General features: G+C 37.4%; 1 protein-coding gene across 1 annotated transcript; it reads left to right on the top strand.

Moving 5' to 3' along the window:
- Positions 1 to 33385: 33385 nt before the first annotated feature.
- SPACA1 (sperm acrosome associated 1) lies at positions 33386 to 52395 on the top strand. Its single transcript, XM_023205169.2, has 7 exons — positions 33386 to 33597; positions 39438 to 39494; positions 43056 to 43157; positions 44203 to 44309; positions 44954 to 45089; positions 49743 to 49863; positions 51743 to 52395. The coding sequence occupies exons 1-7, from the start codon at positions 33390 to 33392 to the stop codon at positions 51894 to 51896; spliced, it is 885 nt and encodes a 294-aa protein (XP_023060937.1). The 5' UTR covers positions 33386 to 33389; the 3' UTR covers positions 51897 to 52395.
- Positions 52396 to 72089: the final 19694 nt, after the last annotated feature.

Raw genomic sequence — 72089 nt, 5'->3', positions numbered from 1 at the left:
AGAGTTGGATATTATTGGGAGATAATACTCCAAGGTTCTCAAGTTTCTGCATGTCTTATAAGCAAAAGGTCAAAAACTGCCCTTTTGTTCTAGACTATATTTTTAAGGATGTCTGTATGGCAAACAGCCTTGGAAGATAAAGCTAGCATCTCTCTGGAGCAGAGGGTAGGCTTGATTACTGTCCAGTGTAATAAATAATTATTAATATGGTTGGGTATGTTTGTTTACCATCCAATATAAAAGATTAAACTTCCCTAAGTATTAGGTTCCTCAGCTGTGACAAACCCACTGTGTGTGCAGTATCTCTCTGGGTCACACTGTTTACCCCTGGAACTTGGATAGCAAGAAGTACTGATGCAAACATAAAGCTCATGACTACTTATTGTCTTATCCTTTGTTGTGCCCTTTGTTTCTGACCCAAGAGTCTTATGTCTTATCTTGGCATCCATGAGATAATGTGGCAAGCCAAGTTTTTGTCTTGCAAATAGGGTAATATCTCAGACTCTTCTCAGTTCTTGACACTGGGAAAAAGATCCAATAGGGAAGTAATAAATAGTGAATGGCAAAGAAGGAAGCATTAGACCAGGAAATCAGCGAAAGGCTTTCTGAGAGAGGTGACATTTAAATGCAGAGCAGGCTCATGAGAAGGAAGCAGAGAGCAAGACAGAAACAAACATTAATGCAAAGTCCCAAGGCAGGAATGAACTTAGAATGTCTGAGGAAAGGCCGGGAGACCAGTGTGACTAGAGGACAGCGAGTAAGAAGGCCAGTGCGGGGAAAGGAGACGGGAAAGGAGGGCAGTGGCCAGGCCATGTGGAACACTGTAGGCTCTGATAAAGTAAGTTGTTCTTGCTTGGGTCTTGACTAATAACTGAGTCCAGTTCTTTAATACATTAACAATACTGAACCCCATTTCAGACTTGTTCCCCTCCAATCCATTCATCTTGCTTGTCAGAGATGCAAATCTGACCACCTCCCTCTCCTGCTAAAACCTTTCATTAGTTTGTCAATTCATGTAGGACAAAGTTTAGACTGTTTAACATGGCACACAAGGTCCTCTCTGATGGGGCCACCCCCCTATCACTTGCACAAAGCCTAAGATCCACCCCAAAACTTTATTGCATGGAACTATTTCTCAACCTGTATGCTTTCAGTATTCTTCTTTCCGGGTATGGGCAGAATACCCTTTCAGCATTCTTCAGCCCCTGGGCTTCCTGAGAAGTTCACACTCATCTTTCAAGCCTCAACTCAAACACCTTGTTGGTGAAGCTTTTTTAAATTACCTCAAGCAGAAGTGGTGGTTTCTTCCTTTGAACACTCACTGCACTGTGTACTCACTTTTATTACAGCCCCTATTACCCTGTATGGACACTACTTGTCTATAGGCCCACATCCTTCATGAGACTGAGCTCACTGATGGTAGGAACTATGTCATGTATCCATTAGTCCTCAGCACTAGGACGATTTTTACGAAACAGCAGGTGTTTAGTGAATATGTTTGATTCTGACCCAAGGATTAATTCATTTGATGAATCAATTACTTAATGAATCCTATTCCAAGAATGCGACTTTTATATAAACACTACTTTTATCTCAGTTACAATGCAACAGCACTAATGCTCTTTTAAAATGAATTTATTGGTTTATAGTTTACTTACAATAAAATAATCTAATTTTAGCTATGTAGGCTGGGTGTGGTGGCTCATGCCTGTAATGCCAGCATTTTGGGAGGCTGAGGAAGGTGGATCACCAGAGGTCAGGAGTTCGAGACCAGCCTGGCCAACATGGTGAAACCCTGTCTCTACCAAAAATATAAAAATTAGTCAGGCATGGTGATGCACACCTGTAGTCCCAGCTACTTGGGAGGCTGCAGCAGGAAAATCACTTGAACCTGGGAGGCAGAGGTTGCAGTGAGCCAAGACTGTGCCACTGCACTGCAGCCTGGGAGCCTGGGCAACAGAGTGAGACTCCATCTCAGCCAAAAACAAAACAAAACAAAAACAAAAACAGAAAACCCTATGTTTTTTAAATGAGTTTTGGCAAATTTATACGCCCATAAATATTATCAAAATAAAGATACAGAACTTTTCCAACATCTCCAAAAGTTCCATTGGCCTCCTTTGCAGTCAATTTGCCCACCAACACTCCTGGCCTAGACAACCACTGCTCTGGTTTTTGCCACTGTAGATTAGCTTTAACTATTCTAGAATTGTATAAATGGAATTATCAGTCTGTATTTATGTGCCTGACTTCTTTCACAAAGTGTAATGTTTTCAAGATTCATCTATGTCATTGAATGCAGTAGTCTTCTTTTTCTTGTTGAGGGAATTTCATTATGGGAATATACCACGATACATTGATTTTAAAAGAACATTAGTGCTATTGGATTGTAATTGTGAGATAAATTTCATTATTCATTCACCTGTTGATGGACATTTGGATTGTTTCCCAACGTTTTGAAATGTTGAATAAAACTGCTATGTATGTTCATGTCTTTTTGTGGACATATATTTTCATTTCTTTTGGGTAAATACTTAAGAGTAGTATTCCTGGGTTGCATGTTAACCTCATAAGAAGCTGCCAAATTGTTCCCCATAGTGGCTGTACTATTTTTACATTCCCATCAGCATGAAGAGTTCCATGTTTCTCTACCTCCTTGCCAACACTTGATATTGTCAGCTTTTTTACTAATAGCAATTCTAGTGAGGATGTAGTGGTATCTAATTGTGGTTTTAATTTGCATTTCTGTGGTAACTAATGATATTGAGTGTATTTTAAGGTAACTATTGGCCATTTGTGCATCTCTTTTTTAGTCTATTAAAATCTTTTGCCCATTTTAAAATTAGGTTGTTTGCCTTTAATTATTGAGTTTTAAGAGTTCTTTAGATAATCTAGATAGAATTTTTTTGTCAGATTTGTGTTTTTTGAATATTTTCTCCCAGTCTAACAATATTAACTTTCTAACTTGTTTTCATCTCAAAAGAGCTCACCTCTAATAAACTATGTTCTGCTTAGTTGAAGGCCATTGCTGTTCTTTCGAGGTTTATATCATATGCTTCTGGGTAACGTAAAAGGGTAGTGTATTTTACACACATTTATTTCTATTGCTTATTTAGCGTACTGGTGTTTACCAACGTCTATCCTCCAAAATGCTTTGGCAAATTACATACCTGTGGCTCTGAATGCTCCTTAAATTTTCTATGTTTTCAGATCCCTGACTTGGCTGAAAAATATTCCAATCACCACAATAAGGTGAAAGTCACATTAGCTCCATACAGGAAGAACTGCCATAGCCTACCCCAACATCATTATTCCTTTTCTACTGATTTATCACAGGAGGCAATGTGCTTAGCTAAAATATACTTCCCACCCTCCTCACAGCTGGGTGTGGCCATGTGGTTAATCCTGGACAACAAGTTGTCAACTTCTTGTGGGAAATACATGAAGAAAAAGAAAAAAGATAACACTTTTTTTTTTTTGTAGTCAGAGTTTTTAGGCTTAAGACAAATACTACATGTTACTTTATACTTAAAGATTTATTAAATGTTGTCTGGGGGCAGTGGCTCAAGCCTGTAATCCCAGCACTTTGGGAGGCGGAGGGGGTTAGATCATGAGGTCAGGAGTTCAAGACCAGCCTGGTCAAGATGGTGAAACCCTGTCTCTACTAAAAATGCAAAAATTAGCCGGGCGGGCATGGTGGTGGGCACCTGTAATCCCAGCTGCTTGGGAGGCTAAGGCAGAGAATTGCTTGAACCCAGGAGGTGGAGATTGCAGTGAGCCGAGATCATGCCACTACACTGCAGCCTGGGTGACAGAGTGAGACTCCATCTCAAAAAAATAAAAATAAAAATTAAATGTTATGTTATTGTTTTTCCCCCTTTCCCTTGGCTTTTCTTTCTCTCCCCTCTTTTCTTTTCCCATTTGTATTAGGGATCTCCAGAAACAGAACAAGTAAGATATTTATAGATATACAGAAATTTATTATGAGGGAGTAGCTTACAGGATTGTGTAGGCTGAGAAGTCCTACAATCTGCCATCAGCCGACTGAAGGCCCAGGAAGGTCAACAATGTTATGCTGGTCTAAGCTGGAAGGCCTGAGATCCAGGAGACCCAGTCCAAGTCCGGAGGCTGAGAACTGGAAGCACCAACGTCTGAGGGTAGGAGAAGTTAGATGCACAGCTTAAGCAAATACATAATTCCCACTTCCCCCATTTTTTTGTTTTATTCAGGGTCCCTTGTGTATTAAATAATGCTCACCCACGTTGAGAAAGGCCATCTGCTTTACTCAGTTTACCAGTTCAAATGCTAATCTCTTCTGGAAACACCCCTACAGGCACATGCAGAAATGTTTTGTCAGCTATCTGGACATCCCCATAGCCCAGTCAAGTTGACATATAAAATTTACCATCACACCCTCCTACCTTTCCTCTTTTTGCCTTTCTTCTGTCTCCCCTACTTCCTCATCTCTCTTCTCTTTCTCCAGAATAATAGCTTTATATTTTATGTGTTAGTTTATAATAGGAGTTATACTACAGGTGGTTACCTAGTCTTAAATGACTTGAAACTGAAGAGTGGTGTAGCAGAGTAGTTTTGTTTTGATGTAGGATCTTCCCTAAAATCCCATTCTGGGCTCCTTTATACATCTTCTCTGGCACTTGACTTCATTTGCTTTAAATAATCTACTGTTCCATGGTTCTGACTTTCCATTGCCTCCTACACATCTGTTTGGACTGATATTCTGCTGTTCGTCATGCAAGCATGATTTCACTTTGAAAATGATTTCCTTTTGATGGATGCTCTGGTTGTTCAGGCGAGCACGGTCTTGTGTTTTTAACATTCTCTTCAGCTGGTCTCAGCATTCCAACAGTCATCCCTCAGGGTCTCAGTCATTCACTCATGCTAGCTCCGGACTTCTTTGTAATTAAATGCCAAAAATGCTGTATTCCTTGGATTAATCTATATCAGGGCTCAGCAAACTACAGTCGGTGGGCCCTAGCTTGTTTTTGTGTGCCCTGTGAGCTAAGACTGATTTTTACACTTTTTAAGTGTTAAAAAAGCAAGTGAAAAAAACTACGAAGAATATGTGATAGAGACTGCATATAGCCCACAAAGCCTAAAAGATTCACTATCTGGCTCTTTATTGAAAAGTTTGCCTAACCCTGATTTATGTTAAAAAATTAAGTTTTTATGTAACACCACATCATGCAAAACAGCAAGCTTCATGTCTTCCCAATTTAGAAAGTCTTTTGCTATGGTTTGACTTTAAGTGTAAACCATGTAGACTATATGAAACATTCTTTAGGGAGAGCCCAGGGAAGATCTCTAAAGACAATTAGCAAAGCAGCTGAAACTGAGATTCAGGGAGAGACTTTATGATTGAATGAGACATACTAGACAATGGTTGCAAATGGCCCCAGGTTGGAAGTAACAAGGACCAATGCACCAAATTATGTGAAAACTGAACTACTTCTCATTTGGCCTTCTTTATAGGAAGTTCTAGGGAAGTAGAACCAAGGATTTACTTATCTGATTGTGGGGAATTATTTGGCCAAGAGAACTCAGGGGAGGTTAGCTAGTATTAAGCAACACTTTCACTCATTCATACCATTCATTATTCATATTGCTCATTATCGAGTGGAAAGGGATAAACCTAGTTATTAGCTTTACACATTGTGACATTTGCAATCAGCTTGAGCACAATACCAGTTATTTTTACAATAAAAAAGTTGATCATCTTATTCCTCTAATCTGCCCCCCTTATCCACCCTTTTTTCTCACTCTACCCCTTCACAAATTTCTTACCTTAGGCCACATATTCCCTCATATGCTTTTGCACAGGAAGGTGTCCACCTGAAACACCTTTCCCCTAATTCTGTCTATTGAAATTCTGTTTATCCTTCCAGGTCCACATTTTGTAGAAACCTCCCAGATGCCCTCAGTTGCTGTTTGTTTCTCTGGGTTCTAGGATTCCAGTGATCCTGGGTCACTTTTTGGGCTTATTTCTTGGCCTGGAGGTTCCCTACCATGCAAATGATATAAATTCAAGATATACACCCAAATATGTCACAGAACTGGGATTTTGATTTCTGGTCACTATTTTCTAACCCAAGGCCCCAGAAGGACAGCAACTTTCTTCAAGGCTTTTCTGGACTTGTGGAGTTTACCTGGCTCCTTTTCCCTGGAGAAGGCAGTGCTTCGTGGCTCTGACTTTCATACCCAAGGCCCAGGTAGGCTCCCAGCCTCATATAGAGCCTAGGCCAAACTTCTTGCCCTTGAATCAGCAGTCCCAAGGGCCTCCATTCCATTCAATCCCAATGGGCTGTGACTGCATCACCCTGCTGCTGCGTGCTGCTCTGACTTTGGCTTTTGCCTTTGTTTTTGCTTCCTGCATGTTTACCATTCTTTTATGCTTGGCTTGTAGTAAAATTGTTTTGTGGTGTTTTCCTATTTTATCCAGCATTTCTTTGTTTTGGGAGCTGGGTGTAAGATGGTGATGCAGGGAGGGAACCTGCTTATTCTGCTGTGTTTCCTGATGGTCCCAGAAGAGTATACTGGTGTGCAATTATGGAAGTTGTCACAACTATTCATTCCACTTAATCTGTGTAAATAGAAAGATCCCAAGTACACCTCTTGTGTAATAACACTACTTCTCTCTAACATCTGGATGTCTAGAGTTCCCACATAAGATTGTTTCTGGAGTTTTTCCAACTAAAGAAATAGATCCCAGTGAGGAAAGGTTAAATTCTCAGAGATGTATGGGAGAAAATGAGCAGGCCAAGGGAAATTTCACAGTAATAAAAACATAATCAATTGTCACTTACCTGGGCAGATGAGCATTTTGCCACAGTGCAGATAACCAGGAATTCACTGAGTGGCAGTCAACCCTATGCCAAATCATGTTTAAATTTAAATTATAATTTGGCATTCTAAGCGTACACTTCAAGCACTTTTCATATAGCTAAAATGACTATTACAAATAGTTAAACAAAGGATTGTTTATATTGAGAATAGCTTGCATTTTAGAGGGCAAATCTGACTTTACAGGTCAATGGACTAACTTTATGCAATTTCACTCATGGTTACAATGGAGGAATAATATAGGATAGGTAATTAGAAGTCATTTATATCAGGGCATTATTTTATTTCTAAATATGGATGTATAAAAAATTAAGACAGCTTGACCAATTACTTGGTAATGCTCATCTTTCAGTTACCTAACCTATATATTTTTTCTAAACTCGTGTGTGTATATATAAATTATATATTCTTTTTGTTTTTTTGAAACAGAGTCTCACTGTGTCGCCCAGGCTGGAGTGCAGTGGCACGATCTCGGCTCACTGCAAGCGCTGCCTCCCGGGTTCACGCCATTCTCCTGCCTCAGCCTCCCGAGTAGCTGGGACTACAGGCACCTGCCACCACACCTGGCTAATTTTTTGTATTTTTTAGTAGAGATGGGGTTTCACCCTGTTAGCCAGGATGGTCTCCATCTCCTGACCTCGTGATCCACCCACCTTGGCCTCCCATAGATTATACATTCTTAATTTGAAATAACAAGTGTCCTCATTTTTCCAGACTGAATCTTTGTTTTTTTTTTTTGTTTTGTTTTGTTTTTTTGAGGCGGAGTCTCGCTCTGTCGCCCGGACTGGAGTGCAGTGGCCGGATCTCAGCTCACTGCAAGCTCCGCCTCCCGAGTTTACGCCATTCTCCTGCCTCAGCCTCCCGAGTAGCTGGGACTACAGGCGCCCGCCACCTCGCCCAGCTAGTTTTTGTATTTTTAGTAGAGACGGGGTTTCACCGTGTTAGCCAGGATGGTCTCGATCTCCTGACCTCGTGATCCGCCCGTCTCAGCCTCCCAAAGTGCTGGGATTACAGGCTTGAGCCACCGCGCCCGGCCAGACTGAATCTTTGAATTCATTCCTATAATATGCATGACTGGGAAAACACTGAGTTAATTTTCTGTCTTTTTTTTTTTTTTTTTTTTTTGGAGACGAAGTCTCTCTCTCTGTTGCCCAGGCTGGAGTGCAGTGGCACAATCTCAGTTCACTGCAACCTCTGCTTCCTGGGTTCAAGCAATTTCTGACTAATTTTTGTATTGTTGGTAGAGACAGGGTTTCACCATGTTGTCCAGACTGGTCTTGAACTTCTGACCTCAAGTGATCCACCTGCCTTGGCCTCCCAAATTGTTAGGGTTACAGGCGTGAGCTACCACCAATCTTTTTGACAGACAGTGTGTGTTTGCCACCAAACTTCCATAAGAACAGATACTGAATACTTTGCTATATCAGCAAGGGATATAAAAGTGGAGCAAACGACCAAAGAAGGATGAAGGGACCCCTTATTTTACTCTGTTTCATGGCGCTACAGGTTTTATAGTCAGATGGAGACTCAGATTGGGAAGTACAGTTCTGTCTTTTTTACACATGGAAAACCAGGCTCAGGCAAGGTGAAATGACTTGCTCAGGGTCACATGGCTGGAAGAAGGGCTGCAGCTGGAGCTCAGGCATCTTCTTACCCAGCTCCTCAGAAGGACATTCATTATTGGGATAACTTGAGGAGATTTATGTAACAGCACTTGAAGATAATGGGGTCTTTGGAATACGCGTCTACCTTGTGGCATAAAAAGCACTGCCTGTGTATGTGTAGCTTTGTTACAGAAGGAAGCAGACACATACTTGGTGTATATATATTTATTTCCTTATAACTGATTCTAAATCATCTGAACATTTCTAAACATTCTGTAATATAAGGAATTGCAACTCATTTCCCATATTTTGTGCAGTGTGTGGTACTGAGATATTGTTTATGTGGGCAGGTTGGCAATTGTGATGGGAAGCTAAAGATGAATAGGACAATAAAAAGAGAAATATATTTAATTTTCTTAGGGAAACTTTGAAATATAATATGGAAAAAAATCCAAGTGTGCATTTTAAGGGACAGCTGGGATCCTGGCACTCTGGCGCAGTAAACACTGCATTTTTTTTTTCCAGATCGACAGATACACAGCCTCTGCATTTCACATTGCTGGTTATTGCTTAATGCTTAGTAAAATCCTCTGCTTAGGAAACATTCACAAGACACTTGTTGGTTGACTGACTAATTCTTCACATCACAAAACTGACCAGTTGTGAGAGTTGCTCAAATTTTTAGTCTACAGTTGAGCAAATAAACAAGAGTGGGGATATAGCTTTAGACTCACAAATTGCATGGAATATCTCAGATACTTTCTGCAGTTCTAATATTGATCTAGGAGTGTTCTTAAAATATTACTATGACAACAATCCCTATTTCCCCAGTGGGGGAAAGCAATGCATTATCTATGCAAAGAAAGAAGTAGGAAAAGAGTATTTCAGATGCCACCTTTTTACGCCCTGCAGATAGATGTGCCCTGACCTCTCGGTATTATTTTTGCTGAGGACAGTGTCTGGAAAATAAGATTTGTTGAGAGTTACTGACTGACTCTGGAAGATGTCATCAATTCAAATACTATGTCACAGAAAAATGCATCTTGATGATTTAAGATTTTCCACAAAAATGAATACTTTCATCATATTTGAAGTCAATCAGGTTTATCACTTGAAAACACCATGAAAAAAAAGATAATATTTTCAGCCAGTAGCTGAAGATAGTAGCATAGTGTACAGTACAAAGATATGGCTGTAGGTGTTCATAAATTTGTTCATGTGGCATTTACTGAACAAATATTTTTCGAGCATAGTCTATGAGTAAGAAGAGTGCTAGATGTCAATTCCATCAGCAAGAGTTACTAGGGCTTATTGATGCCTTTTGAACATTTATGACCAGGTTTTGCTTTCATCATTAAACAAGTCAGGCCTCTGCCAAGCATGATCAAACTCAACACTTCATTTCTTTCTTTTTTCTCCACAGAATCTAGAAATAGTAGGTAACTTACCTACTGTTTATCATCTTTGTTTCAAAGATGAGAAAACTAAGGAAACTAGGCTGTCTGTATAGTATAAATTACAGTGTAAACTGGCCATTTGCCATAATTTGCTTCATGTTGATGGTCAAACCTGATGGAATACTTTATGTATGTGTGTGTGTATATATAGTATATATCTGTATAGATGTATATATAGTCTATGTATAGATACGTATATTTGTATATGTACATATATAAAGTATATATGTATAGATGTATATATAAAGTGTATATATGTGTGTATATATGTGATATATATGCACACATATAAGTATGTGAATTATATATATGCATACATATGCACACACATATAAGTATATGAATTATCTGGATTCACTAGATAAGTAGATTACTCAAATGCTATATTATTTACTACATAAGTATGGTCTAGGGCTAGCAGCATCAGCATCATCTGGGAGCTTGATAGAAATGAAGAATCTCAGGCCCCACCCCAAATCTACCAAATCATAGTCTGCCTTTTAACAAGATCCCCAGGTGATTCATGTGCAATTAAAGCTTGAGAAGCATTTCTGCAACAGATTTTAACCAGCCAAGCGAGTTGAGAGTTGAGACAATTATCTAAAGGAAGAAATCTGTTTCAATTCTCTATACAGTTTTTAAAAAGTGATTATCTGGGAGGTAGAAGGGAAAATGGTCAGGATGTTGAACTATATGGATAAGTACTTCAATTCTCAGATTTGTTGCTGGTGTGGGCATGCATGATGCCTGCTCAAGAATAAGCTTTCATGTCTCTTAAATCCCCAGTAAATTAGAAGAGGCAAAGTATTGCTCATTATTTAAAGATAAATTATTATGCAAACAATAGAAATTTAAAAATTAAAAAGAAAATCCTAACTCTCATCATGTGGCCTTTCAATTTCAATGAGCTGCCAGTCTCTGCATATTCACACATGATGTTTACATACTTGTATTTGTACAATCATTCATTTACTGCAAGCAATAGGGTGAACATGGGCAAAGCTATGGAGGTTAGATGGAAAGAATGTAATGTTTGAAGATTTTGTATTCATTCTTTTTTGTATAGTGCTATGTTGAACTAATTGTAATGATAATTAGTAACAACAATTCTGGCTATAACCAAATGTCCTAATGATGATTTGTAATGCCTGTTACACATCTTATTGAATTACTGTGAAAACATTATTTAATCTTTCTGCTATTAGATACATATTCAGATAGTTTCTATGTTTTGTCATTGTAGATAATGCAGTAATAAACATCTTTGTGCAGTTTGTATAGTTTGAGCCATCAAATTCATTTCATAGCATAAATTACCAATAATCAAATTATTGAATATATATAATATTTTACAAAGCACACCTATAATATATGGATAAAGTTGTTTTAGAAAAAGTCTATAACAATTTATTTTGAATCCTGCATTGTTAGAGCATTCCAGTTTCACTGCATCTTGCTAGCAATAGAAATAATTATTTCCAAATTTATTAATCAACATACAGCATTATTTTTCCACAGTGAAAAATAATTGAAACTATAATTAAAATTAACTTTCTCTATCTTGTTTTCTTAGAACAAAATTTCCCAATATATCTTCTGTGATCCAAACCGTAAATGGGCAACAGATGTATTGGGATATCTTGCTCCATGATCTTCTGAGTAACACTGGAGATAACTGAAGCCTCTGTCTGGATGGTCACTCCCCAGCATGAATAGTATGGGATAAGTTTGGGCAGACTTAAAATCACTGTTTCCTCTATTTCAGTTCTTTCTTTTTTTTTTTTCTACAGAAACAGTTTTTAAAATTTAACATTTGTAGGGCAGAGGAAATACTCTGTATAATACTTGTGTTAGGCTGTTCTTGCATTGCAATAAAGAAATACCTGAAACTGGATAATTTATTAAAAGAGAGGTTTAATTAGCTCACAGTTCTGCAGGCTGTACAGGAAGCATGGTGCCAGAATATGCTTCTCAGAGGCCTCAGGAAAGTTTTCTTCATGGTGGAAGGCAAAGCAGGGAGCTTGCATTCCACATGACAAAAGCAGAAGCAACAGGGATGGGGGGTGGGGTGGTACACACTTAAACAACCAAATCTCGAGTGAGCTCACTCACTATCAGAAGGACAACACCAAGGCATGAGGGATCTATCCGCATGACACAAACACCTCCCACCAGGCCCCACCACCAACATTGGGAATTATAATTCCACATGAGATTTGGTGGGGACATATATTCAAATTATATCATTCCACCCCTAGCCCCCTACATCTCATGTCCTCACATTGCAAAATACAATATTTCTTTCCCAGTAGTCCCCCAGACTTAACTCATTCCAGCGTCAACTCAAAAGTCCCAAGTCCCAAGTCCAAGTCCAAAGTCTCCTCAGGAGATGAGTTCCTTCTACCTATGAGACTGTAAAATCAAAACAAGCCATTTACTTCCGACCCAGTGGGGATATAGGCATTAGGCAAACACTTCCATTCCAAAAGGGAAAAATTGGCCAACAAAAGGAGGCTATAGGCTCCATGCAAGATCAAAACCCAGCAGGGCAGTCATTAAATCTTATAGCTCCAAAATAATCTCCTTTGACTCCATGTCCCACATCCAGAGCATGCTGGTGTAAGGGGTGGGCTCCCAAGGCTTTGGGCAGCTCTATCCCTGTGGCTTTGCAGGGTTCAGCCCCCATGGCTGCTTTCACAGGTTGTTGAGTGCCTGGGGCTTTTCCAGGTGCAGGGAGCAAGCTACCAGTGGACCTAGCATTCTGAAGTCTGGAGGATGGTGGTCCTCTTCTCACAGCTCCACTAGGCAGTGCCAAGGGGAAATGTGGGGTTGGAATCCCCACACATAGTCCCCAATTAGGCACTGCCCTAGTAGAGGCTGTCTGTGAGGGTTCTGCCTCCGTAGCAAGCTTTTGCTTGGGCACCCAGGCTTTCCCATACATCCTCTGAAATCTAGGCAAAGGCTACTAAGACTCCTTTACTCTTGCACTGTGTGTGTCTGCAGGCTTAACACCACATGAATGGCTCCAAAGCTCATGGCTTTTTCTGTCTGGTGTGGCAGGCAGAGATGTACTGGGGTCCTTTTGATCCACAGCTGATGATGAAGCAGAGGAGATGTAGGAAGCAGTGTCCTGAGACTGCACAGGGCAGCAGAACCCTAGGCCTGTTCATGAAACCATTCAGTCCTCCTAGGCCTCTGAACCTATGATAGGAAGGGCTGCTGTGAAGGTCTTAGACATGCCTTTGACACCTTTTTCCCATTGTCTTGGCTATCAGCACTTGTCTCCTTTTAAGTCATGCAAATCTCTGTAGCAAGTGGTTGCTCTGCAACCTGCTTGAATTTCTCTCCCCAAAAACCTTTTTCTTTCTCTGATGCATATCTAGGCTATAAATTTTCCAAACTTTCATGTTCTGCTTCTCTCTTAAATATAGTTTCCAATTTTAAAAAATTTATTTGCTCCTACCTCTGAGTGTATCCTGTTAGAAGCAGCCAGGCCACACCTTGAACACTTTCCTGCTTAGAAATCTCTTCTCCCAGACACCCTAGGTCATCACTATCAAGTTGAAATTTCCACAGATCCCTAGGGCATGGGCACAATGCAGCCAAGTTTTTTACTAGGACACAATAAAAGCAACCTTTGCTCCAGTTTTTAAGTTCTTCATTTGCCTCTGAGACCTCAGCAGCCTAGACTTCACTGTCCATATCACTGTCAGCATTTTGGTCACAATCATTTAACCAGTCTCAGAAGTTCCAAACTTCCCTTCATCTTCCTGTCTTCTTCTGAGCCCTCCAGATACTTCCAACATCTGCCTGTTACCCAATTCCAAAGTTGTTTTCACATTTTCAGGTATCCTTATAGCAATGTCCTACTCCTAGTACCAATTTTCTGTGTTAGGCCATTCTTGCATTGCTATAAAGAAATATCTGAGACTGGGTAATTTATAAGAAAGCAACTTAATTGGTTCATGGTTCTGCAGGCTTTGCAGGAAGTATAGCATCAGTATCTGCTCTTGGGAGGGCTCAGGAAGCTTTTACTTATGTTAGAAGGTGAAGCAGGAAGCTCACCTTGAGTTCACAGCCCAATTTTGCTGTGAACCTAAAACTGCTCTAAACAATATAAAGTCTTTAAAAATATATATACTTTATTTTTTTATAAGTTTTGGTTTACAAGACAATGGAGCAGAAGGCACAGACAGTTCCTAAATACTCACTCAACCCAAACACACCTCCTGGTTTTGCCATGCATTAGTGTGGTACATTTTTTACAAATTATGAGCCAATCTTGATACATTAATATGAAAGTCCATAGTTTACATTAAGGTTCACTCTTTGTATTATACACTTCTATGAGTTTTGACAAAAACCCTATCACATGCATCTACCACTACAGTATCATACAGAATAGTTTCACTGTTCTGAAAATCACCTGTGCTCCACTTATTCATCCTTTCTTCACCTCTTTCCTCTGAAACCCTAGCAACCACTGATCTTTTTATTGTCTCCACAGTTTTGCCTCTTCCAGAATGTCATATAGTTGTAACCTTACAGTATATAGCCTTTTCAGATTGGCTTTTCTTAGCAAGTTTCCTCCATGTCTCCTCACAGTGTGATAGTTCATTTCTTTTCATTGCTGAATAAAATTTCATTGTATGGATGTACCACAGTTTGTTTATCTATTTACCTACATTGGTTGCTTTCAAGTTTTAGCAATTATGAATAAACTGCTATAAACAAAAGACATCGAATCAACCTAGATGCCATGAACAGCAGATTGAATGAAGAAAATGTGGTACATATACACCATAGAATACTTCACAGCTACTAAAAAATAAGATCATGGCCTTTGCAGCAACATGGATGGAGCTGGAGGCATTATCCTAAGCAAAGTGATGCAGAAACAGAAAACCAAATACTACATGTTCTGACTTATAAGTGGGAGCTAAACATGAGTACACATGAATACAAAAAAAGGATCAATAGACATTGGGGCCTATTTGAGGGTGGTGGGTGAGAGGATGATTAAGATTGAAAACCTAGCTATCAGGTATTATCCTGATTACCTGGGAGACAAAAATATCTGTATACCAAACCCTTGGGACATGCAATTTACAAATATAATGAATTTGCACATGTACACTTTGAACCTAAAAAAGCAAAAAGCTGGAGAGAAAAAACAGAATAAAACATAATTAAAAAAAAAAAACTGAAGCAGGAAATTAAAGAAAAAAAGGAAAAATAAAATTAAAAAGAGAAAACCAAGCTTTCTATATTAGGCTGACTCATCCCAAAGGCAGTAACAGGCAAAGCCTGGACCCACGTGAAGTCTCAATAACATTATCAAAGAAACCAGGGCTCAAAGGAATGTGCTCTAGAGACTCTCCCAGCACTCCCTCAACATAAGGAGAAGAAAACAAATGTTCTTTTCCCCTGTGATATGAGTAAACTTATGATTTTATAGATTCCTGTTTTTTGTAACTAGTAACTTCACATATTCTGTTTTATCTAAGCAGCACAGTGAAAGTTATAGGATGTGCCTGAGCAGGCCTGGGCTGCAGTCATCTAGGTGCCATAGCAAAGGTTATGAGATAAGTCCATGCAAGGCATTAGAGCAAGCCTGGATAACAGCCATCTAGACTGCATAGCAAGAGTCGCATGTAATCCTGAGTTATGAACCTGTCACAATTTGATAAACTGCCTTTGTTCTGCCTCTGTATGCTTGCTTTCACACCACTATGCTTTGCACTACTATAAGCTTATTTGAAGCTAGCCCACCCCCTTTTGGAAGTGTGTATAAAAGTCAAGTGCTGTCTTTGTTCTAGGCCCAGTTTTTGGATGTTAATCTGCTAAGTCTAAGTGCACTCAATAAACATCCTCCTATTTCACCAGGTAGTCTCTCCAGTCCTCCTCATTCCCACAACGAAACAGAAAAACAAAGTGAAACTGCCACAAACATTTGTATGTGGGGCTTTGTATAAACATGTTTTCAATTCATTGGGATAAATACCAAGGAGCAAAACTGCTATATCATATGGTCAGAGTATATTTAGTTTTGTGAATATTGACAATCTGTCACCGAAAGTGGCCATACCATTTTGCATTTCCATCAGCAATGCATGACAGTTCCTCTTGCTCCACATCCTCACTAGAATTTGGTGTTTTAGTGTTTTTGAATTTTAGTTATGTGGTGGTTTATCATTGTTGTTTTAATTTGCATTTCCTTAATGACATGTTGTGTTGAGGATCTTTCTCTATGCTTATTTGCCATTTGTATATCTTCTTTGATGAGATGTCCATTCAGAACTTTTGCCTATTTTTCAATTGGGTTGTTTGTTTTCTTATTGTTGAGTTTTAAGAGTTCTTTGTTGAATTATTTGGCTATCAGTCCTTACGTGTTTTGCAAATATTTTCTTCCAGTCTGTGGCTTGTCTTTTCATTTTCTTAACAGTATCTTTCACAGAGAAGTTTTTAAAATTTTAATAAAGTCTATTGATGAAAAGAGTCAAAATCTGTAAAATATTTGAAGAGATTTATTCTGAGCCAAATGTGAGTGATCTCCTGTGACATAGCCCTAGGAGATCCTGAGAACATATGCCCAAGGTGGTTGGGCTACACCTCGATTTTTTTGCATTTTAGGGAGACAAAGACATCAATCAGTGTATGTAGGATATAAATTGGTTTGGTCCAGAAAAGCAAGACAACTTGAAGTATGAAGTGGTGGGTGTGGATATGGGGGTGCTTCCAGGTCATAGGTGAATGCGAAGATTTTCTGATTGGCAATTGGTTGAGTTCATCTAAGACCTGGAATCAACAGAAGGGAGTGTCTGGGTTAAGATAAGAGGTTGTGGAGACCAAGGTTCTTATTACACAGATGAAGCCTCCAGGTAGAAGGCTTCAGACAGAATAGATTCATTTCTTATTGGACAGAATAGTCTTATTAGACTTAAAAAGGTGTCAGACTCTTAGTTAATTCTCTTCTGGATCAGACACAAAAACCTGGAAATGGAAGGGGATTCTCTACAGAATGTAGATGTCCCCCACAGGAGACAGCTTTGCGGAGCCATTTCAAAATATGTCAAAGAAATATATTTTGGGGTAAAACACTTTAGTTTTTTTCAGAGCCTGCTATCTGCCATGTTGGTATCTTATTGCTATAAAGTGTCTGTTTTGTCAGTCTTAAGGTCTCTGTGTGTATATATATATATATATATATAAAACACTTTATGTTCTAGGGTACTTGCGCACAACGTGCAGCTTTGTTACATATGTATACATGTGCCATGTTGGTGTGCTACACCCATTAACTCATCATTTACATTAGGTATATCTCCTAATGCTATCCCTACTCCCTACCCCCACCCCACAACAGGCCTCAGTGTGTGATGCTCCCCTTCCTGTGTCCAAGTGATCTCATTGTTTAATTCCCACCTATGAGTGAGAACATGTAGTGTTTGGTTTTCTGTTCTTGCAACAGTTTGCTGAGAATAATGGTTTCCAGCTGCATTCATGTCCCTACAAAGGACACAAACTCATCCTTTTTTATGGCTGTATAGTATACCATGGTGTATACGTGCCACATTTTCTTCATCCAGTCTGTCACTGATGGACACAAACTCATCCTTTTTTATGGCTGTATAGTATACCATGGTGTATACGTGCCACATTTTCTTCATCCAGTCTGTCACTGATGGACATTTAGGTTGGTTCCAAGCCTTTGCTATTGTGAATAGTGCTGCAATAAACATACATGTGTATGTGTCTTTATAGCAGCATGATTTATAATCCTTTGGGTATATACCCAGTAATGGGATGGCTGGGTCAAATGGTATTTCTAGTTGTAGATCCTTGAGGAATCACCACACTGTCTTCCACAATGGTTGAACTAGTTTACAGTCCCACCAACAGTGTAAAAGTGTTCCTATTTCTCCACATCCTCTCCAGCACCTGTTGTTTCCTGACTTTTTAATGATAGCCATTCTAACTGGTGTGAGATGGTATCTCATTGTGGTTTTGATTTGCATTTTAGTATTAATAGCTGGTCATTCTGTGCCTGAATTCCAAAGGGAGGAAGGTATAATTAGGTATGTCTAACCACCTATTACCATCATGAACTGAACTAGTGTTTCAGGTTTACTTCAGACTGCCCTTGGCCAAAAGGGGTCCATTCAGTTGGTTGAGGGGCTTAGAATTTTATTTTTGGTTTAGAAGTGCAATTTATCAGTTTTTCTCTTTCGTGGATCATGCTTTTGGTGTTGTATGTAAGAAATCATCACCAAACCCAAGTTGCTCTGGATTTGCTATGTTATCTTCTAGGAGTTTTATATTTTACATTTTGCCACCAGGTTTATCATCTGATTTGTGTTAATTTTGGTGAGACACCTAAGGTCCGTGTCTAGATTCCTTTTTTCGGGGATGGGGGGCATGTGGACAACCACTTGTTCCAATACCACTTGTTGAAAAGACCACCCTTTCTCTGTTGGATTGTTTTCTCTCCTTTGTGAAAGTTCAGTTGACTATATTTGTTTGGGTCTATTTCTGGGTTCTCTTTTCTGTTCTGCTGAAATATTTGTCTTTTTTTCCCCACCAATACAACACTGTCTTGATTACTGCAGCTTGCGAGTAAGTCTTGAAGTCAGGTAGTGTCAGTGCTCTGACTGTTCTTCTCCTTTAAATACTGTCTAGGTTGTTCTGGGTCTTTTGTCTTTCCTTCAGGGAGTGAGTGAAGATGAAAATGTAAGGGCAGGAAGGCAGAGATAATGTGGTTCCTTGTGAGGAGCTGTCTTCAAGTTCAAGGTTTTGAGCCATTTGTGCTACTGGCTAGAAAGCTGATAAAATAGTCTGGTAGAAAGTAACAGGGAAGGAGACTGGGAGAGAATGATCAGGGAAAATCTGTGCGAGAAGGAGAGAGACATTTGAATGAAAAGAAGAAAACAGGCAAATGGAGGTGAGGGGAAGAGCTTTCCATGCAAGGGAGAATAGCCAGTACAAAGATCTAATGGTGGGAAAAAGCTTAGAGTCCAAGGGAGAGATGCCAATGTCTCCCAGCAGGGTGAAAGGTGAAGTTTGTGGGGGGGGGAAAAAAAAAAAAAAAAAAGGAAAGAAAGAAAAAAGAAAAAGAATAAAATTGAGTCTTCCTGTCGATGTACATGAACTGTCTCACCACATGTTATCTTCCTTGATTTCTTTCATCACAGTCTTATAATTTTCCTCATATAAATCTTGTGCTTATTTTTATAGATTTCTTTTTTCTTTTCAGTGTGAATGTAAATGACATTATGTTTTCATTTCAAATTTCAACTTTTCACTGCTGGTATATAAGAAAGCAATTTATATATTAACCTTGTAAAAATTGCTTATTAGCTTCAGGGTTTTCTGATGTTGATTCTTTGGGATTTTCTACATTGATGGTCATGCCATCTCTGAACAAATGTAGTTTTATTTCTTGCTTCCCAATCTGTATGCATTTTATGTTCTTTCCGTATCTTATTGTATCAGCTAGGACTTTCCGGAAAGTAGGATGTTAAATAGGAGTAGTAAGAACAGACATTCTTGCCTTGTTCCTACCTGATCTTAGGTAGATCTTGCTTCTCACCATTAAGTATGACATTAGCTGTATGGTTTTTGTAGATGTTTTATATCAAGTTGAGGAAGACCCTCTCTATTCCTAGTTTGCTGAGGATTTTTTAAAAAAATCATTAATGGGTTTTGGGTTTTCTCAAATGTTTTTTCTGCATCTATTGATAAAATCACATGTTTTTTCTTCTTTAGCCTGTTAATGTGATGAATTAACTGATTTTTGAACCACACATGGAATAAATCCCACTGGTTCATGATGGATAATTCTTTTTATATACCGTTTGCTAATAATTTGTTGTGAATTTTTACATCTGTGTTCATGAGAGATGGTTAGAGATATTGGTCTTCAGTTTTCCTTTCTTGCAGTGTCTTTGGTTTTACTACTGGTGGAATGCTGGTCTCATAGAATGTTAGAGAGTATTCTTTCTGCTTCTATTTTCTCTAAGAGATTATAGATAATTAGTATAATTTCTTTCTTAAATTTTTGGTAGAATTTATCAGTGAACTCATCTGGGCCTGGTGCTTTCTGTTTTGGCAAACTACTAATTATTGATTTAATTTCCTTAATAGATATAGACCTATTCTAACTGTATATTTCTTCTTGTGTGGATTTTGGTAGATTGTATCTTTCAAGGAGTTGGTTCATTTATCTGGGTTATATATGTGGGCATAGAGTTGTTCAGAAGATTCCTTTCTTAACGTTTTAATGTCCATGGAATCAGCAGTGATGACCCATCTTTTATTTCTTATATTAGTAATTTATGTATTCTCTTTTTTTCCTAGTTAGCCTGGCTAGAGGTTTATTGATTTGATTGATTATTTCAAAGAACCAGGTGTTAGTCTTATTGATTTTCTTTATTGATTTCCTCTTGCCAAGATCACTGATTTCTGCTCTAATTTTTATTATTTCTTTTCTTCTGCTTACTTTGGGCTTAATTTCTTCTTCTTTTTCTAGTTTCTGGAGTTGCAAGCTTAGGTTATTGATGCTATATTTTTCTTTTCTTTCATACATGCATTCAATCCTTTAAATTTTCCTCTAAGCACTGTTTTTTTCCTGTATCTAACAAATTTTGATAAGCTGTATTTTCAAAATATTTCTAAATTTTCCTTGAGACTTCTTATTTGACCTACATGTTATTTGGAGGTATGTTGTTTAACATTCAAATATTTGAGTAAGTTTCTACCTATCATTCTTTTATTGATTTCAAGTTGAATTCTATTGTAGTCTGAGAATATGCTTTGCATGATTTCCATTTTTTAATATCTGTGGTGGGGTGTCTTATGACTCAGAATGTATTCTATCTTGATAAATGTTCCGGGCTAGCTTGAGAACAATGTGTATTCTGTTGTGTATAAATGTCAATTAGGTCCAGTTGACTGATAATGCCGTTCAAGCCAACTCTATCTTTACTTATTTTCTGCTTGTTTCATCTCTCAATTACTTGAAAAGAGGGATGTTGAAGTGTCCAACTATAATAGTGGATTTATTTATTCATTGAGTTATATCAATTTCTTCCTCATATTTTGAAACCCTGTTGTTAGGTGCATACATGTTTAGGATTGTTATATCTTCTTGGACATAAATATTTCCTACTTATCAAGTCAAGAGCAATTGTTTAAGATTAATCTAAGACTTTAAAGACCAAATAAAAGATGAGCTTTTATGTACAACCTCAAAACAGTATTTAGTATTTACAATTCCATCAACTATATTCTATGGATAAAAAAGAAAAAGAGGAATTGTCTCATAATTTGAATCAACTGGTTTCAAGTTTGGTATGAACAATTTATTAGAAACCCCTGACAAAAATGGACAATGTCCCTATCATGTTATACAGTGCTCATACAAGTTGCACAGAGGGATAGGGATTAATGCCATTGTGGTACTTTCCTTACAGAGGCATTTTTATTGAATCAAATACTAATGTAAAGTTCAGGTTATAAGTATACATGATTCATTTATTTTAAAGGTGCCTAGAATTAAGTATCACTCAGTACCTACATGAAGGCCTGTTCAGGTTATAAGTATACATGATTCATTTATTTTAAAGGTACTTCGAATTAATTATCACTCAGTACCTACATAAAGGCCTGTCCCCAGATCTACCAGGGAAAAAGCCACCAGAAAGTTGGAAAAGTCATCTCATGCCTAGAAATCATGTCTAATAATGATAACTAGTAATGATATCTACTGGCCACTTCCCTAAATCCTTGGGTAAGGAAACTACTCTCCCCACTAGCACTAGTCTGTTAATGGTAAACATTCAGAGAAGAATTCTAGTCATTAATCAATTCTAGTCACTAATCAAAAGTGATATTTGATATGCAGGAAATGGGATGGGGCTCAGAGAAGCTGGAAAATGTGGCCCCCAAAAGAAAATTTCAGAGCCTTATTTGAGAGATCTAACTTCAGAACTGAACTGTAATATAAAGTTGGATTAACTCCTTTTACATGATATTCAACTGGAGCTTTCTGAATATCTGAATTTCCTAGATTTTTATTCATGAAATAGGGGGACAGGGAAGGAAGCCACCACATTCAAAACCATTAGAACATACATTGAGACTTTGACTAATGCCAAAGACGGAATAAGAAGTATTGGTTGTACCCTGCTGTGTCTAGCAGCTCACTCTTTTGTCTGCCCTACCCCCAAGCAGAAAAAAGTATGAAACAACAGTTTGCAAGACACTAGTGATCAGGCAATGAAGTATAGTGATCCCTTAGAGATGGGAAACAATGAGGTAGGCTTACAGTTGCCCCAGAATATTGCCTTGAGAGAGTTTGCAGGCTGTGGTGCAGGGAAGGTGAAGCCAGGAAGAACCTGGCACACTCTCTGAGTTGAAGGCATGGAGCTGACATTACTTGATGATAAATAAGTTAATCTACCAATAAGATATAGCAATCTTAAATGTGTATGCACCAAACAACTAAGTTGCAAAATATGTGAAGCAAAAACTGATATAACTGAAAGGAGAAATAGCAAATCTAAAATTATACCTGGAAACTTCAACACCACACTCTAAGCAATAGATAGAACAACTAGATCAAAAAATGAGCAAACATATAGAAGAACTTAATAGCACCATCAACCGGCAGCATCTAATTGACATGGAACTTGCCACTCAACAACAGAAGAATATAGACTCTTCCCAAGAGTCAATGGAACATATACCAAGATAGAACATATACCAAGATAGAACATATCTTGGCCATAAAACAAACCTCGACACATTTAAAATAATTGAAATCATGCAGAATGTGTTTTCTGACCACAATGGAATCAAACTAGAACTCAATAACAGAGAAATAACAGGAAAATCTCCAAACATATGGTAACTAAATAACATTCTGATAAATAATCCATGGGTCAAAAATGATGTCTCAAATTAAAAAATACTTTGAACTAAATAAAAATGAAAATATATTAGAATTTGAGAAACACACCTTACATAGTGTTGAGAGGGATATTTATAGCATAAATGCTTATATTAGAAAAGAAAACAGTCTCAAATGAATACCCTAAGCTCCCGCCTTAAGGAACTAGAAAAAGAAGAGAACAATAAGCTCAAAGCAAGCAGAAGGAAATAAACAATAAAGATAAGGGTAAAATTCAAAACAGAAAATAAAGAAAATTAATAAAACAAAAAACTCACTCTTTGAAAAGATAAACTGACAAATCTCTAGCAAGAATGACAAAGAAAAAAAGAAGACACAAATTATCAATATCAACAGTGAAACAGAGGCTGTCACTACAGATGCTGTAGATATCAAAAAGATAACAAGGGAACACTACAAAGAACTCTATACCCATGAAATTGGCAACTTAGACAAAATGGACTGATCTCTCAAAAAGGACAAACTACTATAACTCACCAAGATGGTATAGATAATTTGAATAACTCTACAGCCATTTAGGAAATTGATTTTGTAATTTAAAAATTCCCCCAAAAGACATATCCAGACCCAGATGGTTTCACTGGAAAATTCTACTGGGGGAATACAGTTGGTCCTTCCTGTCTGCAAGCTATGCATTTGCAGATTAAACCAATCACAAATCAAAAATATTTGAAACAAATTTTAAAAAGTAACAATAAAAAATAATACAAATAAAAATACAGCATAAGAACTATTTACATAGTATTTACATTGCATTGGGCATTGTATGTGATCTAGAGATGATTTAAAGTATGTGAAAGGATATGGCATAGGTTATATGCAAATACTATGACATTTTATATAAGGGATTTGAGCATCCTCAGATTTTGAAATTCATGAGAGAGAGAGAGAGAGAGAATGTGTCCTGGAACCAATGCCTCCCGAAACTAAAGGAAAACTGTACTTCTCAACTCATTCTATGAAGCTAGTTTTATTCTGAAAAAAGACACAGACAGTACAAAACAAAACAAAAAAAGAAAGCAAAACCAAACTACAGACCAATATCTCTCATGAGTATAGATTTTATAATCCTTGAGAATATATTAGCAAATTCACCAATATGTTAAAAAAATGAATTATACAATATAATCAAGTGGAGTTTAACAAGGATGCAAAGCTGGTTCAATATTTAAAAATCAATCAATGTAATTCATCATATTAAGTCTAAAGGTAAAAAAATTACATGATTGTTTCAATCGATGTAGAAATGCATTTGACAAAAATCAATACCCATTAATGATTAATTTTTAAAAACTCCCAGAAAAATAGGAATGGGGGAACTGCCTCATCTTGAGCATCTACAAAACCCCACAGCTAATATTACACGTCATAGTGAAAGACTAAATGCTCTTCTCCCAAAGTCAGGGACAAAGCAAAGATGTCTGCTGTCATCACTCTTATTCAGCCTAGTACTGAAAGTTCTAGCCAGTGCTGTCAGGCAAGAAAAGGAAATAAAATGCATACAGATTGAAAAGGAAGAATCAAAACTGTCCCTACTTGCATATATATGACATGATTGTGTAGAAAATCCCAAGGAATCTGCATAAAAACACCTAGACCTAATAAGTGAATTTAGCAAGTTCATAGGATACAAGATAAACATACAAAAATAAAAGTACAAAAGTAAACATACAAAGTAAAAGATGATAAATTGGACTTTATCAAAATTAATTTTTTTTGCCTGTTAGAGATTCTATTAAGAGGATGAAAAACTAGCAATGGACAGGGAGAAAATATTTGCAAACCACATGTCTGACAAAGGACTAGTACAATATTTGGAGTATATCATATACTTATCAATACAGCTAAAATTTAAAAAAATAGTTGTTAAAGATGTGGAAAAACTGGATCACTCATATATTGCTTGCAGGAATATAAAATGGTTCAGCTACTTTTCAAAACAATTCAGTAGTTTCTTTAAAAGGTAAACATGCACTTTTCATACAACCTAGCAACTGTGCTCCTAGCATTTATCACAGAGAAGTGAAAATTTATATTCATACAAAATCTGTATATGAATGTTTATAGCAACTTTATAGTAGCCAAAAACCAGAAACAATCCAGATGTCCACCAATAGGTGAATGGTTAAAGAAACCGTGCTACATTCATATCATAGAATACTACTTGGCAATAAAAAGGAACAAGCTATTGCTACACACATTAGACTGAGAATTATATGGAATAAAAAAAAAAACCCAGTAATCTCGGAAGCCTGTATCTCTATGATTCCATTTATATGGCATTCTTGAATTGACAAAATTACAGAAATGGACAATAGATTGGTAGTTGCCAGTGGCTAAAGAGGGTGTTAGAGCAGCAGAAGAGTGAACGTGGCTATAAAAGGGCAACATGAGGAGCCTTGAGGTGAACCAAATGTTCCGTGTCTTGACTATATCAATGTTAATATCCTGGATGATATTTTACTGTAGTTTTACAAGATGTTAGTACTGGGAAAACTAGATAAAGCACACAAAGGACTTCTCTGTATTATTTCATATAACTGTGTAAATCTACAGGTGTCTCAAAATAAAAAGTTTAATTTAAGACATAGTAGCTATATGTTGCCTACCAAAAATATGACTTAAATATAAAGCCAAAAATAGGTTAAAAATAAATGGGGGCTGGGCACTGTGGCTCACATCTGTAATCCCAGCACTTTGAGGGGCCGAGGCAGGCAGATTGCCTGAGGTCAGGAGTTTGAGACCAGCCTGGCCAACACGGTGAAACCCTGTCTCTACTAAAAATATAAAAATTAGCTGGGTATGGTGGTGGGCGCGTGTAATTCCAGTTACTTGGGAGGCTGAGGCAGGAGAATAACTTGACTCTGGGAGATGGAGGTTGCAGTGAGCTGAGATTGCACCACTGCACTCCAGCCTGGGTAACAGAATAAGACTCCATCTCAAAAAAAAAAAGTAAATGGAAAGAAAATATATACTATACTAACATTAGTTTAAAAAAACAAAGCTGGATTGGTTATTTTAATATAAAAACATATATTTCAAAGAAAAGAATATCACCATGGATAAAAAAAGATTATTTCATAAGATAAAGAGATCATTAATTGTGAGAACACAAAGATCTTAAATATGTATGCCCCTAATAATAGAGCTTCAAAATGTATGAGGCAAAAATGGATAGAGCTGCAAAAAATAATAGAAAAATTCACAATTACAGTTGAAGATTTTAATACCTCTCTTTTAACAATTGATAGAACTAGTAGACATAAAATCAGCAACGGTATAGTTGACTTGACAACACTATCAACTAACTTGACCTAACTGGCATTTATAGAGCACTGTACCCAACAAGAACAGAAGACACATTCTTTTCAAGTGCACATGGAACATTTACCAATATAGATTATATTCTAGGCCATAATACTAATATCGACAAATTTAAAAGGGTTCAAATCTTACAAAGTATATTCTGTGACCATAACACAATTAAATCAGACATTTTATCTGGAAAATTAAAAAATATTTGGAAACTAAATGCCACGCTTCTGAATAACCTATGGGTCAAAAAAGTCAAAATGAAAATTAAAAAATATTTCCAGTTGAATGAAAATGAAATCATAGCATATCAGAAACTGTGGGCTAACGTTAAAATAGGACTCAGGAAGAAATGTATAACACTTAGTGCCTATATTTTAAAAATCAGAAAAATCTCAAATCAACCTCATCTTCCATTGTAAGGAATTGGAGAAAGAAGAGCAAATTAAAACTAAAGTAGGCAGAGAAAAGGGAATCAAAATTAAAGCAGAAATCAATAAGCTAGAAAACATAAAAACAATAAAGTAATTGAAACCAAAAGTCAGTTCCTTGAGAGTATATCAATTAACTTCATACACCTTTAGCCAGGCTAAGAGAGAAGGCATAGGTTACCAACATCAAAAATGAGACAGATAACATCACTAGAGTTTCTACAGATATTAAGTGGATAATAAGAATATATTATGAACACTATTATCACTATAAATTTTGTAATTTAGATGAAATGAACAAATTCCATGGAAGGCAGAAACTACTAAAGCTCACTCTAGAAGAAACAGATAACCTGAACAGCGTTAGGTATATTAAAGAAATGGAATTTGTAGATAAAAATCTTCCCATAAAGAAAAACCCGTGACAATAATTCATAGGTGAAGTATACCAAACATTTAAAGAAGCATAAGGCCAATTCCACACAAACTTGTTCAGAAAATTGCAGAGGAGAGAATATTCCATGACTCATTCTATGAGGCCAGCATTGCAGTGACACCAAAACTAGACAAAGATATTACAAGAAAACTATCAACCAATAGCATTCTAAACATTACAAGCCCCATATTGGAAACATCTCCCAAAAGTACACCAAAAGGTGAATGGAAAAACAAATTGTGATATTATCCACACAGTGAAACACTACACAGCAATATAAAGGGATGAACTGTTAACACACACGACAGCATACATGAATCTCAGTGTTGCTGACTGAAGGAAGCCAGACACAAAAGAATATATACTGTATGATTCCGTTTACGTAAAACTCTAATGTAGCTGCTTACAAAGGCCCTACCTCTCTGAGGGTCTTCTTAAGGTAGTAAGAATTTACAAGTATTAATGGAAGAGTAGTGTTCTCTCCATAAAATGTTCTCTTGCAGATCAGTAGTTGCCTAGGGACAAGGATGGAAGTATGAAGGGGATGAGGAAACTTATTGGTGTGACAGATATTTTCACAATCTTGATTGTGGTGATGGTTTTAGGCTTTGTTATTTTTTATGTTTTCTTTTTTTAAGAAAATGTATTTCAATAGCTCTAGGGTCACAGGTGTTTTTTGTCTACATGGGTGAATTGTATAGTGGTGAAGTCTGGGCTTTAAGTGTACCCATAACCCAAATAGTGTACATTGTACCCAATAGGTAATTTTAAAAACCCCCTCCCCCTTTCTGAGTCTTCAATGTCTATCATACCACTCCACAGGCATTTGTCTACCCATAACTTAGCTCATACTTATAAGTGAGAACATGCAGTATTTGGTTTTCCATTCCTGAGTCACTTCATTTAGAATTATGGCCTCCAGTTCCATCCAAGTTGCTGCAAAAGACATTATTTTGTTCTTTGTTTTGGCTATTCAATGGTATATTTCATGGTATGTGTGAATATATTTATCACCTTTTCTTTGTCCACTCATTGGTTGATGGACATGTAGGTTAATTCTACATCTTTGCAATTGTGAATTGTGCTGCAATAAATATGCATGTGCCTGTGTCTTCTTAACGTAATGACTTCCTTTCCTTTGGGTAGACACCCAGTACCGGGGTTGCTGAAGGAAATGATAGATCTACTGTTGAAAAATTTCCCTACCATTTTCCATAAAAGTTGTACTAATTTACATTCCCACCAACAATGTGTAAGTGTTCCCTTTATATTACATCCATGCCAATATCTATTGTTTTTTGATTTTTAAATAATGGTCATTCTGGCTGAGGTAAAGTGGTATCTCATTGTGGTTCTAATTTGCATTTCTCTACTTTAGATGTGTGCCACTTATTGGCCTATGTCTCAATAATGCTATTTTTTTAAAAAATCTTATTTTGGAACAAAATCATTACACCTCAAAGTAACTAGAGAATTTTTTTAATTTTATTTTCATTTATTTTTATTTTTATTTTTGAGACGGAGTCTCGCCTTGTCGCCCAGGTTGGAGTGCGGTGGCCAAATCTCGGCTCACTACAAGCTCTGTCTCCTGGGTTTACGCCATTCTCCTGCCTCAGCCTCCCGAGTAGCTGGGACTACAGGCGCCTGCCACTTCGCCCGGCTAGTTTTTTGCATTTTTTTAGTAGAGACGGGGTTTCACCGTGTTAGCCAGGATGGTCTCGATCTCCTGACCTCGTGATCCGCCCACCTTGGCCTCCCAAAGTGCTGGGATTACAGGCTTGAGCCACCGCGTAACTAGAGACTTTTTAAGGTGAGTACCTATGAGTTTTGGGAAGTACAACTTACGTTTTTACTTGCTTCCAAAGCACTGTTCCCCAGAATGCCTGTCCTGTGTTATTACACGGTTGAAAGTAAAATTAAAATCCTAAGATAATTTAGGCGCATCTAATGTTTGGTGGTCCCATACAAGAATTCCTAAAGACTCTAAAGATATCCAGTTATATGACTCTCCTTAATCTACATGTGTGGAAAGTGTAAAGCTCTGGTATAATTGTGCCGCATATGTCAAAAGGTAGTAGACTTTTATATGGTTAATAAACATCTTGAAACCATGGGAGTTGTAACACCCTGTATGGTTTGTGCTCTGGTGGTGGTACAGAGTAGACTTAAATGGAGAAACTGTAAACTTGAGAGTCTGGGGGAATCCTTGAGTTCAGAAATTAGGACAATTTAGGCTTGTCACCAGGGAATCCATGTTTAGAAAGCAGGGTAAGGGTCACATCTATTTTAGGGGTATTAGAGAGACAAAATTGGAAAGCAGTTGAGTTTGGAGTGGGCATCAGTAGAGAAGTAGTGAAATGGGACACTGGGATAGACCTTGTTCCTCAGTAACCAAGGGAAATAAGAGAACTTGTTCTTACCATGGACTCAAAAGTAAAAAAAAAAAAAGATATGATCACAAAAGCTGTGGGGGAAACTCAATGACATAGGTAAATTCTAAAATTCTGTTTCATGTATTAATCTGGGCACATATAGCTAAGTGAGGCTATACATCTATAATCTGAACAACTACAGGTAGGGGACCTTATTCAATCTTAGAAAATGTGGTTTGCACAGCCCTGCAAATAGAGGAATATGAAAGTACCATATGCTTTCTATCAAGACTTATTCACAATGTGATACTTATGCCTGTCACAAATGCCGACCACATTGCTCTAGATATTATTTAATTTTCAATGGCTTTTTTTTTTTTTTTTTTTTTTTTTTTGAGGCGGAGTCTCGCTCTGTCGCCCGGACTGGAGTGCAGTGGCCGGATCTCAGCTCACTGCAAGCTCTGCCTCCCGGGTTTATGCCATTCTTCTGCCTCAGCCTCCTGAGTAGCTGGGACTACAGGCGCCCGCCACCTCGCCCGGCTAGTTTTTTTTGTATTTTTAGTAGAGACGGGGTTTCACCGTGTTAGCCAGGATGGTCTCGATCTCCTGACCTCGTGATCCGCCCGTCTTTTTAAAATTCTTCTTATTAAAATAGAAAGAACATCTTATGAGTACCACTCTTCCTTTAACGCATGGAAATTCTTATTGGCTTAAGAAGACCTTCAGTGAGGTAAGGACGTTGTCCGCAGTTACATTTTATTGAGAAGATATAGTCTGACTGTTTGAAACTGCTATTCCTGTATTCCAAAGTCCAGGGGAGTTCCTACAGCTTCTTAATTTTTTATGCCTATCTTTTTCCTGCAGTAGGTTTCCTACAGTTTCTACCACAAAATTCCCCCATTGTGTAGCAGTACAGTTTTAAGTGATGGACACAGAATGAGGACACAATAGAGGTAGGGGTGTGAAACAAAAAAGCCAGGGGAGAAATCCTGCCTCTGGGATCTTGCTCCAAAGAGAGAAACCTCCTTTCCCCTAAAGGTTAGAAATATCACAAGGGGGCCAGGCACAGTGGCTCACGCCTGTAATCCCAGCACTCTGGGAGGCTGAAGTGGGCAGATCACGCGGTCAGGAGATCGAGACCATCCTGGCTAACATTTGACACCTTGTCTCTACTAAAAGTACAAAAAATTAGCCGGGCGTGGTGGCAGGCGCCTGTAGTCCTAGCTACTTGGGAGGCTGAGATAGAAGAATGGCGTGAACCTGGCAGGCAGAGCTTGCAGTGAGCCAGGATGGGGCCACTGCATTCCAGCCTGGGTGACAGAACGAGACTGTCTAAAAAAAAAAAAAAAAAAAAAAAAAAAAAAAAAAAGGAGGTTTGAGAACCTTCTCTCTGGGGGATTACTATGGAGAATGCTTTTTACCAAATCAAGCATATTAAAGCCAAAATCAATTTTATCTCCCAATTATTTTCACAAATATCACTGTAAAGTTTCTAATATTATAGCAGTACTTAGAACATTATATTAACTGATTGTGTGTGTGTGTGTGTGTGTGTGTGTGTGTGTGTATTTTTCATGCTTGTGGCATGTATGAGTGGTTTTCATCTTTTTGTTGGTATATGGTTATCTCAAGCTGCCCACTGAATGTTTTCACTTAACTTCTGTTGATACCTCCAACTTAACCTGCTTAAACAAAATGTCTACTGACTTTCCTAATTCCCTTTATTTGCTCCCTCCCTCACTCCCTTATCCTGCTTAGGCAGCCAGTCATTCCATTTTGTTAATCCTTTCTTTGTTATTTCTCTCACATTCATTTCTCTTTTCATTTTTATGGTAATCCTTTATTTAGGCCTTGATTATCTTGTGCCTATATCACACATACACAAATTGGTCTTCCTTTTCAGAATACAAATTGGTCTTCAAGGGTAGGTAGTGCAGAGACTGGATAGAAGAATGATTTTCCCGCATGCCAAATGAGGCCAAGAAATGTAAGGTCAGACCAAGATACGTGAGCTATGTCTGGGCAGAGTGGGGGCAGAGGCGTTTGGGCTTTAATCCCCACCTCCGAAATTGGAGATGGGGGTGGAGATGCTTAGTTCCAGGCAGGATGAGGTGGGTCAGAGGAGCATATCAGGGATTGAGGGTGGAATTCCTGCTCCTTAGTATCTGCAGGTCAGAGTAGGGTCAGTCCCTCTAGATTCTGTGCCCTGCCCTTCTGGTTAAACACTTACCTTTCATTTATTTGTGACTAGAGAGAGTACTAGAGAGACAGTAAAAGTTTGTTGAGGACAGATATTACACTTTTTCTTATAACTTACATGAGTAACACAATATTTTATAGGTGATTTATATTGCTGCTATTAGAGATATTAATAGCCTTTATTTCAGAGTTAAATCTTTCAGGTCCTCTTTGAGATCCATCTGGATTCCCTTTGGAGCTGTTTATTTATTAAATTATTGATGTTTCCTTGAGTCAAAGTATATACTATAGAGTTTATGGGACTTCCTCTGCTCAAAAAGGATACTATCTTCAGGAAGCAATGGATCCTAAAATTGACTTTGAAATACTCAACAATTTGCGAGCAATAATACTATGTATCATCATTTTAAAGTTTGTGTTTGATAGCATAATTTGTTACTTTTATTTCTCTCAGGATTCAAAAAAGAAAAATTTTGACTCATTTAGCCATGAAACAAAGGCCTTTACTTCTCGAGATCATCTCTAAGTTTCCCATGTTAACTCCCTCATAATCTTGTCAAGCGCTATATTTTAAGGTATTTTAATTGATATGAATGTTCCCAGAGACTTCTCACCAATATCAATTCGAACTTTAATACTGAAGATGTTTAGCAGTCCTTGTATTTTCAAAACTAGAAGCCTTTTTGGGAGAAAATATTCAAATAAAAATTTCTACTTCTGCTTCAAACAACCTATTTTATTACAAATAAGTGTCTCTGAAGACCCTCTTAGTACTCTTCTGTTACCTGCTTATCTGTTAGTCTGCTGAGACGATATTCAAATATTCCAAAATCCAGAGTGTACACAAGTTCACTTTCATCTCACTCGTCATAGGAATTTAAACATTCAGCCTCAAAGTATGGCGCCCTATGTGTCTTTTCAAAAACAACCACAAACAACCACATTGTGACTACTAGATGAGGCAAAATTTGTAATAACAATCAAAAGTCAACCCTAACTTTTCAGCGCTTGAACTCCCAATCATCCCTACTGAAAGCTTCTTCATTGTTAACCTTGAATCACTGATCATCAAGTAAGTGTTCGGGAGATGTGACTGTGAGCTCCAGCTTTGTAAACAATTTGCTGGATGTTTTTGGGCGAGTCATTTCATCGCTCTGATTCTTAATCTCTTCACTTAAAAATGAGGGGCTTGGAGTATCAGATGATTTCTAAATTTCTTCTTACTCAAAGTCTATCATTCTGATCCCAAAGAAGAAATCGAGTCCTTCTCAATACATCCCAAATTGGACATTCTGGATAAGAAATTTTGAAACCAAATCACACGAAGAGTATGTGAGGGCTAAGAAGTCTAGTTTGGGGAAGGGTAAACATTATGTACGAAAACGAAATGTCTCAGAAGAAAGCAGGCAGGGTGAGCGAGGAGGCTGAAGGGTCGCTCCACCAACTGCGGCAGAAGGAGCAGCTGACAGCAATGCCTACCGCACCCGGAAGGCTCAGGGAGGCGGCCTGGGCAGGGAACTTCCGGTTGCGGGTAAGGGAGGCGTCCTCTTCTAGGGACTTGTCGCACGTGGCTCCTCGTCGCGCCCCGGCTTGCGCCCCACGCAGCCCAGCTCCGCGAGTGTTCTAGGCGCTCAGCCCCGGAGCAGCGCCCAGGCAACCATTGAGGCGTCACGGTTCGTCACAGGAGATTCAGAGCCGGGTGGCTGCGGGCGGGGCGTCGCACCTCTCTTCAACGCACCTGTCCTCAACCATGAGCCCCAGGGGCACGGGCTGCTCCGCCGGGCTGCTGCTGACGGTCGGCTGGCTGCTCCTGACGGTCCTCCCGTCTGCGCGCGGGACCAACGTCACTGCCGCCGTCCAGGATGCCGGCCTGGCCCACGAAGGCGAGGGCGAGGAGGAGACCGAAAACAATGACAGCGAGACCGCGGAGAACTACGCCCCGCCTGAAACCGAGGATGGTGAGGGTGGGAACTCCCCTGGGGGGCACGCGGGGGCCCCTGTTGATGGAGCAAAGGCGGACCATGAGAATTATCCGTGTTAACGTCTAGAGAGCTCTCTCGCATACCTCAGCCCCGAGTTTTTCCCTTTCTTGCATCTCGTGGCCTTGAAGAAGAATGTGCTAATTCTCCCAGGCCACAGCAAGATACACAGATAAGCACGTATATAGAAATTACTACAGAAATACTTCTAAATATTGCTTTGGACAAGGAAAAAGATTCTTTTTTAAGGGTGGGAGGTAGCCTTCCACCAAGAGGAATCATTCTGACTCTTCTTGCATTCATTTTCCCTCCTCATAGTAGATTCTTTTTTTTCAAGTTCCAAGTTGCTTGATTTCCACATTTGCTCTTGAGGTTGCAGTGGAATTCAGAATCCCCCTTTACGACGACACATCTAGATAGACCAGTATGCCGACAAAACTACCCAGAAGCCCCATGGCAGCTTCCTGCAGCTCCTAGCCTTGAGCACCTCTGCATTGTGGTGTTTGATTGGTATGTGCAGCCTCGGACAAAGGAATGGAGTAGTAGAAAACACCTGTCAAGGGATCCAGCTAGTGGCTTTCTTAGATGCTGCATGTTAACGAAGGAACAATGAGCCCCTGCTTGGTACATACATTTGCTTTTTTCTGCTGGCTCATTAAGCAGTAAAACTTTATAGGCTGTTGTACATGTCATATTGATTAGTAACTCACATTCTAGCAGGTAGAAGGTCAGCAGCAGGTTTGCTATCTTCTCAAGAAGGATTATCCCTTTCCCTTCTAAATGACCCAGCTGTGATTCTTTTAATATCGTTTGCATTCTCATGTCTCTTCAGTCTATACATATCGAGTGATTGCTGTGTCTACCAGCCTTTCTTTTATTTCCTGATAGTGACCCTCAGCACCAACAGAAAGAAATGGACTGTCTGAGGTTAACAGTGGGATCGAGGTTTGCATGGCCTTGTAACATTACACTACAGAGAGCTTAAAAAGATCCTTGACTTTGGAAATGTGAAAAAGAAAGATGATTAGGAAAGAAGAGAGAACACGTTCTAAAGCATAGTAGCTATTGCTTCATTCTCTTCTTTAAAGTAATTGAATTAACAATTTTAATATTAAACTGGCCAAGAGATACTTCTAGCTATAAAATGCTAAACATTATTTAGGCTAAATTCAGGCAATAAAGTTATAATGTCTTACATTCAAATTAAAATGTAGGTTAGTTACTTATTCTCTCAGAGTCTCAGTTTCCTCATCTGTGGACTTTAAGGAATCCATGTACTTTCTGGGATTTTAACACATACAGTTTCATGCATAAGTGCTTTTTCTTGGGGAGAACGAGAATCCAAAACTTTAAACAATCTGAGGTGTTAGAGGTCTGAAAATTTCCAGAACTGTTATTGAAATTTGCATTGTCCCCTTAACCCTCAGTGGATCAGTAGAAACACTTATCCCCATTTACTGTCCAGTGGACCTTTAATTTTTTTTAGTCATTTAAAAATAATTTACAAATATGAATAAAGGGATAGTGAAAACAACTTTGTTAGAAATTTCAGGAAGAATTTAAACATGGAAAAATTCAAATTTTTATTCCGTATATCCTAGTTTTGAAGGTGTATGTACCCTAACTGGGCAAAGTACTTTGAATGCAACTAAGTGCTCAATTGTTAAGCATGAACCTAGAATGCATTCATCGTGTTAATATTGATTCCAGATTTTGAGTGCATCTTTAATAAATTCGAGCTTATCATTAATCTTGGTTCTTTTTGCACTTGTATTGTCAAAAAACCAACACTTTTGAAAACTACAAAGGCATATATTTTATTGAAGAGAAAGCCATCTTTTCTTCATAATTGGAAAATGTTTTCATCTTTAGATTTATAAACAACAATTAGAATGATTGGTCCAATGAATTTTACTCATTTCTACATAATCTTTTCTTTCAGTCACCTTTATATACATATCTTTCATCACAATATGTTCATTTACAAACCTTGACAAATAAATGTTGGTGCATAAATGTTTTTAAAAAGGAGTGAATACTGTTCACATCCTTTTAGCAAAACAGTATGGTACAAGTTATTGTCACAGTATATTTCCAGATCAAATCTTTCCTGTTGAAAGGCTAACTACATGATAATAACATATATTCTTTCCATCCCCAGAAAGATGTTGTTTACTCATCAATTCTTAAGTTAGAAAAAAATTCATCTAGTGTATCCATCCAAGATGTCATCATCTCTCATTGAGATTTTGCTTATACAATCAATTTCATCATCATCATTAGCATCTAAAGTGCTGTTATCTATCTCTTTTCATCTTCTGATTCGTTCAATAATTGTGAAATGTTTTCCTCTGTCAGTTTTCTTCTCTTTGCCATTATGGGCAAAAGGTGAAAAATTGTGAAATCTCGGTTATGTTCAATAAAAGCCAGAAATAGACTACAAGGAGGATACCTCTAGACTTCTTTTATATCTTCTTGAAAGATGATGCAATATCTTGGGCAAAGCAATATGAAAACACAGGATGTTGTAAAATAGCCTGTGTTAGTGTAATTATTTCACAATTACATTATTTTTCTAGGCAATTCCAATCATTCTTTCATTTTTGAATTTTAGTCATTTAAAAATGTAGTTGAAAATAAAGAGTAATACAATCATTATGGGTGATGAAATATCACAATGTTTCAAGATAAAGAAAAATAATTAAGATATTAGATTTATGGCCAGGCACGGTAGCTCACACCTGTAATCCCAGCACTTTGGGAGGCCGAGGCAGGTGGATCACAAGGTCAGGAGATCGAGACCATCCTGGCTAACACAGTGAAACCCCATCTCTACCAAAAATACAAAAAAGTAGCCAGGCGTAGTGGTGGGTGCCTGTAGTTCCGGTCACTCGGGAGGCTGAGGCAGGAGAATGGCGTGAACCCAGGAGGTGGAGCTTGCAGTGAGCCGAAATCGCGCCACTGCACTCCAGGCTGGGCAACAGAGCGAGACTCCATCTCAAAAAAAAAAAAAAAAAAAAAAAGACATTAGATTTATATCCTTATACTTTTGTTTTACCTTGTATACCCTTCAATATACCTTTTAAATATATCATATCTTTTATGCAGGTATACCTTTAGATTTGTAAACAGGATCCAATAGACCTACATAATAATTGCAAAATAGAAAGTTGTAGTCTATACAATGGGTTTTATCCTATACAAATATGTTCTTTTTGTCTTTGGAATACTTCTAAGGAAGAATAGAAGTCATGAAATATCAACCTTATAAATCAACTGTCAGAAACTGAAAAACTAAAATTGCACCCTGATGATAGATACCAAAAGTTACCGTGTGCTGTCCTGAACTGAAGAGAACATTTCAGAATCTGTCCACAACTAAAAGAGCAAGATCATTATCCTCATCACTGTGAATGCCAGGCTTTTATTAGTGTAGTCTAAGACCCAGTAGATTTTTAGGGAAGCTTCTGCACATCTTTGACTCCTATTGAATTCACTATTGAACTCTCCATTCGTTTTTAACTGTCCTATCAAATTAAGACAACCCATAAAATAGTTTTGGACAGCTGACTTTTCAGCTGTGTGTGAAGGACTTTTTATTCCTACAAGGTTTCATTTTGTTAGATTTGCCCTTTATTTCACCCTGTCATTTTTTAGATACGGATATATCATCAAATGTATTTGCTATTCTTTCTAGCTTTGGAGAATTCTGGATTTAGTTAGCATGATAACAGCATCTTTTTCCACGTCATTAATAAAAATGTTGAACAGGACAGAGCCCTGTGACACATCACTCCTACCATGTTGATACCAACTGGTTAATTAACAACTGTGGTCTTAGAGTTTAAACAGTTTCACATAAAACTACTGACATTCAGACTGTTTATTTTCTTACCACTCATAGGTTTATAACAAGAAATTTTGACAAATGTTACACTGAAGTCCAATTACATACAATTCCACTGACCCACCATTGTAGGATTCCCATTTTTTCAAAAAGTTACTGAGTAACCTAATAGACACTCAATACATCATAGAATATTAAAGCTGAAAGGGACTTTAGAGACTTTCTTATTTAGTCTCATTTGTTTTTCTTTAAGGAAACAAGTTGGAAGAAATTAAACAGCTTTCCCAAAGTAGAATACATAGTGATTGACTAATGGTTTTTGAAAAAGGCTTATATTTAAAAGTAGTGCAGCACTCATTCTCTTAGCCATGTTTTCTGTGTTCATGATTTGGCTTTTAATTTGTATCACATAATGTACCAGTAGAAGGTATCTAAGCATTCCACAATTCAAAATGATCATCATGATAGTCTAAATCATTTATTTTTGTTAAAGAAATGACTTAACAAAGTCAATATTGATTTACTTATGTACATTGGGTGCTTACTGAGTATTCAAGATACTATATTGGGGCCGAGCACAGTGGCTCATGCCTATAATCCCAGCACTTTGGGAGGCTGAGACTGGTGGATCACTTGAGGTCAGGAGTTTGAGACCAGCCTGGTCAACATGGTGAAACCCCGTCTCTACTAAAAATACAAAAATTAGCTCGGCGTGGTGGCAAGTGCCTGTAGTCCCAGCTACTCAGGAGGCTGAAGCATAAGAATCACTTGTGCCTAGGAGGTGGAGGTTGCAGTGAGCCAAGATCATGCCACTGCACTCCAGCCTGGGCAACAGAGTGAGACTCTCTCAGAAAAACAAAAACAAAAAACTATATTTGGTGCTCGTAAGCACAGAATAGTAGTGTTTATGAAGCTATTGAGATTTTACAGTTATCAAAATATGAAAAAAAACCTAGCATTATATTAAATTAGTAAGTACAAAATGGGTTTAAATTGGGTAATTATATCTTAAGTACGTTTGTAGTACTAAACAATTTATAGAATGCTTTCACACATATTATCCTTATTTAATTCTTACAACAATCAAATGAGATGGATTTTCCTTTCCAAATTTTGCAGAAGGGTTAACTAAGCCTGACAGCATTTAATTAATTTGCTCAAATGCAAACAGCTAATTAGTGATAAAAGCAGCTCTTTGGACTCCAGTTCGATGTGTTTTCCATGTGATTTGTTGTCCTAGGGTACAATGCCTTTTAAAAGTCATCTTCTAACATCTCCTTTGATATTTTTTCTATTGAGATTTTAGTCCTAATTTGAGCTGAAGAATGGCTTGTATACTATAGCTAGTGGAATTTTATGTCAAACTTCAGAATGATGAGAAAAAGAGAAACATATGATTTAGAACCAACAACATTTAATTTTTTAAATAGTGATACACTCCTATACTAACCTGGTAAAGTGTTGAAATAAATTCTTAGAAATATTTAAATTTACCATCTTAACCTGGGAAATGAGTAGAACTAATCTATAAAACTTTTATCATTTTAATGAACACTGGTTAATGACTTCTCTTTGAATGGAAATTATACACTCAATTTTGGAAAACAGAGAATGGAAAAAATTGGTTTTTACAACTGATAGGCCTTTTTGTGTTTTTCTGAGACCCTCTATCAAATTTTAACTCACTATATATCAACTGATGAAAAACATTTTTAAGGTATATACAAAGTTTAAATGTAAACTTTTCTATTAGGTTATTTCCTAATTTAACGGACTTCTTTAGAGGTTTGAGACTCTTTTGAATTAGACAATAACAGTACTCAGAATGGCATTGTTTTCTGATTTAAATGGAAAACTTAAAAAATGTCTGCTGCCCATATGATACGCATGTCTTTCATCTCCAAGTAAGAGGTGTTTCACTTAGAAAAGTTTTCATATAATTAAATAATGTATCTTTACCCTTTATGTTTAGTTTCAAATACGAATGTAGTCAAAGAAGTAGAATTCGGACTGTGCACCGTTACATGTGGTAAGTAGCTTGGAGCAGATGAATAAACCATGTTGTAATTTGCGGGGGAGGAAAGGTAAAAGCAGATAGTGTGCAACTTTTTATTTGTAGCTTGTGTACTTTCATGCATCTCTCATGGATTTTTATTTCTAATAACTATAATGTATACACAAAACTCAGGGTGACTGCTTTAAACTGTAAGATATTTTCAGTTTGTAATCTCTAAATCTTATTTTAAGCCAGCTCCCTAGTTTTTTTTCTTTTTTGGCACATAAACCGCCTTCACCAAAGTAAAATTTTCTCTATCTCACAGATGTTCAGAAGATGAAAGATTTTCCAGTGCATCTCACAGATGTCTTCCCGCATATTGTGTTGGCAAATTTATCAAGAATTTGCTTATTTGTAATAGTCCATTCTAAATTCTACATTTCTCCAATTTGCTTGTCATGTTTTGGAGAAAAGATGTATTGGCTTTGTGGGGAGGATAATATTCAAAGAATATGACTTAGTCTGATCATTCCGTGGATAGAAATCAGACATAAAATTTCTCTAACAAGTTTACAATGAAGTTGATGCTGCTAGTTAGAGGACTATCCTTTGAGAAACAATACTGTAGACCAGGGTGCTAAGAAGACCATAGATAATTCACAATGAAATTAAGTTTCTTCTAAATAGAATCTGCCTTGGAAAGAAAACAGTGATGAGAGGGAAAAGGGGACAATTATCAAAGGATAAGAAGACAAAATCCATGCAGATCTAGATCAGAATGAATTTCGCAGGAGTGGGGGTGTCAAAAATTACACCTGAATTGTTTTTATTTGGAGAAGATTTTTAACATTGTGGTACAATATACCCAACATAAAAGTTACCATTTTAGCCATTTTTAAACGTACAAGTCCGTGGACTTAAGCATATTCACATTCTTGTGCAACCGTCACAACCACCCATCTCAAGAACTTTTTTATTATGTCAAACTGAAATGCCCATTAAACACTAATTTCCCGTTTTCCCCTCCTCCCAGCTCCTGGCAACCACTATTCTCTCTATCTCTGAAAATTGTTTTAGCTGTTTTTTTTTTAAACCTTAATTTCTTAGTAAGTCAGTCATAAAATGAGAGAAATCCATGTAGTAAGCCTGCAATTACTTATTTGTGGTTTACATCTTTAGCTGCTAACTTCAGAAATTTTCACAGGTAGAGAATTATTTTTATGACAGTTCAAGTAATTGCCATTGTTTTCTACTACTTAAAGACAAGTTTAGAAATTGTATTCACTCAAATGATTATTTTGAAAAAATTATTTGCCTGCTATGTGCCAGGCATCGTTATAGGTGCTAGGGATATGAGCAGACAAAGCAGACAAAACTCTCTGCCCCCAAGCAATGTATAGTTTACATAATATGTAAAACATGTAATGTGTCAGGTGGTAATAAGTTATAAGGAAAAAATAAACTAGAAAAAGCAGTATTTCATGCCTAAAATGTTAAAAGCCTTTCAATTTAGAACTAGAAGAGAAAAATCCCTTGATGAAAATTCTGTTTAACTTCTGAAACAATATTTTAGCAGTCAAAAAGTTTTCTTTTATATCCAGGCAGATTTTTAGGTGTTACTTGGTATTACAGAAAATCCCACACCTATATGCATCTCAGTGAACTGTATTTAGCTAAATAAATAAATACATAAAATACCTGCTTTATGCCGGGCATGGTGACTCACTCCTATAATCCCAGCACTTTGGGAGGCCGAGGCAGGTGGATCATGAGGTCCAGAGATCGAGGCCATCCTGGCCAACATGGTGAAACCCCATCTCTACTAAAAATACAGAAAAATTAGCTGGGCACGGTGGTGCATACCTGTAGTCCCAGCTACTTGGGAGGCTGAGGCAGGAAAAGTGCTTAAAGCTGGGAGGCGGAGGTTGCAGTGAATTGAGATCGCACCACTGTACTCCAACCTGGCAACAAAGCGAGACTCTATCTCAAAAACAAAACAAAACAAACAACAACAACAAAAACAACAACAACAAAAAACCTGCTTTAAAAATATTTATGCACTTTGCAATTAAGACTGTGCTTCTAAAGACTCTTTCGGGCTGGCCATGGTGGCTCACGCCTGTAATCCCAGCACTTTGGGAGGCTGAGGCTGGTGGATCACCAGGTCAGGAGGAGTTTGAGACCTGTTTGACCAACATGGTGAAACCCTGTCTTTACTAAAAATACAAAAATTAGCTGGGCATGGTGGCATGCCCCTGTAATCCCAGCTATTCAGAAGGCTGAGGCAGGAGAATTGCTTGAACCCGGGAGGCAGAGGTTGCGGTGAGCTGAGATCACGCCACTGCACTCTAGCCTCTGCGACAGAGCAAGACTCCATCTCAAAAAAAAAAAAAAAAAAAAAAAAGTCTTTCATAAACTCAAGTGGAGCCTTACTTCAGCCATTCTTAGCCATCATTTCTCTTAACCAAAGACCTTCTTCCTTCCATCCTTCTGTTTTCTTATTTCATATGTAGCCTTCTCCCTTACTATTCAAAGTGAGGTCCACAGACTGCAGCAGTATCACCTGGGAGCTTGTTAGAAATGCAGAATCTCAAACCCATTCAAGAACAGCTAAATCAAAATTTACATTTTAGTAAAATCTCCAGTAAGATAACATCTTAGAGGGGCTGGAAGAGGAAATCTAGTAGTTAAGGAAATAAAAATGGTCTCTTTCTTAACCTGTCTTAACGTGGCACATGATTCAACATGTAGCTAATCCTGCGTTTTGTTATTTCTCTCAATTGTGGTGATGTGAGGCAAACTCTGGAATTCTGAGATCAGTTAGGAAAGTTAATTTCTTGTTACAAAAAGTGTGACAATCTAAAGGGAGCATCTTGTTGGAAATGGAGATTTGGTCAGTGATAGGTTGTCCTCCCTATATTTAATACAGATATTTTATGAATCTAAATATTTAAAGGCATCATTTATGCTAAAATGTGATTTTTTATTTTCCTCCAGAGCTTCCCCCATGCTTCCCCAAAAAGTTCCTGGGTCAAATAAATTTGGGAAGTATTGTATACCACTGTATTCCATCAAATCCATGACTTTATGGACTGTAAGAAGTACATTTTATGTACTCTAAAAAGGAAAAATACTGCCAATTAATTTATGACATTATCAATTGTAAATGTATTCTGATTTTAAAGATGTTAAAATGTAAAAATGTAAAAATTTTACATCTTAGATCAATGCAGATGTACACAATAGCATGTTAATTTACTAACATATTAAAAGTTCCCTCAAAATTCTGTAGTAAAGCGATCCCTTTAATTTCATTTAATGTACTATTTTCAAATGTGCATGATTATGGAATCCTTTTTCTTATGGTACCCAGGGGAACTAGTGTTTCACGTAATTCACTCCAGAAAATTGCTGTTTTAGGAAATAATTCAAAATGAAGAGCCAGAAAAATTTTAAGTGTTATCATTCTGAATTTAGAAGCTTACTTTCTGAAATTAGAAGAAAAGTCTCAAGAAAAGACCTAGGTGGGAAAGTGAAGACACTGTGGAATCAGTTTTTTTCTTAACATTTGCCTTTTTTTATCTTAAACCAAAGGTATTGGTGTTAGAGAAGTTATATTAACAAATGGATGCCCTACTAGTGAATCCAAGTGTGTCGTACGGGTAGAAGAATGCCGTGGACCAGTAGATTGTGGCTGTGAGTTGAATTATGTATTGGAGGGAGACTGTGGGCAAGAGTTTACTCTGGGGAAATATTTTTCACCTCAGGTTGCCACTGAGTAGAAGGAGGCAACTAGTTGACATACTGAAAGGAAATCATAACAGTTTAAATTCCACTTGTTTAAGCAGTTATAGTTCTGAGCAGCTTTCTGATTTTGCTTCACCTTTTTTCAGATACATATAAAAGTTAACATATATTCTCTATAATATAGTGGAGGCTTACTATAATATATATAGGATCTATAGTTGAGGCTATCCTGTGGTGAAATGCTTTTGATGCTTTGATCGTGGCATTTTGTCAGTAGATTTGTAAACTTTAAATTGGGAACTTTGACAGCTGTTCCATATATCACATTATGCTGTTATGAAATTTCAGTACCTCTAATGGGAGTCCCTAACAAGTAAATTGGAAGCCACTAATAGATCTCATAGTTTAGTCTAACAGATCACTAGGTCAATTACAACTTATTCTGCATAAGGAGCAGAGAGCCATGGTGTCTCCTCATTTGCTTCTTTTGGTGACTATCTTTGTACCTATCGGTCTTCTGTTCCTCTACACTCAAACTCCCAATTATAAGTTTGATAACTTCCAGCATATAGTTGATTTTTAAAACTGGAGGTGGCTTTTTAAAGTAGTATTGTGACACCTGTAATCTTAGCACTTTGGGAGGCCGAGGCAGGAGGATCACTTGAGCTCAGGAGTTTGAGACCAGATTGGGCAACATGATGAAACCCCATCTCTACAGATTTTTTTGTTTTAAATTAGCCAGGCATAGTGGCATGTGCATGTAATCCCAGCCACTTGAGAGGCTGAGGTGGGAAGATGGCTTGAGCCCAGGAGGCAGAGGTTGCAGTGAGCCAAGATCATGCCACTGCACTCCAGCCTGGGCAACAGAACCAGATCCTGTCTTAGGAAAAAAAAACAAAAACAAAAACAAAACAAAAAAAAAAAAAACAGGTAGTGTCATGTATAAAGCAATTAATAATGCCCAATGGTATTTATGTGTTTAATTTTTTTTCAGGGGGTAAACCAATTTCAGAAAGTCTTGAAAGTGTTAGACTGGGATGTATTCACACATCTCCTATAAATCGTTTCAAATATATATGGAAACTTCTAAGGCCAGACCAAGTGAGTAATGAATGGATATAACCTGGTGCTTTCTAGTGAGTGATAAAATTTGTTTCTCAGTTCTGATGGTTTTCAGAAAACTTTCTTTATAAAAGCAGTTTGCCAAAATGAAGTTAAGAATTATACAACTTTATTATTTTGGAATTTTAAAATTTTCATTATTCGGTAGGACTAAACTTTACATACGTCTAAGGGCCAGCTATAATCAGAACTTTAAAACGTCCATTTTATACAAAGTATTCCATTTCGGAAGCGAGGTTTTCATTGGCTTATATAGGAGTTGTGTAATAATAACAGTGGCTAACATTAATTAAAGGTTTATTAAGTGCCAGACATGACACTGAGTGCTGGAGCCTTTTTTAATCCATGTAACAATTCTGTGAGGTAATCACTATCATTATAGCAATTTTTACAGGTAAGTAACTGAGGTGCAGTGAGTAACTTGTCCACAGTCACACAGGCATGAAGTGGTAGGGTTGGGATTTGAAGTCTGGATTGTGTGACTGAAAATCCATGTAGATCATTAATTACTTAACTCGGCTAAGGGAGACAGTAACCCTCCTTTCCTTAAGGGAAATAAATTGTTTCCTGGTAAGTGTACATGAAGAATGTTGATACTTTGTTGTTTTTTTCTTTTTAAATAGCAATCCATTGTACTTGAAAATGATTCAGCAATCCTAGAAGTACGCAGGGAAAATCACCCCTTGGCTTTCGAGTGTGACACACTGGATAATAATGAAATAGTAGCAACTATTAAATTCACAATCTATACGAGCAGTGGTAAGTGTCCAGCAATGTCTTGGTTTGCTTATATGCCAAACTTTAAAGAGCATTAAAATCACTTGGAGGCTTGTTAAAACACCAATCTGTAGCCCTACTCCCAGAGTTTCTGATTCAGTAGATCTGGGATGGGACTGGAACAAGAATTTCCATTTCTAACAAGTTTCTCTGTTGCTGCTGGTCCCAGAGACCACACTTTGAGAACCACTGGTTTACATCATTTAGACTTTTCTACAAGATACTACTGAATTTCTTTTTCACAAAGTAGTCACAGTTGCCTCAGTTTGGGAAACTGGTGTATTTTTTTTTTTTTTTTTTTTTTGAGGTGGAGTCTCGCTCTGTCGCCCAGGCTGGAGTGCGGTGGCGCGATCTCGGCTCACTGCAAGCTCCGCCTCCTGGGTTCACGCCATTCTCCTGCCTCAGCCTCCCGAGTAGCTGGGGCTACAGGCGCCCGCCCACCTGGTGTATTTCTTAAGTATCTTCGGAGAACAGTCCTCTAACTTGAATTATATTCTTGCTTTTACTTTCATTAGAAAAGTGAAAATGGATAAATGGAATTCTCATGGATGCTTATGAAAATTTTCATTCAGTAAAATAAATAAAATTAAGAAATACAGTGTCAAAGTATGTCTCTTTAAAAATTATATATTTGAAGCAAATGTTTTTTGATGAAGCACTAATACAGTTCTCAAAAAAATATATCACAAAATGCAAATGCTGTCCTGAATGTCATTTTACATATTAGAAACCATATTTTCCTTGTGAGATAGATCCATTTGCATATATTCAGTTTAATCTGTGATGTCTTACATATCCAGGTAATTATTTCCTTTTGTTCAACTGCTCTTAACTGTTTTTATTGTTGTTATCAACTTTGTTGTTAGGGATATGGGGACTTGGTCACAAGTTCTTTTGAGAATCCTATCAAGGCTCAGGATCCTTTTTCCAGAAAAATATCCACACACAAATATGCCAAAAGTTACATGTAATTTTAAAGGAGTTTTTGGACTTCTTAAAGCTATTTCTGAACACAAAATAAAGAGCTTCTGCTGTAGTTTAAAGATACTGCACAACATAACCATTTTATTGAAATGAAAACAGGTTAAAGTGTTTTACAGTGATTTTAAAAAATAAACTACTATTTAAACCACCTTTGATACGCTGTTTAATGAGTTTAGAAACATCTTCATGGTGAAAGCTAATAATCTTATCCCTCTACTGGGATAACAGGTGTCATTAAAAGGATAATTTTCAATAAAGCTCTAAAAAAGGCAAGAGAATAAAAACATCATTAAGCTAAAAAATATCTCAACTGGCCCTTGTTCATGATATTAAAGGTGTGTGGAGCCATTCTCAGGCTTTGTCCCTGCTACCTCGTCCCTGTTAGGACAATTCAGTGTGGTTAGCTCCTCTCATACGTAGAAGGGAGCATGCATTTGGTAATGTATATGTTAAAGACTGGAACACAGACCCTAAAATGTCAGGCCTTTGTTGAGACAAAGTTAACTTCTCTCTCTTACATCAGTCCAGGAATGGTGGGATAACTCTGCCATCTCAGTAAGTGCACTGATTGAATGACAAAATGTTTTTAGAACACTCCAGTATCTACTAATTTCTTTAAACATGACAATTGGGTACACCACTGCAACAGACCCCTTTGGCTGATTAGAAATCAAACAAATGTTTTGGCTAGAAATGTCTACACAATATGGTACTAGCATGAAACAAATATGTAATAGAGATATTTTTAGAGTAAATATGGTTTCCCTAGTGAAAAATTCTCATCCATTCACTTAAATATCAGATTTTTCACTCCCACAATTGTTGTCTTTCATAATTAGGCATTGTTAAAAAAGATACTTTGAAGTACTCAGAATGTGACTATATTTGGAAATAGGATTTTTTGCAGATGTAATTAGTTAAGATGAGGTTGTACTAGAGCGGAGTGGGCCTTTAATCCAATATAACTGGTACCCTCATAAGAAGAGGACTATTTGGGCATGTTTGTGTGCACACAGACACACAAACACAGATGGAGCGTGGGGTGGGGAATACCAGGTGAAGACACAGAGAGACACAGGGAGAAGACAGCCATGTGAAAATGGAGACAAAAATTGGAGTTATGCTACCAGAATCCAAGGAATGTCTACCAGAAGCTGAGAAGCTGTAAGAGGCAAGGAAGGATCCTCCCCAAGAACCCTCAGTGGGAGCATGGCTCTGCCAACACATTGTTTTCAGACTTCTAGCCTCCAAAACTGTGAGACAATACATTTCTGTTGTTTTTAAGTCACTCAGTTTGTGGTACTTTGTTATAGTGGTCCTAGGAAACTATTATGTACATAAGCTTAGTTATGTACTAAGGTGATAGTATCAAATTTAGCCTATTTTTCATTAAACATTTCAATAGAAATTGAGCCTATTTTTTCATTACCTGTAAAAATAGTCTTGGTGACCCTTGCAAGACTACTGTTGTAATAAATAAAATCTTCATGCCCCTCTCTCTCCACCCTCTCTCAGCTAACATTGCAGAGTAATGGATAAATGAATTTTGCATTTCTCCTTGTCAGGTTTCAGTTCTAAAAGATATCTTTTATTTAAGTTTCCAAAATGCCACCGCTTGTGTAAATCTAAAGTTATTCTGAAATAAAAAGATTTTTAAAAATCCAACAATGTTGGAACATAAATGTAGATGTACTTTCTCTGGCATACTTGGAACTATTTAGCGAGATCCCTAACTTGAGTTTATAGCTGTGGAATTACTAGGCAAAATAGAAAGTTATACTCCATGATGTCTAACAGATAGGGAAGCAAATCCAGAAAAATAAGCAGTTGAGATTGCTCATATAGAAGACTACTTCTGAGTGGTACTTATCAAAATCAAAATATTTAAATAGTCAAAATATACCTTGTATAAATTAAACCTCCCTGGACCTTGGTTTACTCATCTGTGTAATGCAATGGTTGGATCAGATGATCTCTGTAGTTCTTTCTTCCATGAATCTTTTATGATTCTAGAATTTGGAGACATAAAAGAGCTATAATAAAGGCATATAATTCACAAAGGAAGTAATATTCTATGTTAATTGGCTTTTTACCAGTTTACAATATAGCAATACTATAATACATATGGTAGACTGGTTTTGTCTCTTTAATAACCTTATTTGCTGAAAGCAGAGAGATATGGGAGGGAATGCTTGATGTAAGAGTGGTGCATGAGGTGGGTACAGTGGTGTGTGCCTATCATACTAGCTACTTGGGAGGCTGAGGTGGGAGGATCACTTGAGCCCAGGAGTTCAAGGCCAACCTGGGCAATATAGCAAGACCCCATTTCCTAAAGAGAGAGGAGTCGGGGTGTGTGGATATGTGTATGGAAACACACATATCCACATGTAAGAAAGGAATTGAATGAGCAAATATAAAAATTAGAGAGGTATCATAGTCTTAAGTGTAAAAGCTAAACCCATAAAGTTTTAGGAAAGAAATATAGGAGAATATTTGCATGATTCAGGAGTAAGCAAAGGTTTCTTAGACATAATTCAGAAAACAATCACCATAAAAAGAAACATGGAATAAATCAGACTGCATCAAAATTAAAAACTTCAGCTCATTAACAGAAATCATTAGGATAATGAATAGGCAAGCCAAAATCTGGTAGAAAACATTTATAAAACATGTACAGTCAGTACAATCAGTTTGAGAAAGTTCTCATGGTTTCTTAGAAAGCTAAACACACATCTGTCTACCCTACGACCCAGCAATTCTATTATTAGATAGTTAGCCAAAAATTAACATATATATTCACAAAATGACTTGTATAAGAATGTTCATGGCAGCTTTATTTATAGTATCTCACAACTGGAACAGCCTAGTTATCCATCAGTAGGAGGACGAGTAAACAAATTGTGGAGTATACCTAGTAATAAAAAAAAGATAGTTGCATATAACAGTATGGGTGAATTTCTAAAACATTATTCTGAGTAAACAAATCTTTACACAAGAGATTACCTAGTGTGTGTTTCCATTTATATGTAGTTCTAGAATAGTCAGAGCTAATCTATGGTGAAAAAGAAAATCAGGATACTTGTTGCCTCTGAAGAATGAAGAAGGAATTAATTAGGAAGAGGCTCAAGGGAGCTTTCTGGGGTATAGTAATATTCTGTATCTTGACTAGCATTTAGTTACTTATACGAGTTTGTCTTTGTGAAAACTAAGCAAATGTACATTTAAGATCTCTGTGCAATTCTTTGTGTGAAAATTTTATTTCAAAGAAAAAACTAATATTAAAATCCAGTTAACGACGTGCTTGCTGAAAAATTTTGGGGGAAGTATACTGACATTTGTAAATTATATTGAAATGCATAAAAATAAGATGGATTAATGAGTTGATAGAGGAATGGATAGATGAATTTTAAAATATTAATGGTAGTATTTAGATGGTGGTAATACAGGCTGTTCATTGTCAAATTCTTTTAACCTTTTTGCATGTTTGAAAAGGAGATTTCAAACATGCGGAGCAAGATGATTAATATTTTTCTCTGCTCTAAGTATTTCTTTATGTTTCTAGAGTTGTTTTTCAAATATAAACTTTTAAGTTAGATACTCATTTCCTTTTCCTCAGTAGTAATACTCATTAGGTTTGTGTGTTTTCTCTAGAATTGCAAATGAGAAGATCAGGCCTACCAGTCACTGATGTAGCCCTAATTTTTGTGCTGACCATAGGAGTCATTATCTGTGTATTTATAATCTTCTTATTGATCTTCATAATCGTAAATTGGTAGGTGAATGGCGGAATGCATCATCACCCTTGATTGACATCCTCCTCTTCTTCCCTCTCCTCATCCAGTGAATTGCAAAGCCCTGTCCGTGATGTCTCCTACATGTTGCCTTGAAACTGTCCATCTCCTTTCATTACTCCTGTGACTGCCCTAGTTCAGGCTACCCCATCTCTTTATGTAGATGCTTTTTAAAACAATCTCATGACTTGGTTCTCGAGCTATGAGAGAGCTTTTAAATGCAATTTTTACAATTTTACATGTTAATTGCTTTAAAAAGTTTTATTTAATGAATATTTGTGTTGTCCAGTTTTGGTTCTCTCAACTCTAAACCTTGGTTATTGTAACCTACTAATTCATTTGTATGACAACATTTATAATACCTACATGAGTAGTACACCCTGGTAAATCTGAGGGCTCATGTACTATCGATTTGTAGCTGATGCATCACAAACTAAAAATGAATAATGAACACAAAGGCACTTCTTAGAGAAGAGGTAATATATATGTTTTATATGTATGTACATATATTGTATATACAATATACATATATCTATGTACATATATTCTATATGCAATATAAAGATATCATATATAGGTCATATATGTGTACCAAATATGTATATAGTATAATTTATATATAATATATAACATACATGTGTATATAATATATGGGTTATATAGTATATATGTAGATATATTTATGTATAACATATACAACCTCATATCTAAGAAGTGCCTTTTTGTTATTTTAATCTGTGATGTATATATATTACAGATGATTGTGTATACATCACATATATATAGTATGTATGTATATGAGCCCTCAGGCTTACCAGGGTGTAATACTCATGTAACTATGATAAATATCATCATATATATTACATATGTATATTTGTAACATATATGTATACATACATATATGTGTATTATATGTGTATACATATATAGATACATATATGTAATATATATGTATCACAGACTAAAAATAATGCATAAAACTTATTAGAGAAGAGGTAATATATTATATATTATGTTTACATGCATGTGTATATAATACATATAACATATATTATATACACGTATATAATATATATACATATAGTAATACATATGACCTGTATACCGTATATATACTGTATTTACATATAATATATATACTATATGTACACACATATATACTATATATACTTATATATTACCTCTTCTTTAAGAAGTACCTTTTTATTCATTATTCATTTTTAGTTTATGATGCATCAGCTGGATGCATCATCACAATGAACCGGCTGGAAAATGATTTTGTTATGTATTGTAGAAAGTACACTGAGGACTTTAAGCAAAAACAATTGTTTTCATAAAATTTTCCAAAGGAATTATTTTTTTTAGTACGTCCCAGACCCCCCACCCCCGTAAAAGTGTTTTTAAAAATCAGCCTTCCGATTTTTTTTCCTGAGTAGGTATAGTTATGTAACCTTAGTGTAGGCACTAAACATTTTTGAGTCGTAATTTTTATCATTGTAATTTTTAAAAATTTTATTCTTTGAGATAAAATTTGAATATAAAATTTATCATTTTTACCATTTTAAAGTATACAGTTCAGTAGTCATAAATACATTTATATTCTTTTTATTTCCTTTATAATATACCTGTAATATACCTGTAATGTAATGTACCTGTAATATATATACAGGTACAAATATATATATACAGGTTATATATATTTGTATATGTACAGGTTGTATATATTTGTACCATATATATAATATATACATACAGGTAATACACACACATATATATTTCTATACATAGAAAATATAGAAATCTATTCAGTTTTAGTTTTCGCTTCATATGGTGGTTTTGGTTTTTGCTTTTTTCTTCCAGGGCAGCAGTCAAGGCTTTCTGGGGGGCAAAAGCCTCTACACCTGAGGTACAATCAGAGCAGAGTTCTGCGAGATACAAAGATTCAACTTCTCTTGACCAATTACCAACAGAAATGCCTGGTGAAGATGATGCTTTAAGTGAATGGAATGAATGATGTATGAATGATATATAACAAATCAAAGGATATTACAGAATATTAGATTCATTATTATAAAAATAAAATATACATTGAAATACTTTCATAATGTTGCAATGGATTGCCACAGTGTGAAGGAAATGCAATGTGAGGATATGACTGTTTTATCAGTGCTTTTTTCCAGTACAGTTATCAAATACTACTTTTAATTTGTTCTCAACACTTATTTCAGGTAATAGCTTGGGGATATTTATCTAAAGGTACCCCCAACAAATCTTCTAAGTGCATTTGTGATCACTTTGATAACTTCTTAGGTGATTTGCCTGTTTTGTCCTAAATAAGAACAATGTAATATCGAAATGCTCTACACATTAGACTTCCTCTCCCCTGAAAGCACTGTGTTGAACTTGCTAAAGCAAATCACACTTTAGAATTTCTGCAGGGAATGTGACATACAAAGTTTGTAAGACATGAAGTAATAATGATAATGATAACAATAAATACTTAGTGACTACTATGTGCCAAGCATTGCTCAATCCATTTTCCATATATTAGGTGACTTAAATATGATTCTATATAGGAAATATGTAAGGAAGAACTGGAGAGGAACTTGGAGGTGCCTGAGGAAATGACATGAATTTAACACATCCTATATTTCTCAGAGAAGCAGTGAGTTAAGGACTTTTGAATGACCACTGATAAGCACCTTCATTGTTCTTGATATACAGGTAACATCTCAGAACCAAGGTACTTATTTTTGAACATTATCACTGCCTTTTTGTTCTGTGTAATTATGTGATACTGTTATGGCCAACTATCAAACAAGGTACCAAGACATTGTTTTGATTCAGTAGACTTCATCAGAAATGAATTTTCAGGGGTTATCATGGTTATAAAAGTATATATAAAAAGTATATATACTTTTTAATGTTTATATGAATTCTATGCCAACTTTATTTATATTCTTATGGGATTAATCTGATACCATTAATTCTTTGCACACCTGTGCAGAAGACATTGTAAATGGGCATTTACGGTACACCTCCCTCTAGTAGCCAAGAAATAGGCTGTGTTGTAGAATTATTCATGTTTTCTGTTACATAGCATTTGTCTTTGAGAAAAGCAATGAGGAATTGGCTGGAAAATGATTTTGTTATCTATTGTAGGAAATCCACTGAAGACTTTAAGTGAAAAAAATTGTTTTCATAAAATTTTCCAAAAGAATTATTTTTTCTTGCCCCCGGAGGTCCTGTCTGGGGAGTTTCTCAGTTGGTAGTGGCTCAGTAGTTTTGGCGGCGGTGGTGGGAGTGGTGGGGGTGGTGCAGGTGGTGGGGTGGGGGTGTGGGGGGCGGTGGCTTGAGGCCCAGGCCTGGAGAACCTGTCCAGTAAGGAGCTATGGGAACAGGCACCCACATAACAGTCTGGCCACTTTTCTGTAGGGCTGCTGTGGTATGCTTGGGGCCCGCTCCAGTCCCTTGTCACCTCAGATTTTCCAGAACTGGAGGTGTCCCCAGTGAAGGCTATGAAACAGCAAAAATGGCAGCCTGCCCCTCTCTCTGGGAGCTTTGTCCCAAGGAGTCATGGACTTGTTGCCCACCCAAAGGCATTTGTAGGAAATGACTGGAGACCCCAGTTGGGAAGTCCTGTCCCGTGAGAAGGAATGGGATCAGGAAAAAAGCAGTCTGGTCACGTTTTGGTAGAGCAGCTGTGCTGCACTGGGGGTCCACTTCTGCCTCCGGTCACCTCAGACACTCCAAAACCCAAAGGCTGGAACAGCTAAGTCACCCTAACAGCAAAGATGGCAGCCTGCTCCTCCCGCTGGGAGCTCTGTCCCTGAGTAAATTCACATCTCTGTAGGTTGGAGACCATGGGCAGGGGTGGCTGGAGGCCCTGGTTGGGAGGTCCTGCCCAGTGAGGAGGAACAGAATCAGGTACCCGCTTAAAGCAGCAGTCTGGCCACATTTTGGTAGGGCAGCTATGCTATGCTGGAGGACCCCTTCCACTATGGGTTGGCTTCGACTCTCCAAAGCCCGAAGGCTGGAACAGCTAAGTCACCGTAACAGCAAAGATGGCAGCCTGCCCCTCCCTCTGGGAGAGCCATCCCAGGGGCAATTCAGACCTCTGTTGGCTGAAGAGCTTGGACAGAGGTGGCTGGAGGTCTCAGTTGGGAGGTTCTGCCCAGTGAGGAGGAATGGGATCGGTCATCCACTTAAAGCAGCAGTTGGCCACATTTTGGTAGAGCAACTGTGCTGTGCTGTGCTATGCTGGGGGATCCTTTCCACCATGGGTCAATTTGGACTCTCCAAAGCCTGAAGGCTAGAATGGCTATGGCACCTAAACAGCAAAGACATGGCCTGCCCCTCCCCCTGGGAGCTCATTTTTAGGGAGGTGCAATGCCACTAATGGTAGCTGGCTGGAATTCTAAGCCAGTAGGTCTTACCTTGGGCTTTTCTTCCTCTGAGTCTTTCTTTGATGGGAGACTTTTTATTATGGCTTTGATCTTGCTACTCATTATTGGTTTGGTGAAGTTTTCTATTTCTTCATTGTTTAATCTTGGTAGATTGCATGTATGAAGGAATTCATTTCTTCTAAATTTTCCAATTTGTTGGTGTATTATTGTTTATAATAGTCTCTAATGATACTTTATATTTCTGAGATCTCAGTTGTTGTGTCTTCTTTTTGATTTCTGATTTTATTTATTTGGTTCCCCTCTTCTTGCTAGCTGAAGGTTTGTCAATTTTGTTTACCTTTTTCAAGAAACCAACTTTTTGTTTTGTTGATCTTCTGTAATTTTTTAAATCTTAATTTCATGTATTTCTGCTCTGATATTTATTATGTCTTTCCTTCTCCTAATGGGTTTAGTTTGTTCTGCTTTTTTAGTTCTTTGAGGTACATCATTAGGCTATTTGAAGTCTTTCTCCTTTTTTGGTATAGACATTTATTGCTATAAACTTCCCTCTTAGTACTTCTTTTCTTTTATCCCATAAATTATGGTATGTTATATTTCCATTTTCATTTGTTTCAAGAAATTTAAAAATTGTCTTGTTAATTTCTTCATTGACCCATTGGTTGTTCAGAAGGATGTTGTTTAATTTGCATGTGTTTGTGTATTATCTGAGTTGCCTCTTGTTATGATTTCTAGTTTTATTCTATTGTGGTGAGAAAAGATACTTGATACGATTTCTGGATTTTAAAATTTTGTTTAGATGAGTTTTGTGGCATAAGATATGATCTGTTCTGGAGAATGTTCATATGCTAAAGCATGTGTATTCTGCTGCAGTTGGGTAAAATGTTCTGTAAATGTCAGCTAGGCCTATTAGATCTAGTAGGTAGTTTAACTCCCCTGTTTTTTTGTTGATTTTCTGTCTGGATGAGCTGTCCACTGTTGAGAACACGTTGTGAAAGTCCCCTACTAGTATTGTATTTCAGTAGATATCTCTCTTTATATCTATTAATGTTTGCATTAAATATTTGGGAGTTCCAGTGTTGGGTGCATAGATATTTATAGTTGTTACATCCTGTTTAATAGACTCCTTTATCCTTATATAGTGTCCTTTGTCTCTTTTTATAATCTTAGATTTGTAGTCTATTTTATGTGATATAAGTATAGCTACTCCTGCTCTATTTTGGTTTCCAGTTGCATGGAATATTTTTTCCACCCCTCACTTTCAGTCTGTCTTTATAGGTGAAGTGGGTCTCTTGAAGGCAACATATAGTTGAGTCTTGTTTCTTTATCTATTCAGCCACTGTATGCCTTTTACTTGGAGAATTGAGACCATTTTACATTCTGTTTTATTATTGATAATTAAGAACTTACTAATGTTGCCTGTTTTCTGGTTGTTATGAGATCTCTCTCTTCATTTTCTCCTTTCTTACTATCTTCCTTTGTGGTTAAGTGATTTTCTCTGATAGCATGTTTTGATTAGTTGTTTTTATTTTTAGTGAATCTATTATAGATTTTTGCAGTGTAGTTACCATGAGGGTTATCAAAAACATTTTGTAGATACAACAAGTTACTTTAAAAGAGATGATGACTTATCACAAATTAAAGACTAGAAACAAAGGCAAAAAAGGAACACACAAAATATTTACATTTTAACTCCACTCCCCTGACATTTGGACTTTTAATTGTCTCAATTTATGTATTTTTATATTACTTATCTCCTAACAGGTTGCTGTACCTATCATTGTTTCTGATAGATTTATATTTTGGGCTTCTTACTAAAGTTTTGAATTGGTTATACACCAAAATTAAAACAATAGAGTATTGTGGGTTTGTCTATGTATTTAATTTTACCAGCTGGTTTTATAGCTTGAAAAGTTTTCCTTTTGCACATTAGTAGTTTTTTTCTTTCAGATTAAAGAACTCTCTTTAGTACTTCATGAAAAATGGTTCTTGTGGTGCTGAATTCTCTCAGCTTTTGTTTGAGAAAGACTTTCTCCTTCATATTTGAAGGATAAATTTTTTGGATGTAGTATTCTGGTTGGCATTTTTTTTCCTTAAGTACTTTGAAAATGTCATTCCACTTCCTCCTGGCCTATTTTGCTTCCATGAGAAGTTGGTTGCCAGATGAGTTGGAGCTCTCTTGTATCTTATTTGCTTTATCTTGCTGCTTTTGGAATTTTCTCTTTGTCCCTGACCTTTAAGAATTTGATTACTATATAACTTGGGGTAGTCTTATTTGGGTTGAATCTATTTGGTGTTCTCAGACCTTCCTGTACCTGGATACTTGTATCTTTCTCATGTTTTGGAAAGTTTTCAGCTATTTCTTTGAATAACCTTTCTACCTCTTGCTCTTCCTTAGCTCCCCCTTGGACACCAATAATTCTTAGATTTGATTCTCTAAGGTAATTTTCTGTATCTCATAGGTTTTTGCGGGTTCTTTTTTTATCTTTTCCTTTTTTTCTCCTCTGACTGTGTGTTTTCAAATGCTTAGTCTTTGAGCTCACTGATTCTTTCCTCTACTTGGTCCATTCTGCTGTTGAGAGCCTTTAATGAGTTCTTCAATTCAGTAAATGTGTTTCTCCAATTCCAAGATTTCTGTTTAATTTTTTTAATCACTTCAATCTCTTTGTTGAATTTCTCTGATAAATTTCTGAATTGCTCTTCTCTTCTGTGTTATCTTGGAGATCACTGAGTTTCTTTAAAATTGCTGTTTTGAATTCTTGGTTGGAGAGCTCACAAATCATCATCTTGTTAGGCTCAGTCACTGGAGTTTTGCTTTATCTTTCTGAGGAGATCATGGTTCCCTATTTGCTCCTGTTTCTAGTAGGTATATACCTATGTCTTTGCACTGAAGGATTAGTTATTTCCTTTTTCTCTTCCTGGCTTTTTAAAATATATGTATATGTGTATATATATGTATATATGTGTGTGCATATATATGTGTGTATATATATTTGCTTAGCAAATCCTTAACACTAAGTTGCTGCCTCCTTTTTGGCTCCAGATGCCATCTTAAGCCCAGGTTTGCCTGCTCTGGTAAATGATGGGAGTGCTGCATGTCCCAAATGGGAAGGGTCCCAAAGACATTATCCTGGAGGTGTGGGAAGACGGGCTAGGAGTTTGTGCCCAGGGGACCTGTGGAACATACTTCCAATAGTGTGGTGCTGTTGTATAGCCACTCTGATTTGACATTTCCTTTGACCAACTTACAGGCAGTTTCCGGGGCTGAGGATAGTGATTCCACCTACCTCCTTTGTCTCTGTCTTTCCTCAGGGATATTTCCTTCTTCAGGCAGTCACAATAGTTCCTGTGGGGTAAGGCAAGAAAGCTTCCTTCCAGGGAACCCAAGATAGTAGGAAAGTTAGTTTACCACCTCAGTTTCATTTTTTTCAGTGTAGATACCATGAGTTTCTACATGGGGAAGATTTTCCATGTACTTGTTGCCAGAATGAATGGGGAGGGAGAGGCATCACAGATGTGGAAGTCTGCTTCTCTTACCATCTGCTTGGAGTTTTTACACTTCCCTGTGGCCTTGGGAACTATTTCATCCTCATATTTGAGTTCTGGGTTGTTGCTGGTGAAAATCTCAGTGCTGTATATTTGTTTTAGGGGAGGGAGGGAGGGGGAGGGAGTGAAGCCAGTTTGCTTCTATGCTGTCGTTTTAAAACTAGAAGTCCCCAATCCTTGTTTGTAAAACCACGAACAGCAGTGGGTCCCAGCTATACTTTAATGAACATTAGCGTTTAACCAGGTTAACTGGGTTAGTTGTCATCAGTGCTGTCCACTGAATATTTCTGGCTGTCTACTTTTCAGATAGATGGTAGGATAGTACTTTCTCAGCCCCTCATAGTTGAGTGGGCCCATGTGACTACTTCTGACCAATGAGTTCTGAGACAAAATTCCACAGTTATGAGTCACTCTCAGGCTGCAATATTTAGTTGTTAAAACACCCAGAGTTCACCTTCTGTCTTCCAGAGCAACAAGAAATGCTCAGATGATGGTGGCTCTGACACTTTGGATCTCAGAGTAAAGACTGTAGTGTAAGATTTCTAGTCAACCAACAATGGATATATAGCATGAGCGATAAATAAACCTTGCTATTTTAAGCCACTGAGGCTTAGAAGTTTTTTTTTAATACATCAACTTTGCTTTATTGACAAATAAGTTTTTTTATGAATAAGAAGTATTAGTGGTCAAATGAGGTGAATAACCTTTAGTGCAGGACTTCTCAAAGTCATCAATGTGCCATATATATTGTGACTGTCCAAGAAGGGATATGCAGATGCATTATTTCCCAAATTTATTGGTGGTCTATGAAACAAAAATGAAATCATAAATGAATATGAATACTGTACCAACTCAGAAATACACTTTTGAGGACTGTCTCTGATGGGTTTGTCTTTGAGGAGCTTATATTTCTTAATGTATAACACACAGCAAATCAGCAATACACCTTGACAAGAGTAACATTTCATCTCTGGGTGTCACTTAGACCTTCTACTGTTGCAGACCCACCTGGACAGTGTTTCTGAAACCAATTGCTTCCAAAACTAAGGGCTCCTCTCTTAAGTACTATGACCACACCAAATTAATCAGCCAGCCTTATTTGCAAAGTAGATTATAATATAATATGCTCTAGGTCTTCATGAAATCACTCCAGTCTCATTAAAGCCTGCTGTCATTTGCCACTTGATTAGAGTCTGTGGGTGGGGCGAGGGGATCCCTCCTTGCCATACACAGTCTGAGTCTCCATTGCATACCACTGGATGTCAGTGGAGCCAGTCTCTTCCCTCTCCAGGAAGATTAGATGAGAGGAATCTTCTAGCTCCTATTTTCTACAAAATTCCAGGCTGGAATTTTTCCTGGTCAATTTTCTTGGTCACCAAAATATTCTTAGGGAAAATTTTGAAGTTTTCATCTGCATCCAGGAAGTAAATAAAGCCAAGCCATAATATATCAAAAAGAGTCTTTCTTTTTGGGCACCAAGTTATTTGTCTCTGCATGTGCAACAGCAAGATTTTATGAAATGTTCAGAGTAACACCCTACTCACCAACAGAATCCTTCATTCATCCATTCATTCAATAAACACTGACAGAGCTATTCCTGAGCTTATTCACTAAGCACTGGAAATACAGTTTGTGGAGGGAAAAAAAGGGAAAGGTAGACGCTCTCTTGTCTTGGAGTTTATCATTTACTTAAGGCAGACATTACAATTAACCAGAACTAGGATGAATACATTGAAGAAAACCTACAAGTTTCTGTGAAGCAGTGGTAGGGAAAATGACATTTAAAGGGGACTTAAAGCCTAAATAGGAACTACCTTGGCTAAAGGGGAGAAAGGCCTAGACAGAGGGAAGAACAGGTATAAAGACTCTAAGTCAGGAAGAAGCATGGTGTATCCTGAGAGAATGGCAGCAGAGCTGAAGAATAGAGAAAAGAGAAAAGAATAGAGAAAGTAGAAAAGAATGTTGAGAGATGAGGCAAGGAATGTAAGCAGAGGCAAGTAATATTATAGATATTTAATTATACATGCTATGTATTTTATCATATATATTATTAGTTAATATAAATATACAAAATAATATGTCTAAATGGCCCAAGAATACATATCCAAGAGTCAGGGCTGAGGTTAGCACTCTTGATTATTTTTCTCCACCATATTTGCTTATGCCTTCCTAGAGTTCATTTATTGTTGGCCAAAATTGACAGACTATGACTATCAATCCTTACCTAGACAGGGTTGTCTGTGATTTAATCTAACCTGGGTTCCTTTGGGTGGTACTGGGAATGCAAGATCTTATTAATGAGAATTTAATTATCTTCCTTAATGGCTCCTAATTCACTCTCATGTTATGCAGCTAAGAACTAGATAAGGAGATTAAGAGTTCCCACCAGTGACCATGGTTGCTGGGCATACCTCTAGGCCAGCAGCAAGTGATAAGCAGGTTGATAGACATAGTAGGCTGCAATTTCTACAGTCTTGGACATGACATGGAATGAAGCAGATAACATTACTCATCTTGTTGAAATACATTCCAATTTCCTTCTGTTAACATAAACATAATGTTTCAATTTAAAATGATTTTCTTTGTAAAGTGGTTCTAATATAGTCTATATGTTCTCTGTTTCTGTCTTCTTGATCTTTTAAAAATTGATGCGATTTTTCTATTTTGGTTTTACTTTAACTATATTTTAAATCTGCTTCCTCAGTCATTTTTTGTTATATTCTGAAGGACAATCTTTTTGGAATTCATAACCCATCACTGTTGTGATTCACCATCTGTCTCGAAAATCATAGAACCCATTTACATGGTTATTTAGGCTTTGAGGTTTGTGCGATTTTATTATCTGTGATCAAGTCATTTGTATGGTAGAAAACAGTTTGTCTTTGACAGTTTTCTGATTCTTATTGAAAATGAAACCTCTATGCTGAATTTCGAGGACTTTTTTCATCATGTAAAATAAATGCAAAAAAAAAAAAAACCAAACCTTTCTTTATTATTCAGTTTCTACATTTTGCAAAAATATCAAGTGCATTTAAATTAATGATAAGTATTCAGTTTTTTTTCTTGTTGAGAAGAAAACCTAGCATTAAGCAACAATTATTTAAATCGTGCTCCTAGAGACATATATACAAGTTTATTCTCCATACTTGCCTATGTACTTATAAATATATATCTTAGTTCTTTAGGTTTCATAGTGAGCATTTTCACTAAAATGAAATACATTAGTATATATGCTAAGTGAAACTGGCATGAGCAAAGGTTCAGATGTGGCAAGGCAAATCATTGCTTTCTGTGATAATAAGCTATGTCCTTGAAGAATGTTCCATAGCTAGAAAGGAGTTTTTGCTGAGCTACCTATAATGCTCATTGAATTTTGGATTCACTCAAATATGTTTTTTTTTTTTTCCATGAGCGTTATTTGTTGAGGACAATAGAAACATCATAGCTTTCTTTCTGTGCATTAATTTTCTCCCTTTTCTTGACAGATAATGCTTTTTTCCCAGGCACTACTGAGAAAGAAAAGCTCAAGGTACTTTTGGACAAACTGGTTGGGTTTAGGCTGTCTCATCAGAGAGGCATTGTGAGATTTGTATTATTTATGTAGTACCCCAAGTTAACACCAATAAGTACTTTACAAAAAGCAGAAATTATCTGACAGTAATGAAATCATGTTCTTCCAGAACAAACAATACAAGGCCCTAGAGGTAATAGGGACAGGAAAGAGTACAGTCCAAGCAATACTCTTTTGTAAATACTCTGGAGGAATGCAGCACACAGCATACAGTTATTAGAGCTAGCAAGCTTCACACAGGAAGTGGATACACTGGGTTTCTTTGCAGCAGGAATAGGATCTGCTGAGGAGGATAATGTAGGGTGTTGGCCTGAAGTTATGAGTGCATGAATTTGGTGGTTAAAGATTCCAGAGGAGATGAGACGGCCAGAGGAAGGAGTGGAGGTGGGGTGTGGGATGGGGCTGTTGGAAGGATGAGGAAAAGTTGTAAGCAGGTGCAGAGTTATGGGGAGGCTGGAAGGTGAAGAGAAGCCAAAGCAGAGTGGGAGAAGCATAGTCTGAACAGCAGGAAAGGAAAATGGACTTGGCAGTAACATTTGGCAAAGACTGGAGTAGGAAATTGATGAGAAAGAGGCCAGTGAGAAGGAGTTTGTGTAAATCAAGGCAGGATGTGATGAGTATCTTGGCAGCACAGAGAAATCAAAAAGATCAGATTTTTGGGAAAAATAGTTTAAGTAAAGCTAGAAATGAGGGCATACAGATAAAGAGAACATGAACTGAGGAACCAAGTTTAATCTCTCTTTATAGTTACCTTCACTCTCATCTACTCCCATGTTGAGTGAACCCTATTTTGTCAAAACTCTTCCCTTGACCTTCAATAGCACTGTTTTCCTGTTTTCCATTTAACTCTCTGTTATCCTTTTCCCCATGGTTTCAACCTTTCTTTCAGATGCCTCCCCAGAGCTTTAATTTTGCATTTCTGCTGGGTGGATATTTCCTAATAGATGCACTGCTATCACCTAATATATAGAACTGGTTTTCTTTGTATATAGTTTTACAGTACCTCCTCTGTGGTATCACTATTCTCTAGTTATCCACACTCAAAACCTTACCCCATCAAAATAGTGACTAGAGGTAGGCAGGCAGTTGGGGATGGGTAGCCCACTCTTATCTATGAGATTATTCTGAGATCTAGTAGAGCTACTTATTTACATGATGAGAGCTTCAGTAAGGGCAAAGGCACAGGTCCACATTTCAGCCTGCAGTAAGGCAAAAGAGAAAATTGAGAACAAAGCAGCTTCCTTTGAAGAGTATAACATGGAAGTTGCACACATCACTTACCACTCGCATCTCATGGGGCAGTACTTAGTCATATGACCACAACTAGCTGCAAAGGAGGCTGGAAAATGTAGTCTGTATTTGGGAGTCTCAGCCTAGCTACAATTCAGAGTTTTATTACTAAAAGGAAGAAGGAGAAATGCTCTGGTGGAAGGCAGGGAGAGTGTTAAGTAGAGGGGAGAGGGAATTAGCTAGCACCCTGTAGCTAATCACAAAACCCCACAAGGATCTGTATTTCCTCTAATTTTCTGTACTTATCTGTTTCCATTAAATTTACATTCCTTTGCTTTGTTATTTCTTCTTTTATATTTTTATTACCTCTCTACCAAAAACAAGCTCCTTGAGGACTCCAACTGTATGATAAAATCTTTGAGCACCTAGCACAGCACCTGGTACATAGTGGGTGTGTAAAAATTATCCCAACAGCATGTTGGGAGGCCAAGGTGGGTGAATCATGAGGTTAGGAGATGGAGACTATCCTGGCTAACATGGTGAAACCCCGTCTCTACTAAAAATACAAAATCAAAATTAGCTGGGCGTGGTGATGGGCACCTGTAGTCCCAGCTACTCAGGAGGCTGAGGCAGGAGGATGGCGTGAACCTGGGAGGTGGAGCTTTCAATGAGCTGAGATTGTGCCACTGCACTCCAGCCTGGACAACAGGCTGGAATGAGACTCCATCTCAAAAAGTGTATATATATATATATATATATATATATATATATATATATATATGTATATATATATATGTATATATATATGTCATTTTCACAAATTATAATGATGATGATGCATTTTGGAATCAAGCATAATTGGAATTTGTGGCACAAGCTGGGAGAGAAGAACCTACTCTGAACAGTACATTAAGACATGTTAGTTGAAACAGTTACCAACTACAGGGCTCAAGAGTGCATAGGCTGGGCATGGTGGCTCACGCCTACAATTCCAGCACTTTGAGAGGCCAAACTGGGCAGATCACTTGAGGGCAGGAGTTCAAGACTAGCCTGGCCAACATGGTGAAACCCCATCTTTACTAAAACTACAAAAATTAAGTGTGGTGGTGGATGCCTATAATCCCAGCTACTCGGGAGGCCGAGGCACGACAATCACTTGAACCCAGGAGGCAGATCACGCCACTGCACTCCAGCTGGGCTGACAGCGAGAGAGACTCTGTCTCAAAAAAAAAAAAAAAATGCTGTTGTTGTGGTACACATATTATACCTTTTACTTGAAAGTGCTTTGATAGCATTCAGCTAACCTTCCTAATGCTATGTGATATGATCTGGAGTATAATTGTAATCAGAGCTGAGAAGTTTTTGTGCTGGGTTCATGATCTCATTGAATCTTGACATCTGTATGAGGTCAGTATTAGCCTCCTTTTAAATATGAGGAAACTGAGGCTTAGACGAAGTTGAAGAACTCACCCTCACAGTATTATGTGAGTGCTGAGTGAGAGTTAACACCCACTTTTCTGACCTAAAAGTCCAGTGCCCTTCCCACATACCACCAATTTATGAGCATGATATGCATAAGATGGCAATAAACTAACCAGAAATTCTGAAGATAAATAGATACAAAAATGGAAGGCAGAATTTAATAGGCAAACCTATGGATCGTCATGAAATCATACAGCCAACTGTACTTCTAGGTTGAATATTGTGGAAGACCTAATAGAAGCCATGCTATGGCATCTTAATGCAAATGGAGTAATATCTCCTGGTTACTCCAGAAGTCTGAAGGTCATAACTCTAGATGCTATATTGCTATAGATAAATTTCAGACCAATATGACGACTCCGTCAGCTATCAGAAAAGCTATAATGAGCAGTGTGAAGTAGCCAGGCAGTGGGGTGAAGAGGGGACAATATCAGAAGAAAAAGAAAGAACAGAATCCATGGGAATAGTCAGGGGGCTGTGACCTTGTGTAAAAGACTGAATCAGGATGTAAAACCCTACAGAGAAAGGCTAGGGAGTCTGTGAAAGAAGTCATGTAAATACAAGGAAATGACCTTCTCAACAAGGGAAAGGGAAACAAGGAACATGAGAAAATAACTTACTACAGATGGCCAAGAAGTCACATCACTATTAAACACAGCCATATTGAATGAAATTGGCAGAACCCAGCTCCAAGCTCATTACATGAAGAAGCTCACTTCGTGAAGAAACATGAGTTACAGAGATAATTGCTTAATAACTTACAGACTTCTGGCAAAATGGAGGTGTCAGACAGGGCTGGGTTACAAAAGTTTTTTAGGTGAAAATTTTAAAGGATCATGGCTTCAGGTGGTTCTAATGTCACTGAGGAAACACCACTGGGTCCCCACTGTGTCCATGGGAGTATACAAAGCCTCCCACTGCATGACTAAGGATAGGTTAAAGCGTGTCAGTGTTCTCACTAGGAAAAAAAGTAAGTGCCTTTATGCTATTAAATTGCATATTACCTTATTAATTAATTCCATAATGTGAGAAATGTGGTATTATTCTGGTCCAAGGGACATCCACAGAAATTTTCTTTCTAGAAGAGAAGATATTGAAAGAAATACAGTCACAATTATTTTGTTAAATATCAGAGACAGGAACAACTGGTTTTTGTTTTGTCAATAGAGATAATAACACATATGATAATGTCTACAATATATTATCTATGTCTCATTTAACAGGGTGCTTTGCCCAAGATTAGACCTCCTATATTTTTTGATAGAATTGGGGTAAGGGTCTGAAACTTCTATTAGAGGTAGAGATGTGATATGAGTTCTACTTTAAGATCAAATTGTTTTTTTGTGTGTGTATTGGGAAAACATCTATTTTAGCTCTCTGGTTAAGCAAAGATGAAGCAAAAAAAAAATTTTTTTTTAAGTGATGGGGTTATGGGCTCTACAGCTCAGTCACAAGTTTGTCTCCTTGTGAGAGGAATCATATCCCAGCAGAAGCTGCCCTGAGCCTAGGAGTGAGAGGAAGCCTTTGAGGAGTTGAGGGCTTGGGCTGGGGAGTGGAGACAAGGCCAAGCTGGCACTGGCACCTGGGAAGAAGGCCATGGGCATGACCTAAGGAGGGAGACACTAACATGGGACCCTGCTAGGCATGGGGACCTTGAGCACATTTTAGTTTTGTACCAATTTGAAAAGTTTTCCATACTTTAATTCCCTTTTGCAATTCTTAAGCCAAGAGTAAGATTTGGTTTAATACAGTTGTCTGGTCTTAGATATGTTTTGGAGAATTGGGAGACAAATCTATGCCCACACTTGGGGAAAAGGGTGAGAGGAAGGGACTAACAATGTGAGGAGGCACAGGGGTCATCAAAGGGCCAGGAGGTGACAGAGTACAGCCAGACAGGAGTGTGGAACTTGCAAGCATTCCTCCTAGGTTCATCAAAACACAGAGGGGTAAGCGACAACTGTGTTAATAACTCGACAAAGAAAATCCCAAAACTTTTGCCCTCTGTAAAAATGTTTACATATCAATATCAGCTTCAGTGGTCAAGTAAATAAATATTAATAATTATTTATTCCTGCTGAGTAGTTCGCACAAAGTCTTGAGATAGCTCCTTTCCCATCCCTTTTCCTTATTCTGCTCTGTCCAAACCAAAGGATTCACCAGGCATTGGCCAGAGTCAGACTACCATCTCCTTCTCTGCAGCCTGGAGCATCTTCACCTTTGGCTGAACAGACACTTGGAAGGTTGAGACCTCTGAAGCAAAGTTACCTCTTTACCCTAGCCCTTAATCAAATATAACCCCTCATGTCTCCTCTTCCATTTCTTCAACATTCTAGAGGGTAATCAGAGATTTATAACTCAGAGAAGGAAGCATGGGAAAGTGTTATAACTTTAAAGACTCAACACCTGTTTTAGTAGTCATGGCCCTTTTGGGGAACCTGGGGTAAACTTTGTAAAAGATAAAGCCTTCTTGGTGAGCTGATTCTTGGGAAATTGTATTGGCTAGGTGGCATCTTTCATGCAATGTTCTAGTTCAAGGGCAACTCAAGAAAGGAAAATGTAAAATAATTGTCAGCCAAAAATGTCACTGTATTTCATTGGCCTCCCCAGCTCATCAGCCCGTGTACCAGAAGGGACCTTAAGAGGGGGACTTTCTGATGCTATCCAGGTCAGGACTTTGTTCTCTAAGATAATCTATGGTTTATATAATCATAGATAGGTTCCTCACTGTGCTATGGAGAAATTTGTTACCTAAGTTTTACCTACCAGTAACAAGTTTCTCCAAAGCACAGAAAGGAATTCATTCTAAGCCATTCTTCTTTAGAAAGCAGCAAGCAGAAGCTTATTTTTAACCAGTTAGTTGGGATCAGCTGAAAGAACAAGAGTATGACAGGAAGAATATTATACAAATATCAGATAATCCACTACATTTAAGGTTAAAAAAAAAAACCTTACATTGGGGAAAGAGGCAAACTCAAAAGTTTTTTAATAAAAATTTACTTTCTATTTTATTGTTGCTACAGCTGCTGCTTTTTAGAATTTCCTATTTTATTTTGATAATAGAAAATAATAGGTTTCTGAAACCTTATTAACAATTATCAGTAGAAATGATGTAGGGTTTGAGGTTAGAGAGATGTGAAAATGTATTGTGTCTCTGCCACCTATTTTGTGTATGACTTTGAGGAAGTTATGTACAATCTCAGGGCTTCTCTTTCATTTTCTGTAATTATGTCTACCTCATTGAGTTTAGGGAGAGGTAGTAAAGAATCCAAATATAGAGCACCTGAAATGCTGTCTGGTACATATTAGACACAATAAATGGCCATTGTTATTATTATGACTATTGAAATAATTTTTTAACTGTTGCAGCACAAGCCCTTCACACTCAAAAAATTAGAACAGCAGAAGCATAACATAATGAAGTCTTGGAACTAAATTTGACCATTATAGCAATTTTTAAGTATCAATTCAGTTTGCAAAGTTCAAGATTTCCTGAAGAATACCAAAATTCCCAAGACATACAAATATAGTTTGACTGTGTCCCCACCCAAATCTCATCTTGAATTGTAGCTCCCATAATTCCCATGTGTTGTGAGAGGGACCCAGTGGGAGATAATTGAATCATGGGGAGATGGGGGCAGTTTCCTCCATACTGTTCTTGTAGTAGTGAATAAGTCTCACAAGATCTGATGGTTTTACATGGGGTTTCCCCTTTCAGTTGGCTCTCATTCTGCTTTGCCTACTGCCATGCAAGATGTGCCTTTTGCCTTCCACCATCATTGTGAGGCCTCTCTAGCCACGTGGAACTGTGAGTCCATTAAACCTCTTTTTCTTTATAAATTTCCCAGTCTCAGGTATGTCTTTATCAGCAGCATGAAAACAGAGTAATACAGTAACTTTCTACTAGAGAAAATTGAGTAAGAGGATGGCAGTCCCTGATGGCCAGGAGCAGACCTGGCATTTGCAGCTAGACCGTGGTGTCCTCCTGTTGAACATAAATAATTTAATAGGAAACCATTTTCAGATTAAAAAAAATCAACCTTGTTCAGACCACAAAAAATGATCAAACATTCCCATATTATGTATAATTGCTGATTCTCTACCAATTGCAACTTTAGTTGTACTTCATTCTTCTCACCTTCTAGACAGGAATTACTAGGGTACCCAGTCACAAAATTATCACTACTTCCTAATAGCATTCAATCCAAAGAAAAGCCCCACTTCCCTAAAACCTCCCCAAATTCTTGAATATACTCTTTTTCTTTAGAAGTGTGTAGACATGGATCCTCTATTTATGGCATTGTTATGGAAGAGAAGTCTCTGAGGTCGACCTGATTGTTTCTGCTTCTTAGGAAACTTATTTTTCTATGTGTGGGTGGACTTAAGGTTCACTTTTTTCTTTGTTCTTGAAGATCTATAATTTTTTTCAGGACATGGGGTGGTGTTGATTATTCTGTATCATTTTTTTCTGGGTTAAAGTTGAATTCTTTCAACTTGTAGGTTCAATTCTGTCGATTATTCCAGAAGAGTTTTCTTTCATTGTGTTGCTGAATACTTTTCTCTTTTTACTGTTTTCTGTTCTATTCTTCAGAAATTCTATTCAGAGATCCTGTTGGATCTGGTCTTACAACTATCAACCTCTGTCAAATCACATTACCAGCTTTTCCTATAGCCACCCCTGCTGCCTGCCATACAGCCAACTATTGCTCTTCTAATTGCAACATCCTTGCATGTGCATTTTTGGATCCGGACATTTATTTTAGCTCATCTATATTTTGTCTGAGGTCTGACAAAGCACATGGTATCTTTCAATGTTCTTTTTTATGTTGACCCAAATTTCATAATGTTTGACAGATATTTTCTAATATGTGATTTAGGATTCTTACCCCTTTGTTCATTATAACCTTTTTGTTATTTTGGGCAGGTTTCAAAAGAAAGAAGTTTCATCTCTAGCTAAAAGTGTCAGAGTTGTTTTTAAAAGTGTACTATATAGTCCTGGTACAGTGATGCTGTGTTTGGGAATGGCTCCTTGACTCCCACTTCATGCCCCCACTTTGTGTAGAAGTCATGTGATTGAGGAATAATCTCGGTTTCAGGGCCTGGCATATCCCTAACTATGAGCTTGGTTCAGGAATGAGCATGTGAGGTACAAGATAAAGTTTGCAAAACTTCTGAGAAATATTTTCTCCATCTTACAAGACAGCACAGGAAAGAATGGCTTTTTTGTTCCTCTGTTAATGTCCTATATAGATGTGAAGTCTAGAAGAATTGTGGCCATCTTGACTTCATCTTAAAGATGAGACTAACATATGGTGTAACCAGCGATACGGAACCAGAGGGCAAAGAATTGTGTTGACAACGTTAGGCTAACCTTCAAGCTGCCCTTCCTCTGGACTTCTAGCAAATCTAGCCAATGCCAACACATTTTCTTATTGTTTAAACATGTTGAGTTAAAGCCATTCTAGCTAAAAAAAAAAAAAAAAAAAAAAAATACAGCAATATGGTTCTTGTTCTGCTTTCACTGGGCATGTATTGTGTTACTGGTGCTCCACCTCAGTAGTAAGTTCACTTAGAAATACGTCAAAGCAGTTCATGTGACCATAGTGGTAACCAGTGCCAAGCTTATCTTAAATGCCTTGGACTAGGTTATGTGCACCGAAATGTCCCAGTGAAATTTTTATATTTTTTTCTTGTGACAATTATAAGCAAAATAATCATAGATCAAAGCCCTTGTTGGTTCTACTTCCGTGTTTTTAATGATAGCCGTGATTATTCTGCCTAAGAAAAATAACATATCCAGACTCGGGGCCTTCATGATAAAGTACAAAGCAATGTACTGAATGTAGTGCTTGTCTTCCTTCTGAAAATGTTCAATGGAAGTGAAGGTATATGGTAGAGATATTTCAGACCACATGTGGCTAAAATAGTCTTTACAGCTTGGTCATTCCAATTCATTCCCTTCCATTACAGCTAACATTTATTGAGAGTTAACTTTGCTTTAAATAAAATAATTTAATTTAAAATAAAGTTTATTTTTTCCATAATAAAAAGAAAATAACTTTCTTGCACTTTCACCTCTGAATTTTTTAATCACCTAGCTGTATTGTTAAATTTAATTATAAACTCTTTTGTTCAATAGCTATCTATTGAGCACTATTTGCCTGGCACTTTGCCAGATACTGGGGGCTGAGGGGAAGAAAGGACAAAAGGACATAGGGATGAATAAGGAGATTCCCAGACCCTGAGGCACTCCTAGCCTCTGCAGACACAGACACACAAAAATACACCATTTAGATGGTAACAAAGACAATGGCATAGTTAGAAACCCAAAAGGAACTCAAAGGTGAAAATGGTAACTGTTGTATTGCCAGCAAATTTAAGTTATCGTGTTGATGCTTTACTGTGTTCACTCTCTCAAGGATATCTTTAGTTGTAAGAACTTCTTGGATACCATGTTTTAATTCTCAGCAGTGATGGAGAGTAAAGAAAAAATTTTGAAGAAAACAACCCTCAAGGAATATGATGCAGAGAGCCATTTCCTTGTCCAAGTCAAACTAGACAAAGACATTGGCATTTGTTTTTAGCAAATGGAAATAACAGTAGTTTGAGTTACTGTTTATATTGACAGATGTTATCAACTTAATATTCCTCTTGCAGAACTTTACTCTTACATAAATTTGGAGGATACATTTATTTCTTAGGGTCACTCAAGTTCTAGTCATTAAATTAAGGCTGCAATGTTGTATTCAAACATCAGGGATCCAAAAGTGTTAATTCTGCTTCAAAAGGTGACTGACAAATTTAGGAAATAGCTCACAATATTTAGTTCATATTTATCCATGTGGTTTGGAATTCTCTTTGGCAGGTTAGAATAGGTCTTCAAACTCTATTATCATGAACATAAGTGACTGTTAGAATGGAATTTACAGGGCAAAGATTATTATATATCTAGCTTGTGGATTATTTTTATCTTAGAAACTTGCACAGCTTTTCCTCCCACGATTAGCAATGGTCATAAAGCAATAGTGTTCTGGAGAGGAATTAGCATATCTCTTGGTAACATCTTGTTATGGTGACTGGCATTTGGGGCAATTGATTCATCAATAAGTGATTTGCAGGAATTTGACCCTGGAGAAGTAGTTAGAGCCATCACTCACAAGTCACAATGCCAAACCGTTTTAGATGATGATTATATGCTGTTACAGAATTTTCAATCCTAGCCACAGATTTTTCTACTGAAAATGAAAACTCACAAAAGGAATGTAGAATTAGAGCTCAGGATAGCCCAAGAATGCTTTCATTGGAGTGCTGAATTTGCCGTCTTTGTGGCTGAGCCCAAAATCTTGCATCATTTCTCACTCCTGTGAAATTAGGGACAAGAGGAGAAGCAGCTTTCCTTCTGGGAATTAATGCCTCACTCTGCTGTCATATTTTCCAGTCTCTTCTACTAAGATGTGATTTTCAAATGCTTAATAATTCTGAGCATATGCAGAACCAACTCCAAAAATAAAACCACACAGGAGTTGCCATTAAGTGTAGGCCCTTTCCTACCATGAGGTGTTCTGACACAGAGCTGTTTCCATCCTGTTAGTAGGTCTCAAGAGGTCATTGATGAAGGTAGTCTCCTAATTAGGATCCACACAGAACACACTTGCCTGACTTTCAAATCAGGGGCTCCCCAACTTCCTAATTGCAGCTCAAGAGGCTCATTGCCCTGGGACAATTTATTTCACCTTCAGCACCTTCAGGTGGTCTCTGGGAATCTCTGTTATGCTGAGTGACTAAATGTAGACTACCTGTGGCCCTAGGGAACCTAATTTCACTAACAGATGCCCTCTTCCCCATTTCTCATCAACCATTTGATGTGCAGACCAGCAAGAAAGCTTTAAGTTTGTCTGAAAGCCTATGGAATACAAACCAAAGAGCACCTCTATCCCACAACTAGACTGACTGCACACAGAAAGATCCTCACATCTTC

The sequence above is a fragment of the Piliocolobus tephrosceles genome, chromosome 5 (assembly GCF_002776525.5).
Source record: "Piliocolobus tephrosceles isolate RC106 chromosome 5, ASM277652v3, whole genome shotgun sequence".
Lineage (NCBI taxonomy): Eukaryota > Metazoa > Chordata > Mammalia > Primates > Cercopithecidae > Piliocolobus > Piliocolobus tephrosceles.
The sequence above is the reverse complement of the archived record's forward strand: the minus strand, read 5'-3'. Positions and strand labels throughout refer to the sequence as shown.

Coding starts and splice junctions, on each gene's coding strand:
- SPACA1 (XM_023205169.2), top strand. CDS start 33,390: ATGAGCCCCAGGGGCACGGGCTGCTCCGCCGGGCTGCTGCTGACGGTC. Junction 33,598..39,437: donor CCCGCCTGAAACCGAGGATG/GTGAGGGTGGGA, acceptor CTTTATGTTTAG/TTTCAAATACGAATGTAGTC. Junction 39,495..43,055: donor ACTGTGCACCGTTACATGTG/GTAAGTAGCTTG, acceptor CTTAAACCAAAG/GTATTGGTGTTAGAGAAGTT.